This window comes from Pungitius pungitius, chromosome 6, assembly GCF_949316345.1.
Source record: "Pungitius pungitius chromosome 6, fPunPun2.1, whole genome shotgun sequence".
NCBI lineage: Eukaryota > Metazoa > Chordata > Actinopteri > Perciformes > Gasterosteidae > Pungitius > Pungitius pungitius.
The window spans coordinates 18101286-18160257 of record NC_084905.1 but is presented as its reverse complement, the minus strand read 5'-3'; the positions used below and the strand labels follow the sequence as shown (position 1 = coordinate 18160257).

Below are 58972 nucleotides of genomic sequence, written 5' to 3'. Positions count from 1 at the left end.
TTTTAGTGTGTGTGTTTGTGTGTGTGTGTTTGTGTGTGTAGATTAGGGGGCCAGCCAGCGTGGTCAATAAGTGCCTGTGAAGCCAAAGCTTGCCCCCCCCGTATCCGCACATCCGCCATCAGAAGATCGCTGCGCCGCCTCTCGCCACCTCGCCGCTCGGTGGGTGGCGCGGCTTGAATGAAGTGTTTTGTTACCAGAGTCCTTATTGTGCTCACGTGTGTCCGTTTTATTGTCCGCTCGAATGTGGCCTCGACCGAAAAGCTCCCTCCCTCGCTGACTGTTCAGAGGAAGTTTGTTGCAAAGTGACAAAACAACATACTCAAGTGTTTTAGATTTAATTCAATTTCGTTATGTGTGTAAAAGCCCAAAAGCTTTCAGATTCTCTTAGCAGAGGGGATTAATGGAGTGGTTAGTGTAAGTGAACAAATGGGAAGTTGCTTTTGGTTTCCAGAGAATTCCTTCTGGACAGAATGACGACCCGCTCTGGTTTCAGCCAATTAGAGAGCGAGATAGTGAGGACCTCGCAAAGTGAAGCCAGGGCGGCGAGTGTTTGGCCTCAACTCCCTCTGGCAGCCAGTGTGTGTTTTCTGTGCTGCAGTTTGGGACTGTGAGAGGCTGGAATGGCTGTTGCTCTCTGCTGATCTCACTTTTAAACTTCGATTCATTCGATCACGGACGAAATCAAAATATGGTATGCAAGGTGGTTTATTCATTCATTGCATATTTACTTCATCTAAAACATAAAAATGTGACAAATCTAATTTTCTCTAATGGCTAACAATTGTCTTTCTCAACACGGCCATATTTATTTTATTAAATGTCCGTGGTGTGTTCACAGCTTGTTTTGCTGCCCTCCAAGTGGACCAAAATATAATATAGATTTAAAAACAAAGAGCTAAAAGAGGCTAAATATCTCTTGCTCTCTCCAGCTCACCTTCCCCCCCCCCCCCCCCGTCTTTTTCCTCCTGTTTTACACTTTTTCAACACAAAGAAACAACAGGAATATGGAACTGTCGGCACGCCTCGGGCTTGAAGAACGTGTCGATGTGAATGCGGTCGACGATCAAGGACGCCGATTGACTCTTTGTGAGCAACACAAAGGATGCTGATCCAGTGACCGGCTCCGTGGCTCTCTGTAGCCGCTGGCCTCCGGGTCGAGGTGTTCGATTAGTTATAGTGCGTCGTGACTTGAAATGGAAATTCAACGGCGGTGGTCCATGTCGCGCCGCAGGTGACCTCCGACGTCTCGGGGTTTTCTGCAGTCTGTCTTAATTAAGCACAGTCCAGTGGACACACACACACACACACACACACACACAACCGCACAAAAAAAAAAGGTGAAGCCTGTTGGAAATGAAAGAGCGGAGGGCTTTTTTCCAAATCGGCCGCCTGCCTTCTCATTCCTTTACGATGATGTACGGCTTGCGTTCAGAAGATGAGGCGATTACAGGGCGCCAACTTCCAAACGGTTTAGGAGCTCAGAGCAGATGCTGCTGCTGCTGCTGCTGCTGTGCTTGGGTAATATCCCCACTGTCCGGGGGGGGACAGAGTCTCTGTGGCTGTACGGCGGACGCGAGGTGAAACTGTGGGTTTGAAGACATGCAGCGGTCGGTGCGATGTTGGTGAGTCTTTGTGAAAGCCCTAATTTGAAACATGTGCCGGTCAGCAGCCCTGACCGGTTTCTCTCAAGAGGCCTTCGAATGTCTCACCACATTCCCAATTGAGGACACATTTGGACAAACGTCCCGGGAGGAGAGTCTGCCTGTGTCCTCGCGCCCTGTTTGAAGCCTTTCACCCCCGGCGTTCTCCGAGGGTCTGTTCATGCACTTTGGAAAGAGAGGCTAATTGGAATTGAGCGTGGCCCCCAGATGCCTCCAGACAGCAATCACTCTCACACTTAATGCACATTCACAGGAACACACACACATACACACACACACACACACACGCGCGCACACAGTCATGTGCTCACACATACATCATCTCACACAGATGTTCTCCCCTCTCTTCCACTCCCCCCTTCTTTTTTTTTTTGCTTCTTTCTTCTTTTCACCTTTTCAAGCCAAACAAAACGGTTGTAAACACAGGGTGCCAGTGGGGGGAGGGGTTGGGGGGGGGTGTTGGAATGCCTCGGCGGCTTACACAGGCTTTTGGTCCACCCTGACAGGCGGTCCGCCTGGTGTTGGACGGCTCTCCTCGCTTTCTGCCGGCTGGATGCACCGTGGTGGTCCCTTCCCCATAAGGGGGATGAGGGGGGATGGGTGGCTGAGGTGTATCAGAGAGACCCTAAAGGGAGTTGGGGTGGGAGGGGGGGGGGGGGTGCGAGAGCTATAAGGGGAGAGGAAACTCTTAATAAAACTTTTAAAAGTTTTTTAGGAGGTTACTACGACACGCACCTGTTTGCCTTTTCGTAACATGGAAGCAATTTCCACTTTTATCACGTTGCTTTTAGTCCCTTTTATTTGAAGACCTTTCTAAAATCCAAATGATCAGCGGCCTTATTTTTGCATTTACAGTGGAACGGGACCGGAAGAATCTCAAACCAGGTCGCCACAGTCCACCCCCCCCCTCACCCCCCCGAAGCTGTTAACACCTGTCTGTCATCGTGCACAGACTTTACACACTAGACCAGGGCAGTAGAGGCAGGCTTTTTACATGTGCTCGTCTGCACTTGACTTTTGACTCTTTTTGCAGGTGTCCACTGAAGCTTATGGCTGCAAGTTGTGAATTCATTTGAAAGAAGACGAACTCTATTCATATCCTCCCCGTTTTCCTAGTGTAGTTATGAAAATCCACTGAAGTCGGAGTCTTTTTTTCACCTGGAGGAGCGGATGGAATATCTTGTAGTGGAGCGGGGCGTGTGGCCAGTTTCAGATGATAGCAGTGCCCTTTCCCGTCCTTGTGCCGGGGGGGGAGGGGGGGGGGGACGACACGGGGAGACGGAGGTGTCCGCGAGAAGCATCCTCCTTTGCCTCCCAGCAGATAGACTCGGCCCCCGAACGGGCACGAAGTTGAGTTCCTGATTCTGAGCCAGTAATGAACTTTGTTCCTCTTGTTATCACAACTCTAGAGTTTCCTTATCGTGGTGCCACGGCTCCCTGTGCCTGTGTGTACTGTGTGTGGCTACGTAGCCCAGACAGACGCCGTCTTGTCCTGCATTCTTTCGGTGAACAGGACCCTTCGGATATCTCAGCCAATGAGAAGGGGATTTGGTTACACACAATGGGAAGTGGGCCTGCCGTTGCTTTGCTTGTGAAAGCAGTGTTAGCGCTCCTTGGCAAAAGGTTGGTTAGAGGGTGCGCTCCTTGTTTTCTATGTTAAAACGTGGGTCCACTCTGCCGCATGAAATAAAAATGATGTAATTCTGTCTTTACCAGACGAGCCTAACAAAACAAATGGCACGGCGAATGGTTTTCATTTTGATGAAACATTTTCGTGTTGACAGAATGTCAATTTGTCAATGACGCCAGGCTTGAAAAACTCTTCACGAGAAACAGAGAGCTCCCGAATAATACCACCGTATGATGTCTAAAAGAAGAATTGACTGACGTGAAGGTGTTCTACCTCATACTGTACGTCTCCGTTTGACACTTCCCGTCCTTTTCTGCCGTCCACCTCCTCTTATTCTTGTCCGCGTCCTTCCTTCTCCGGTTTCTCTTTGGACAGCTGGAGGAGCTGGATGGCTCACTTGAGGGGGTAAACAATAGCAGAATTAGGATTTCTTTCAAGAATATAGCGCGAGATGTAAACAGAGGATTAGGAAGGAACCGATGAGCACCGCTCCCAGCTGTGCCTGCATGTGCTTCTGCGGTCTGTGTTTGTCTTCGAGGCCCGACGCAGCTGCGCTCATTTTTTTGCGTTTCTGTTCACTCTGCAGTACTGCAAGCACGGCATGTGTGTGAACAAGGAGTTCGACCTGCAGCCGGTCCACGGGGAGTGGGGTCCCTGGGGGCCCTACAGTGTTTGCTCCAGGTCCTGTGGCGGAGGAACCCGCAGCACCGCCCGAGACTGCAACAAGCCCGAGTAAGAAAAGCTCAGGCTTTTATTTTTTTTTAATCCAACCCATCATAGATCGTTAATGTGTGTCAGACTCTGAACCAGGAAGAGAAACGGTCTCGCCCCCTGCCTCTAGGCCCAGAAACGGCGGGAAGTTCTGCGTCGGCCGCAGGATGAAGTTCCGCTCCTGCAACACCGAGCCGTGTCCGCGGGGACAGAAGGACTTCCGCGAGGAGCAGTGCTCGCACTTCGACGGCAAGCACTTCAACATCAACGGGCTGCCTCCCACCGTCCGCTGGGTGCCCAAGTATAGCGGCAGTGAGTACAACCCGCGTGGCCCCAAAGCTTCGGCCCCCGAGCCGGAGCTGCAGCACTAAAGGTGTTTGGTGCGTTCAACGAGAAAAAAAACGGAAGTTCGAGTGTGTGTGTGAAGAACGTTTGTAGCTACTGCTTTCACCTTTTAAGTTGAATTACTAAAAGTAATGAGCTTTTGCACAATATTCTAATTTTTCGAGTTTCACCTGTAAGCTTTCATGTCGGAGAAGACGACGGAAAAGGTCGGAAGTTAGAGGGTTCCTTCGGGTTGCGTGCGTTCTTCGTCTTGCCGATAACAGCTGCAAGGGTTACGTCTTTAGGTGACCCCAAAACAAGAGCAACATTAATCAACACGCAGTCCTTCCATATTAACTTCCTGGAAGCTTTACCCTCCTCCAGCAGAGTCTCATTATTTTTATTATTATCTGGCGATACATTCTCCCAAACAACGGCTACGAATTTGGCAAATTATAGCAAATGTCATATGAACATTGCAAAATAAAAGAAATGTGTTTTTTATTCATCAACATGTGTAAGTAATCTTCCGGGTCTTTCATCTCATCATTTGTACCCTACTAATGTCTTCAGCTACAGTGCAACTTTTTCCACAGTTTGTTTCCCCCTCTCTCTCTCCGTGCAGTATTAATGAAGGATCGCTGTAAGCTGTTCTGCCGGGTCACTGGGACCATGGCGTACTATCAGCTGAAGGACCGCGTCACCGACGGCACGCCATGTGGACCAGATACTTACGACATCTGTGTTCAAGGCCTCTGCAGGGTATAATAATATAAACACACACACACACACACACACATTACACTCAAACTAATTTACATCTGCTGTCACGGCATCACATTCACGTTAAAGCGCGGCTTTACGTAACGTTCCCAAAACCCGTCTTCAGCAAGCGGGCTGCGACCACGTTCTCAACTCCAAGGCCAGGAACGACAAGTGCGGAGTGTGCGGCGGGGACAACTCGTCGTGCAAGACCCTCTCGGGGACCTTCAACGATGCTCAGTACGGTGAGTCACAGAGCTCGGGTTACCGGGGGGGGGGGCGCTAAACTAAATAGCTGACCTTTCTCCAACATTAAACTCAGCAGCTTCTGCAGAGCGACCTTCTCTCCGATACGCAGCGAAACGTAGAAGGAGAAAGAAAGAAGGTTGCGATGTCATCTCTGGTTTTGTTTTAACATATTAGGCTTAGTAAAAAAAAAAAAAAAAAATATGCAGAACACAAATGTTCCGCAGAGCTTTTGAAAAACTGATTTTGCCCCCTCCCACAGCTTTTTCGATGCAAAGCCAACACCGCCCCTTTTGATTTGTCCTGCATAATGCGGGGGCCAACTGCTTGATTGCATGCAAACCTTTTTCAGGTCTGGGCAGCGAAACAACTTTTGCATCAGCATGGAGGCCCCCGGGTGCGGCAGCCATCGCGTTTACTCTTACGCGAGCTCCAGCGTCTCTTATCCATCTGCTTTCTTTCTGCGCTCCGCTTGGGGGGGGGGGAAACAGGCTCTGAGGATTGTGTCCTTAGCGAGGCCCGCCCACCGGGCTGGACCTTAGGAAAGAGAACTGGAGCTTGGTTTCTCTCTTCACTTCACACCACAGCGTTTCTTTTTGTTCTGTATTTTGTTTATTTGTGGTTTCTAAATCAAGTCCATGAGTAAAGTTTGTGAACGGTGACCTTTCAATTGACACAGACATTTTGTGTCCATTCATTTTGTTCATAAATGCATTTTGCCATCCTGTCCTGTCCCCGGTGTTATACACACAAGTACTGGTTGCAAATAATGTTTCAGAATAAAAGAATGGTAATAAATGCAAAGCGAGCAGATCTGTGTGAGCCACAGTGTGACCTCAAATGGAAACGTTTGAGTATACGGTGTCTGTATGTGTGTGTGTGTGCGTGTGTGTGTGTGTGTGTGTGTGTGTGTGTGTGAGAGAGAGAGAGAGAGAGAGAAGATTTACACGGCTGATGAGAGGTAGATATGTAAACCAAGTGCTGCCCCCGAGTGGCTCAAGGTGTCAAACTATCATGTGACACCCACCAACGCCTTTTACCTCCTCCATTCAGTTTGGGTTTCTTCCTTAAAAGCTGCAGGTGAGCAGTTACAGGGCCAAATTCTAAGGCTTTCATATTGGAAGAACCAAGCGATTATTCACTGTTACGTAACTAACAAATTAACCTCCACGTTATGTCATCTCCTATTTTGTCACGATTTTATTGATTGATATGATTTATTATTTACCATGGATGGAAGTAACAGCTGCTCATAATGAGCACAGTGCATTATGGATGGAACTTCCTCCCCCCGTAATCCATTCAATAATATTTTTTCTAATCATTAAAGTAGTAGAAAAGTAACCGTTTCTTTAACTTGTGCATCATCTTCATCATCTGAAGTTACTATAATGAGCAGAATGTATGCTGGGACACTTGACATGGCAAAATACTTGGACTTACTTTGCACGCTCATGCCGAAAATTTTATTTTTTTTACTTAAAAAGGCTGAATTTTCCCAATGTTGAATAATTTATATTTAAATACTAATACAATTCGGACAATTCTGTTCTAAAAAAGTGTTTAGCTTACATACCTTATTTCACACTCAGCCCCCCCGGTCACGCTCAACATTTGCATTTTTATTGTCGTGTCTCGGCTTTCAAACACTCCCTCTCCCTCCTGCGCGTAGTGTGTGTGTTAGTTTATCACGGGACAACAGGCCGGTGTAGTAATTACAGGCCAAAGGTAGGTCCAGGGAATGATTACATGTTATTTCACGGTCGGGCCCCTGAGACTAAAACAAGGCCTCCTGCGGGTTATTTGAGAGGAGTAGAACCTTTTTCTTTGTTTTTACAAGTGTGACATTTAAATCCCCAGTTTTTGGAAGTTTTTGTGTGGCATAGTGAAACTATTATGGATATTTTAAACCGGGGGGGCGACCAATCAGTGCTGTTGTTGTGTCTGCTCGGTCCCCTTTTTGAAGCCTAATACAATTTGTGTAACTTTTTCCGACTTCTACTTTTCGTCGTCAGGCTACAACACAGTGGTGCGGATCCCAGCCGGAGCCACCAACATCGACATCAAACAGGTCAGCTACTCTGGAAAGCCGGAGGACGACAACTACCTCGGTGAGTGTGCCGCTGCTCGCGTGTGTGTGTCTGTGTGTGTGTGTGTGTGTGTGTGCGTCTGGGTCAGCGTAACAGCGTAAGGTTTTCTTGGGAGAATCGATCCAAAGTGGAGGAAGTCAAACCCAATGATTTGGTTCTCATCTCATAGGTCAATGCCATTATCCGCTGGCATGACCCCCCCACGCCACCCAAGCTTAGTGACCCAGAGCCGCAGAGGTAGGCTTTTTAGCGAAGGAGGGCAAGGAAAACGTGGGCAAAAACCTGCTCTCAAACTGTTTTTATAAGGGAAAGAAAACTGTCATTTGTGCTGAGTGTGTATGGAGGAAAACGAGGAGGGGCGCTGCTCCATCTGGCTGCTTGGGAAAGCAAATGGAGTGTCAGCCCCTGAGAAAGATAAATGAGGCAGCAATAGGTGCTAATTAGAGGCATGTGGAGGCCAGGCCGCATGAAAGTGGATACAGGGGCGCAGGGTTAGATGGACCCAACGCGCGCCCAAGCGTGCGCGTTTCTGTGTGCGTGTGTGCTTGCACGTAAAAGAGGGAGGGAGACCAGAGAGAGGGGGGGTCGGGGGGGGGTGGAAAGAAAAAGAGAGAAGGAGTTTTGCCAATGTTGTAGGGGTGGGCGCCCATTTTCTCATGGTTCAAGATGTTTTAAGTCAAATTGTCGGAGAGCACATCTGGCAGGAACTGGCTGCCACGGCGCCGTGAGAAGCCGAGGGCCACAGCCACACAGCGCACGAGGGGTTCCCGCGCCACGCGTGGTCGGTGTCTTCCTCAGTCGGGCTCGTACGGCGCGAAGACACATTTTTTTAGAAGATCACCGCACTCATGATTAAAAAAAAAAAAAAGGAGAGTGTGAAGCTCTGTCCTGCTGAAACTTTTTTTTTTATCTCTATGACGTGTTTTGTTTTATATGATACATCTTGTCTTTTGTTTCTACTAAAGTCTTTAACTCGCTTACTTGGTGCAAGAAGACTCCTCCGCATTGGGTCTCGTATTACAAGACAAAATGACATTTTATATATTTTCTGCAAAAAGTCAGTGATGACAACCAAAGTCTTTCGATCCTTTTTCCAAACCCCCAGCGACCCCACAGTGATCTCATGGAAAATGAGACCCAGTGACTTGCTGGCATCCAACAATTTGTAGACTTAAATGAATACAAAGCTGCTTCTGGGGATTTAATCACATACATTGTTTCAGCATGCTCTTTCAGGGAGGAATTAACTGCATGTTTCTGTTCAAGAGAGAGAGAGAGAGAGAGAGGTGGTCAGTGTTCTTTAGGATTTATATTGTAGTTGGCCAACTTTGAGTGTGTGTAACATGAGTGTGTGTGTGTTTTTGCATGCACTTGTTGGTATTTGCAGTCGGCGGAGATCTTTTGTTTGCCTCACAATGTCACTCATTAAGAGGAGTCACGCAGTCTAACTCCAAATAACTGCAATTTAGTGCCACCAGGGTTTCAAGATACCTCCCCTGAAACACTGGCTCTGCAGAACAATAGTCTAGTAGCTCAAGGACAGTTTACTTTAAATAATAAGTGCCTCGTCTCATAAACATTCCCAAATCCGCAAAAACCAAACATTCCTTCATTTACATTAGAAGCTGGTTTGTGTCCATTTCTCATTGCAGCGTTATCTGACAACCTGTCCAACTCTGTCCTGAATGGGAACTTTGTGGTGGCCATGTTCAAAAGAGAAATCACCTTCAAGGGAACCGTCATCGACTACAGCGGCTCGGACACGGAAGTGGAGCGCATCAACTGCACGGACCGCATCGAGGACGAGCTCGTTCTGCAGGTGAATCCGTTATCTTTCCTCCTCCTTGATCTCTGCCTCTCTCCCTGCAACGGTTTACTGTCTTCTAACCTCCGCCTAACAGCCTGATATCTCTCGGTGGCCTCAGACAAAATAAGGGCCCGCCTTTTGACCTTGCCGTTCCCACCATTGTTCCCGCAGGTCCTGTGTGTGGGAAACCTCCACAACCCAGACGTCCGTTACTCCTTCAACATACCCATCGAGGAGCACAGGGAGCAGTTTGTGTGGGAGCCCTCGGGCTCCTGGCTCGACTGCAGCCGCATCTGCCAGGGTAGGACCCCCCCCCCCCGCGTGGCCTCCACGTTTGCACAAATGAGCAATATGACTGTTTGTCTTTGGCCCGAGCTGAATGTTAAGGTCCCGGACACTTGATGTATCAGCAGTGTAATGTAACTTTAATACAATATGACACACACACATGACGTGAACAAAAAATGGATTTCAAAAGGCACTCTCCTTCTTCCATAAAGTCTCCCTTTCGTTCGGGCCCTTAACCCGACTAAGACCCTCAAATTTCTCCTTTAAAAGCAAGCTAGTCAGGCTCCCAGTGGGAGCAGTGGGATTCAGTAAGGATATTTGTGGGGGCTGCATGATGAAGGACTGGATGTGTACGCGGTACCAGACGTCATGTGACTCCAACCCCCCCTCGCTCGCTATGTGCAGGAGAGCGACGGCGGAAGGCCGCGTGCGTGCGCAAGAGCGACCACCTCGAGGTGTCTGACCAGCGCTGCGAGCACCTGCCGCGTCCCGTTGCCGCCGCCGAGCCCTGCAACCCGGATTGTGAAGTCAGGTGCGCGTTGATGCACAAATTTCTGCAGCCCACGCGGCCAAACCCCCCCACCCCCCCGGTCTCCTCACACCTTCTCTCTCTCTCTCTCCGCGCAGGTGGCACGTCGCCGGGAAGAGCGAGTGTTCCGCCAAGTGCGGCCCCGGCTACCGCAGCTTGGACGTCCAGTGCGTGAAGTACAGCCTGAGGAAGAGACAGAGCGACCGGATGGAGGCCGGCGCGTGCGGAGACGCCGCCAAGCCTCAGACCAGGGAGCCGTGCCACGGGGACTGTCTGCTGAAGAGCTGGCAGTACGGCGCCTGGTCACAGGTACGTTCAGTGGGGGGGGGGGGGGGGGGGGTTGTTACACAGAGCGATGGAACATCGAGAAGATAAAATAGGCCCCTGGTCAAATGAGATATTGTTAAATATTTCCCCTTTTTTTTCAATCCAAGTGAACGTACTGCAAAGGCTGTTTCTGATCTGCACTTTCATCACTTTTGCCACTTTGACGTTGTAGAGAGCGAATTAAGTGGGGCTGAACTTGTGTGTTTGTCGCACGCGCAGTGCTCCAAGACCTGCGGGCGCGGGAGCCGCACCCGGGAGTCCTACTGCATGAACAACCGGGGCAGGCGGCTGGTGGACAGCGAGTGCGGCGAATACCAGCGGCTGGTCACCGAAGCCTGCGGCGAGCAGCCGTGCCCCAAGTGGACAGGGAGCGAGTGGAGCGAGGTGGGGAACTAAAAAAAAAAAAAAACCCAGCGCTAGCACTATATTTCCAGGCGTGTTGTGCAGTATTAAGGTGTTGAGATTTTTTTGTTTTGCGTACTGTGATATTAATGACTTCTCCTCCACCTTTTCCCACCCAGTGCCCGGTGACCTGTGGGAAGGGGACGAGACACCGCCAAGTGTCCTGCAGCACGGGGGCCGGGCAGGAAAAGCTAAGCGAGCACCTCTGCGACCCGTCCAGCAAGCCCGCCTCCGTGGGCGGCTGCGAGCTGCCCGACTGCGCGTCCTGGCAGGTCGGCGTCTGGGGAACGGTGAGTCTCCCCCCCCCCTCAGATGTGCACACACACACACACGGGGGGGGCGGGAGAGTGGCTGGATGCAGAGGGCCCAAGGAAATGGGCCGCACGGAGCAGGCCGCTCCTGACTCAAATCTGTTACTTGATCTGTATGTGTGTGTGTGTGTGCGTCGCCACGGAGAGTAAAATGTGGTGCGTATCATTGACGGTGTATGTTTCAAGTACGTGTGTGTGTAAGTGTGTGTCTGTGTGTGTGTCTGTGCGCGCGTGAAACCTTATACATCGGCAAGTTACGGTGGAGCGTGCTCCGACTCCAGCTGCCATTTCCTCCACGGTGCTTTCGCTTTGCCCCTGACATCCTGAAGACTAAATCTGACACTCAATGTGCACACACACACACACGCTCTCTGACACACACACACAACCGCTCGCTAAGATTCCAAATATTTCTGTATGGAATCAGCTCTGTTTGGGTAAAGCACAAATTGAGTACAACCTGCATGAATGGCACATGTTTAGTCTAGTTCATACTGTTGGGTCTAATGCCCCCCCCCCCTGTTTGTATGAAGTCAGATCGGGGTATTTACAGAGCTGGAATATATCAGGTTGTTAATGCCTGGGTAATTATAATTGGCTACTCAAATAAACCAGTCCTGTGGCACCTCCTCTGCTGCCATGTTGTTCCTGAATGTGATTGAGGTAGGAATTGGGTAAAGGGTCGATTATGTCGGTGTGTACGGGGACGCATGTGCTCATTAATGCGTGTGTGTGTGTGTGTGCGTGCGTGCGCGCGTGTCTGACCCAGACCATGCCGACCTAAGAAATGAACCTCGACATACTTGGGCAGAGTCTGAGACAGCCGGCGGGCCTCCATCTTCCCGCGTTTGACGCGTCTCCGTATGTTTGTTTGTCCCTCAGTGCGCGGTGACCTGCGGCCATGGCTACCAGATGAGAGCGGTTAGGTGTGTGTCGGGGCAATACGGCGACACGGTGGACGACAGGGAGTGCAACGCCGCAGCGAGGCCTAGAGACAGTCAGGTAAAACAAAGGAAACTGACACTCACCGCAAGCGCCACTTGGATTTGCGATTTTGTCTTCAGTAAAGAGATTAAAGATATTGCACTGATGAGCCTTCAGGCTCCAGATAGGTGATATCTTCCTCGGCTGTTTGTGCGTTATAGACATACGTCAAATACGTGATGTCATCTCTACAAACTTTTCTTTTCGTTTTTATTTGTTTGTTTTCTTTAACTGAATTGAATCGAATCCAAGGGAGGAATGAAATGGGTTTTTTTTATTGTATTTTAGATGCATTTTCTCGCGTTGCTTAGAAAAACGCAGTGACGCACGACCCGAGTCATCACCCCGACTGTGTTTGCGCGTTGTTTGTCGTAGGACTGCGAGACGCCGGCGTGTCCCTGGGCCTCTCCGGTTCAAAGCACGGCTCGTCCTGATAACTTTGCTCGGATCGTGACCCAGTGGAGATACGGCTCCTGGACTGCGGTAGGAAAAACAACAGAGCACATTACAGTCCAAAGAATATCCAAAAGCAATGCATTGTTTCCTGTGTGTAGCTTGTAGAGAAATGGTCCACTGGGCTTTGGGATTCTGACTTTAACACTCAAAGAGGCAAAAATGAGAATGGCAGAAAACGTTTGTATAAATACATGTGTGGCTTTGTTTTTGTTTTTAATTTAAGGAAACCACACTCCAATAATGTTGGCTCTGCCACATGGTACCAGATCGACAAGTTAAACTTTATTGTGCACCGCGGCATTCTTTCAGATAGCACATACTGTACAGGACCATGATCCGCTTTGGCATTGTCTCCTCTACCCCACTGCTGCATCCACACACACACACACACACACACACACACACACACACACAGGCTCCACTGTCTGGGCTGAGAGGCCCCTCTGTCTCTCTCTGATACTTTGCATTGTTACCCGTCGCAGATGAAAACCAGATTTCATCTAAACACGAGTCTACGGTTTCGAGGATTGAGCCCCGTCTGTCAATCCGTACGTCGGCGTGAGCTCACATGTCAAAGAGGCCAGCGCCAGTGTGGTCTCACAGACACACACACACACACACACACACACACAGATCGCACGCACACATCCATGCAACACCCCCCTCGAGCAGCGGAACTGGGATCCTGTTTAAAGTGATATGAGAGGGATACAAAGGTGGCTGCTGGAGCTGGAATTAGATATTCACCCCCTCACAAGTGTTTCCTGTGATGTCCCTGTGACACGGCAGTGGGGCAGCTACAATAGAGTGTGAGCAGCTGGGAGCCGATCAGGATAAAATCTCAAATGACGCGTTATCTGTTTCCCGGAGTAAGACAAGCCAGGTACTTATTGCAATTGCAACTGACAATCAACCTGATCCTGAGGAACAGTTGTTCTCTTTGATAAGAATGACTCATCCTCATTGAATGCATCTGCAAAATGTCTCGAATTGGGCTTTTTTGCATCACGCTGGGAAATACTTTCGCCCACAGGAAGTGATTCAGCGTTTCCTCACCACCCGCAAACAGAGGAATCAAAGCATCGGGAAACCGGATATATTTAGTATTCATTAAAGAAGCAAAAGGCCATTTAGTCATTTCAAATTCAAACACAATTGCAGGCTTTCAATACAACTTCCTTCTGCTTTATCTGGGTATTGATTTGTCTACTACAGGGTCAATGGAACCAAGGATACCTGATATGTATTGTACACTATATATATTTAACTTATCACCAATCTGGGCTGCCAGCTGTTGCACAGCCTGCATGTCGCTCGACACGAGACAAATATTGATCTCATCTCCGCTCCACCTCCAGTGCTCCGTGTCCTGTGGAAAGGGGACGCGGGAGCGCTACGTCAGCTGCCGAGACGCCCGGGGAGGAGTCGCTGACGAGTCGCACTGCACCCACCTGCCCCGGCCCCCCGAGTCCTCGGCCTGCTTCAGCCCCTGCGGCCAATGGCGCGCCGGGGAGTGGTCCCCTGTGAGTAAAACAGCAAAAAACAATCAATCAATACAGATGTTTCCCAATTGCAGAGACTTTCGATATTTCGATAGTTTTGATTTGTGAAGAGAGTCCCACCCACTCTGACGAGGCTGCTGAAAGCAGTGGTGGCATCGGCATCCTTTCAAATGCAAAAGCCCAAACTGTCATATTTAGTAGCTCTCTGCTCCGCTTACGTCCACAGCTACACACTTTAACCTTTAACGGGGCGACACGTGACACAGGGCTTCACACCATGAAGTTTTCAACCGTTTCAACATTTGTGCCACCTCGGTTTCCCTGTTGTCCCCCCCCCCCCCCAGTGCTCGGTGACCTGTGGCGTCGGAAGAGCCACCAGGCAGGTGGTCTGCTCCAACTACCACCAGCCGGTGGAGCGCTCCTTCTGCGACCCGGATGAGCAGATCGCGACGGAGCAAGAGTGCACGGCGGCGCCCTGCCCCTCCGTCTACAGCCGCCGGCGCAGCGATGAGCAGCCCTACGGGTACCCGCAGGACCCCGGGCGCCACCCGGGCCACAGCAGCTGGAACGTGCCTTCGGCGGACAACCAGTGGAGGACGGGACCCTGGGGCGCAGTACGTCACATGGGCCTTAGGGGGAAATAGGGCAGAAAACCTTTGTCTGGCGGTACAGTCATTATAGTTCAGTTAGGTGGTTTAGTGGGGGGTTTTTTATGGATAAAGATTGTTTATCGTCACGCACAAAGGTGTCTGTGTGTAAACACATTCTTGTGAACACGTTCCCTTGAAGGTAGCAGATGTTTCCATTTACATGGGCAGATGGCCATAAAGCACTTTATAAACACCATCCATTTGGCTGAATTGTATCTAGAACTAACAAACCTAAAAGAGGCTTCGGGCTCCTAATTCTCTTAATGTCTTTGGCCTTGAATCAAATTGTCAAAAACTTGGTCAGGCTTCAGGTCTTTATCGTTTAACTATGTCCGGTGTTTTCAGGTCTGGCAGGAATCTGTTCATTCAACTATAGGTGCATGGCGGCAGTTTGGGTTGCGTCTCCCGTGTGTCGTTATTTTGGGTTTCGGTTTTGGAATGAAATTCTAAATCGACATGCTAGGTAGTGCATGAGTTAATCTCATCCACAATCACTTGTTAATCCCTTTAAGTTGATTAAATCATTGCACTTACATGGAATTCCCTTTTTCAGCCTGATTTTTTATCTATGGTAATGCCAGAGGATATTGGTGAAATGTTGCACTTACGATTGGCATTTTATGTTTCAGTTATTACATCAATCAATCTCGTGACTCGGGAGCTAGATTTGACATTTTGAATGAGATGTGTTCTGTGGGGCTTAATGTGGTTTTTCAAAAACACAGAGCAGCGTTCGTCCCAGTCGAGTCCTGCTCAGTCTCACCCTGTGCCGTCCTCCCTCAACACACGGCACAGGGCATCGCATGTGCTCACTCCCATCGGCAGAGGGGATGTGTCATCCTAATTGGATGCAGAGTGCACCCCGCGGCCCCCCGCCCCCCCGCCCCCTTCAAGGCTGTGTTGTTGAGATCGGCTTTTTATGGACCGAGGTTTTGAACAGTGTGGCTCTTTTTGGTCTTTGTTACTTTAATCAGATGGAAGACGAGTTCTTACTATGGCCGCGATAGACTGATAGAACCTGCTCTATCATTCTGTTACACAGTAGAAAACTTCTATTCACCACTATTTTACGCCGAAAACTTGAAAAGTAAATTCATTCAGAAGCTCTAGACAAGTATCCAAGTATCCTTTTTAACACAGATAAGAAATAATAATTGACACACGGCAAAACTTAAACGTTGACGTCCCCCCCCCCCCTCACCGATGGAGCGTGTGCTCTGCAGTGTTCCAGCACCTGTGCGGGCGGGTTCCAGAGGCGAGTGGTGGTGTGCCAGGACGCCGACGGACGCAGCAACAGCTACTGCGACGAGAGGGTCAAACCTGACGAGTCCAAGCGCTGCGACTCGGGACCTTGCCCCGTGTGGAACTTCGGTGTCTGGGGAGAAGTGAGTTTTGGGATTCGACGGTCCGAGACCTACTATAAGCATCACCTTACGGTTGTTGTATTATACAATAAAGACATACTTTCCGCCTTTGCCTCCCCCTCAGTGCACACAGACCTGCGGCGGCGGAAGGAGGACCCGCCTGGTGGTTTGTCAGAGGCCCAGCGGCCAGATGCTGAACGTCTACAACTGCGACATCCTGGACAAGCCGCCCGACGTGGAGCAGTGCAACCTGCAGCCCTGCCCAGGCTCCGCCTCCTGGCAGCGCCGACCATGGAAGCCGGTACGATAGTCCTAACCTCGTTTTTTTTTCCCCCTCGTCACTGTGAGTGGATGTGTGGTGTGTGCTGAACATGACCTCAAGTCACGCGTGATCCCGAGCGTGTTTTTTTTTTTTTTTTTTGCCCGAAGCCGTAGGGGATCCCCAAGTGAGCGCTGAGTATCAAGCGCCACGGGTGGTGGACCAGCTGCCAGGCCCACCCAAACGGGCCCTTGCAGTGGCATGGTGCTGATTAGAATCATGAAAAGAAAAAGAAAAAAAAGAAATGCATAAAAAAACAACACAATGCTGCTCCACTCAGGGGATCACTGAGAACACACGGATCCCATTTTGAGCCGAGGCTCCAAATTAAGACCCACAGATCAGGAACAGTGTTGTTCAACAACGCCACATACCTATAACATATAACATATTTATTTCATCCATGAGGCGTGAAGTAAATGTTCTTTGTTGTTGTTGTTGCTGTCTTGTCCCTGTATTCGAAGTACACAAGTGTATATTTGTGTATAAGATTTAATATTATGAACTTTATGGAACAGCAACAGATGACTGTCGGTGTATTTTGTATGTGTATCTTTGTACAGTATGGTTTTATTACTGAATATTTTATTTAATATTTTGCTGGTGCTCTTGGTCAGACCTCTCGTATCTCTTTATGAGTAAATACAGTTTGTACAGAGGAAAATATTTTCATTTGTATTATTGATCTTTTTTACTCAGTTGAAATGCAATTTAGAATGGCTTCTTCTCTCCTTCATCTTTGTCAGTTTAAATCATTTAAAAGAAAAGAAAAAGAAAATTAAAACAATAACCCAAAAATGTCATTTAAGATTCCTTAAAAAATAACCACTATAGGAAATTATTTTTCTAATAGATATTCAATATTTTAAGTACTAATAAAGTATATTTTATAATATATGATGTAGTCTTTATTACTTAAGAAAACAAATTCTTATAAACTGTTTTCTTATGTCACAAAAACAACGGTTTGTCAAAATAAGCTGATCAAAACGGTGGGATTTTTAGATTTCGTCCTGATGTCTCATCAATGAAAGGAAGTCAGTCGGAGGCTCAGTCGAGTGATTCTGCAGACCGCCACAAAAACAACTTTCATTTATAGTCACTTTGTTATTACTTATGATGCTATTAAACGTTATAGTGGAACATATAGAGATATATGTCCAGACTATGAATGATGGATTTTATTTTGTTAATGCTACGCAGTGTCACTGCAGCTCATTGAGTACAGTGCAGTGAGCTGCTCTTTTTCAGCTTTCATCGTTGTCCATCAAACAAACTAAAGAGCATGGATACCTCCTCTCTATCATTTTGAATCATTTCCTGCCGTTTCTCTTCACTTTGGCCAGTTTTTGCATTTCAGAAGGATTTTTTTTTTTTTTTAATGAAACTAATTTATTTGTTTACAATAAATGATTCATTTTTGCAGCTTTAATGTTTTGTTACAGTTTAGATTGATGCGACACTTTACTTGAATTATTTGTCATTACCTGGCTGGTTGGGGCTTTTTCTCAGTCAATACCTGCAGGGCCACTTCCTCCAGTGTCTGCAGTCACGTGACCTCATGAGCAACATGCATATTGAGCTACACACAATTTCAACATATAGGGCCGCATTTGTTTCCATACTCGGCTCTTACTAAGAACTCTTACTGTTCAGTCAGGTTTTAACCAAATCTCTGCAAACGTGCAGCTCTCCCGTCAATGCAGGAGCCGCGGTTTTTTTTTTTTTCTTCGAAGCTCTCTCCAAATGTAACAAGTGGGCAGCCCTGGATTTGATTTCAGTTGAAGCCACGTGACACATATTTCAGGTGAAGTGTTGCAGCTGGGTCTGTATTCATGTCTGCATCCTCTCAGTTAGGATGTGTGCAGTCTCCTTCTTTGTTTTCCTTTGCTTCTCTCGCTGTGTATCCTTCTCAGCCAAGACTTCCACTGCAACCAAGAGTCCTCAGCCATGGCGGTTTCACTCCCGCCCCTTCAGATCTTGAAACCTGTGGTGCCGAATTGCCAAACTTAAATAGGCAATTCTACTTTATTTTTCATATTTTGGTTGTTGTTCTTCACATTATTTATTTCATTCACATGCAAAACGACATATAAACATGTTGAATTAGCTTTTTCTCAATGTAAAGATTATTAAAGAAACATAACTGTGAAATTTGTGTTGTTTCTAAATGCGATAATTTTCTGGCAAAAACAAAACACACGTCTGTGCCTCTAAAGCAGGGGCACCCAACCACTGGGCTGCGGGCCGGTACCGGTCCTCGGACGACTTGGTACCGGGCTTTTAAACTTGTCTTTTCTGAAAAATATTTTATTTTGAAATACGACCGGATTCTCTCCCTTGACACAATTCCCAAGCGTCACCGAAGCGTTCTTCTTGCCATTCCCCCCCCCCCCCCCATCACTTCTACCACCCCCCGTCGGCCTGTTTTTTCGTCTGTAATATATTGTCTTAACGTGGAACCGGTCCGTGGGGCAAAAAAGGTTGGGGACCCCTGCTCCAAAGGAAGCGCTCAATGTACGCGGGGTTCTGAACACACGTAAATCCTACAGACGGAGAAGATGGGTCAACAAAATAAGACAATTCAATACAAAAGTGTCACACTTAAAATATATATTTATTGCCTTCACAGTGGAACAGTTGTAGACAGAAGGTACACAAACCGGGGATATGCAATATATATATATATATATATATATATATATATATATACATATATATATACAGCAGGTCTTTTCAGTTCATAGTGTGTATGTGAGTTACTGCAAGCAGCTCATTGAAAAGACGTTATGTGGTGTTCTGCTATTTGACCCTCAATTGACCTCATTTAGTTTACCCCCCCCCCCCTTTTGTTTAACCCTCCTTTAATAATGCAGTCTTTAGGGATTGAGTTAAACTCATGTTTTATTGTATCTGTAGTACTTCTTATGCCTCTTTTTTATGCACATTTTATTTTGTAATGTCCCTGGAGAAAACACAACACGGTCCAAATCAAACTTTGGCGCCGGGTGGCACATCTGTTCATCATTGCAGTAATCGAGCGCTCTGTAATATATTTGGCAGGGGACCTGCATGGTATTACTTTTACTTCTACAATAATTGGTATTAATGCATGCATGGCAAGGTTTATTTAGTCGAGGAGATCCAAAAGCAAGCTTTGGAAAGCCAGTATTTAGAGAAAACTGCTGATTTCAGTCATGTCATTTGCATTTCCCCCGAGGCCGTTCTTTGAAGTAAAGCACATGTGTGAGTGGTAATACCGAGCAGTTTATTCAAAGAAGGTTGCAATTCAGTTAAATACTTTTAATATAGACTCTGAGCGACTCAGAGGAGACTACATCAGATTATTGCTTCATTTACCTCTGCAGGGAAGTAGAAAGTAGAATATCAATCCTTCTAAAAGGAACTATTCTCTGTCCTAAAGTACAAGAAGCCTCTGCTCTGTTGATACTTGGTAACCTTTAGGTGTCGGTGGTCTTTCAGACGCCAGACAGCAGAACCATTCTTGATTAATTTTGTTCCAAATCTCTTTCATGGCTTATGATTGCTTTCCTTATGTAACGGGCTCTTCTGATAGTACCCTTAAACTAGCTCTCTAAACTAAACTCAGTAATATTGCATGAGTTTGCAGGAGTATCTCATCAGTAAAAACATTAGAGTTTATGTAAAATTGTCACATACATTCCACAAAAGCTTTATATCCTCTTATATTATTGTATACTGTTTAATTATCTCTTGGGAAAGTAGTTGACTATCACAAAAAATGCTATTACTGCATTTATTTCATTAGTGGAAATAAACCCAAATACTTGTTAATAAGAGATTGACTTGGATATTTATCTTATATTATGAACTTATGTCTTACTCAAATATGTGTATTGCTTCCTGATAACCTTTAATTTTAAGGTACATAAATGTCCAAAAACAAATGTATTTGTTTTTGGACATTTAAATCACCGTTTTAGATGATCTCTTCTGCCTTTTATCGTCCTGGACCTTCAGTTGTTTCTAATTAACTTTAAGTGACATCTTTAAAATAACTGAATGATTGTAAAGTCTGTATTCATTTTCAAAACACATTTGTCACGTTTAAAGAAGAAAAGACACAAAACAATTATCACGTTTATTGCAGAAATGTATGATTTCAGACAGACAGTTAAGCCTAAGCAATCAGAAATGTAAATACCATGAACTACTGGCGTGCCTTTTAAAGCCATGTGTGCAATCAGCTACAATAGGATCCTGTGTCATGAATTGGCAACCGAGGCACAATTTCTGTAATTTATGCCTAATTCATATTCAATTCTGGTTTCCTGTCCAGAGTTGCTCCTCCATGCTGGGGAGGTGGGGTGGGGGGGGGGCAGCTGAGCGTCTGTGACCTAATAATGCTGCTTTAAATTAAATCCACATGCACAGCGTTGACATGACTTGACTTGACGGGCAAGAACAACCTGTCATCCGCGGGGTCAGTTGGCCGTGACATCATAGGGCTTGTGTTTCCTGATCGTGTGCATATGCCAGCCGAGGAGGGGGGGGGGGGGGGTCATTCGAAGCGGTGGCCCGAAGGCTCCCCTGTGGTCCTCTCCAGCGTAGCTCTGGTCATGGCTTTGATTTAAATCCGAGTCGAGGGAGATATTGTTTCAATTTAGAAAGCAAAATAGTTCAGTTGATGATTTTCTGGTTAAAAGTCAAACCCTGTGGCCTCCAGACCGCGGAGGCTGGAAGCCAAATGCTTTTAAGGAGTCATCTGAATGATCTAAATATTTGGACTGCAGCGTGGCTTTTACGGGTCAAGCAGTTGAATTAAATATAAGTTGAATATATTACCTGCTGTAATTTGGTGTGCCAGCTGGAAAATAAGGATATTGGGGGCTGTCAAAGTAAAGTCCCATCTGGAAGTTAACTTAACGCGGTTGTGCGGGGCCTTGGAACAGATTAATGGAGGAGCCCAACTAGTAAGGGCGCATGCTGTTTGGTAGGTAATCCAAGGTGTGTGAGCAGATGCAGTGAGACGCAATGAGAGGAAACATTTAGTGCGGTTTAGCTGAGGCTCGTTGAATGGTAGGAAAACGCGGCGTCGCTTTGACACAGGTGGAGAGCGCCTGCTGTCCTTCAACTCCTCGCTCAAGCATTAGAAAGGGGTTCAGGGCCTCTTGGAGGCACTTCTTAGATCCCACTTAAATGCAAATTCTTCACCCGTGAGGACAACGCGTCAGACTTGATGGGGCCTGGTTTTGAGTTTTTTCCCCTTTCATTGGAGGGACAGTGTTAGATTGGATGTTGGAGCCCACCTAAAGTACCACAGGGCTGATAGTCCTTCGTTTGTGCTGTTCTAACTACACTGTAGGAGTGAGACATTTAGCTGTACCTTTTATACCTTTTATTTATTTTTCATTTATTAAAGCATCTGCCAGTCATTTTCCCGTGTGCTTTAATTTTTGGGGTCTGTAAAGCATTGAAAATAGTAATAAAAGTCCCATCTAGTTTCTTTTTCAGATCAGAGCGTCTTGTTTATTCTGAATTTTATTAAATTATTTGATTGCCACAATGATGTCTGATAACTTTGACATGCATCAAATAATTGATCAATCAGTCCAGCAGTTTTTTTTTGTTATTATTAAGTACACTTTCATATTGACGTTTTAGTGCTCAATTCCACTGCTTTTTCTTCTTTCCTTTGTTAAAATGACACAAGCTGTCAAGGACTGGCTCGGCTTTGCTTCACGCATCGCTGCGTTGTGGCTTTTACTGAGACCAATCTTCCTTAATAAGTCACAGGGGCTGAAACCAAAAACCTCATGTTTATTTCTGCTGTTGTAGACGAATCAAAATCTCTTTTGCCATTATTCTGGAAATGTGTTGACCAGCCAGGGTACACCAGAAGTGATGACGTTGTTTTGGGTTGTTTTTTCCCTATGGCGGCATTTGTCCAATGGTAATAATACCCACGGACAAAAGAGTTAGGCAAACAGTTAGCGTTTTGCTAGTGGATATGTGGTAACAAGATACACGCATACCAGGTGTGGATTTCTCTCTCTTTATGATATTCGCCTCCTCTTGCATCATTCTTTATGTTTTTTTATTCTTATTCTTTAGCGTGAAGAGAGGCTTACAGTTGTTACGTTCAATGTCAATTGTAACTACTATAGAACTTTCTAATGGGTCTGCTATATTTTAAGTTCTGTCATCAAGAATTAGCATTATTGCTGTCTGTTCATCATTCCAGTGGAGTACACATATGAGCTATACTGCTCTGCTCATATATAGTGATGGAAAAAGTACTCTGTGGAATGTTTGAACTGGCGGGGAGTCTCTGTTTTGTCGTTTGCTTTTGACTCGTGGGTTTCTCTCGGCGTGTCTTTCTTGAGTGGTGTTGACTTAAAAAGGAAACCGTGTTGGAGAAACTGTACGTGCTTACTCAACCAATCGTTTATTTAACTCTTGAGACGTGGCAAAATACAAGGAACCGCATCGATCGAGTCTGGGAATTATTTCCACACCGGCGGCTGACGTCAACTGAGATGAATTTGCACGTTGGTGCCTGTGGAACGCCTCCCTTTCGCTTTCTTGTTACCGTCGGATGATTCTCTACGGTTGGTCGCACGCCGCGAGGGGTCGGTCACGCCGAACAATACGTAAAGCCAAAGCGTGAGATGTGTTGGGTTCGAGAATTTCACACCGCTCCCGCGCGTGGTTCCACACGAGCCGGGATGGCCGCGGCCCGGATGGATAAAAAGATCTATGGCCCCCTCGGCATTCCTGTGCCCCATGACGCCGCTCTTACCGGCTGTTCCCATGTTGACAACATGTGTTGTTTTGACTCTTTGAAAAAAAAAAAAAAAAAGCTCCCTGCAAAACAAGAGCACAGACAGAAAAGCAGCCTGGAGTTTCTGTGAGCCTACGTCTCTTTCCTTTCTCTGCCTTTTTCCTCGGATTTGAGGTTTAATCTGTGCACCGTGAGGACATATACTGATTAAGCTATAACAATTACGTGGACTTGTGATTAAGTAACAATTATTGTTGAAAAAGCGCAGCGTGGAGCACGCTGTCGACGTGTAGCTCGGGGTATAATTCTACGCTCCCTTCAGTCTCCTCCTGCAAGTTTGTTCTTGCTCCGGATCAACACAGACCTCCTTTGAAGAGTGCATGTAACTACGGTTGCCATATGCTTGGTATTACCATCCTGTTGCATTGCGAGCGTGCTGCGATGTGATTGGCTCTCCCGCTTTTGAGACATGATATCACTCTGAACCACACAATGTGGGGAATGAAACAAACAGACAAACAAACCAAACTCTTGGTCCGAATGTCATACTTGATGATGCATAATGCAACTGATGTTGAGAACTGGTATGGAGTCCTATTAGCAGATTGTGTCAAAAACCTAATCTTTGTCCTCCCCGTTCCAAGGTTTTTTGATCATTCATCAAAAAAATGCACATTTACACACAAGACAGCGTTGATCTACGTTGGCTTCAGGGGAATTCACCTTCTCTGTGGGAGGTATTGCGCAGTCTGAGCTGCTTTGAAAGCCACGTTGTCTGAGTGACAGATACGTAAACCCTGGTCGGGTTCCTCTTGGGTGCGTAACAGTTTCCATGTGTCCTACTGGCTTACCTGCTCAAAGATACGCATTGGGTGGGGTCGCCTCGAGGTTGACGCCATTTCTGCTCAAAAGAAAAGTATCTCATGTCACTCAGTTAGAAAGTAATCTGGAAGAGATATATGTGTGTGTGTGTGTGTGTGTGTGTAATCACATTTTGTTCATTTAGTCAACGTGATAAAAACTCCCCATGCATGAATTAGCAGGCTGGGCTTTACCCCGCAATCATGTGATCCTCTTTCAGCAACTAAGTATGCAATCATTTAGAGCTGCCTGTTCATTAGCTTAAAATATCACTGAGAACTTTAACTGCTCTGCTGGGAAGAAAGTTGTTCCACAAAAGTGGATGAGTCCTCCCGTTTTAGAGTAATCCCCACTCCTTCGGGATGAACCTCACGGGATTATAAGAGATCCAACTTGCCCGATCACGTGAAACCAAACGACTGGGACAACGTGGGCGGTCAGATCGCAGAGGGAGAGACTTTCATTTCCCGTGGGACCCATTGCCTTTTCGCAAAAAACAGTTGTTCCCCTCCCTCATGTTAAAGTGAGAATCGCCACCAATGAGAACACTCTCATGCCTTCAGCACAACATTTCACCTCAATATGACTGTTCAAACAATCCGTTTTGAAAACTCTCCCAAACACAGGCGCACACTACTTTGTTTGTTAAGACAACAAAGCAGCCGGATGGTAAACCGGGTCCCACTCGGAGCGGAGCTGATTGAGTGGATCGGTCTTACCTGGGTGGGCGAGTCACAGCGGCCCAGCTGTGGGTTCCGAGCCGCAGGGGTCCCTCCGGTCCTTCGGCCTCTGCTTTCCTGCCGGAGGTGAAGCTTGTCCTCTCTCCGTGGCAGCTCTCTCCGTGGCAGCTCTCTCCGTGGCAGCTCTCTCCGTGGCAGCTCTCTCCGTGGCAGCGCGTTGCCGGCGCTGATTGACTAATGGCTGACAGATGAGGTTTGCAGGGCCGGAGGGAGGAGCGCCGTCGCCACATCGCCGCTTTTCTCCCACCGTCAGAATTGCGGACAGAGTTCAGCTGGGGGAGCACAAGCCCGTATGGCTGCGATTTCCTTTCTTCCTCCCTTTTTTTCTTCTCCCCCCTCCTGCATTTACAGCAGCAAAGGAGGGGCCAGCCCTGTGAATCGCCACCCTGCGGCATGTTTGTCGGTCTGAGGTGGTGGTGGGGGGGGGGGAGTCCTGTTATCATTTTTCAGTGAGTGTGCAGCGGTGTTTGTGAATCCGCAACGCTCAGGGCCAGTGACTCCGCTCCAACCTCGGCTTTGATGTTCCCCGTCAGCTGAGCGGACCCTGTGTTTAAAATGCCCCTGTAATTGCAATGTGCACGATGCGTGTGTGTGTGTGTGCAGCAACACTACACTTAAAGCAAGAAAAAAAGGCTGGTTGCTTTGTTCGGGGGATTCAAAGGGATACTTATTAAAAACGGAGGAACGCAAGGACAAAATCCTAAAGACGTTTCCATGGTCCATCGTCTGTAGAATGGTCAGAATGACTGTGTGTGTGTTTGTGTGTTTGGCGTTATGAAACATTGTGAGATCATAATTAGAGGACAATGCAATATTATGTTTATTATCTGGACTGGAAAATATGCAAAAGACAAAATGCAACCCTCCTTGTCTTGTGTATGCGATCCCAGCACCCCACTTGAATGGGGGCCGCTCACTCGTCGAGCAGAAACAGCGGGGCATCCTAATTGCCGTCTGGCCTCGCGAGGACCGAATACTCCAGGATGTTTCCGTCTACCAATCTCCGAGCTGTCGGCGGGTCTGGTTTTCATTCGACGTCTCTCTAGCTTTCCCTGAAGCATCTCTGGGTTATGCGCACCAGATGATGGCCTCGGCCTCCGCTTCACAGCAGCTCTGAGGGTAACTCCTCTCTCTGTCTACAGGTGAAATAGTCGGGCTGCATTCCGCCCGTGTGAGTGATTGACACGTGTGTGCACTTGGACATGAAATGCAATCATGAAGCTGCCGGGTGCACTGGGGGCTCTTGTGTCCGGGTCTAAGTGGTCTTTATGGACTGAGAGAAACCTTTTCGTTGTAAACCACACACCACGACTTGTGTCAAACTGATCCTTTTAATACCTTTTTGCCACTATTCCCGAGAACCAGAGCCATGTTCTGGGACCGGACTTTGCTAACTTATGCCGTCTTCTTTCCACTCAACACCCCCCCCTCTGTCCTTCCCTCCCTCTCCAGTGTTCAGTGAGTTGCGGTCGAGGGACCAAGCAGCGGGAGATCGCCTGCGTGTATCCGAACCAAACCAAAGCGGAGGAGGGGCACTGCGGTCATCTTCCCCGGCCGCGGACGCAGAAGTCCTGTCGGGCTCGGCGATGCCCGAGCTGGAGGGCCAACAGGTGGACGCAGGTATGTTCGGCCCGGAGCCCCGCCTCCGCCGACCAAAGCAACAGTAACTGAGCAGCTGACGCACAGGCACCAGCGCAGCAGAAGGGGGGTCCGAGGGCTGCGCATGCAGGACATCGTGCGCACACAGCGATCACCGCTCCGTTTATTCTTGGTCAAGAGTAATGGGTCTTTGCAAGTGGGACCTAAACACAGCCGGCTAGCGCTGCAAAACCGTTGCACTTAATGTGAAGAGTTGGTTTGACATACACAGATAAAGTGTTGAAATTGGAGTTTAATCTGCATCAGACAACTGGCCGGGCATGTTGCAAAAGCGTTGCATGGCACTTGCAAAAAGTAGTTTGTAGCAAGTCACATTCCATACTCAAAATGTAAAATAATATGTTATCGACGCACGGAAACATGGAGGTCCAAAGTGGCAGCTGAGGCAGCCTCGCCGGGCCTCTTACGCGGATGATGTTAAGAATGACGCACGCCGTGAAGCACAGCAGGTTTCTGTAGCATTTTAACACTGACGAGGTCAAGGCCGCGCGGTGGGGTAGTCGCTCACAGGGGGAGTGAGCTCACGGTCAACTTGAAGCGAAACACACGTTCGACAAAAAAAAAAAGAAAAGAAAGAAACCCAGTTTGGGCTTAAAGTCCCATGGAGATCCCTCAGGGAGGAAACTAATCAGAGACAAATTCATCTCACAATACATACAATTAGGCTATTGTAACTATGAGGGACCCCTAACCCACACAAGTCATGTGATGTATTGAAATAATGCACATGCCACGGTGTCCGGGTGGGAGCAGTCATGTGGCCGCTATCTGACTAATAATCTCGGACAAATCGAATATACTAGTTAGCCCTCAGAAAAAGAATTCTTTATAGCTACTTAAGATGTGTAATCTTTGATATTGTACCACAGATTTTCTGTTGCCCGTTGACTGAACTACGTTTTTCTTTCCAAGAAATCAAAAAAAAAATGTCCATCTCTTGATTACAAATGTGCCATATCCCTCCTCATTCCCTAGGAAATACTGAATCCCCAAAGGGCTCATCTTCCACATAACTCCTAGCACTCTTTGAGTGGTTTTTCCTCCCCTCTCTCCCTCCCTCTCTCTCTCTCTCTCTCTCTCTCATTGGTGTCTGGAAGCAATCATCTTCCTCCGCATACCACCAGCCACCATGAAATCTTCAACTAAGGCATAAAGACATGTTTTATATCTTAATATCCATTTATGTGACAACTTTAAAACCCCAGCGCCCACTGTTTTAGTTCTTCCAGTTACACGGTCACCTCTATCTGGGGGTGTAATGGGCAACATGTTAGAGAGGCTGGAACTCCCATTCCTGAAACTTCTGCCTCCACCTTTTACAATAGAGGTGGATGGAATTTAGTTCAAATTCATCCGCAAATATATGATACATATATAAAGAAAGTCAAATACAATCAAATTCAAATGAATTGTTTTGAAAAGTAAGTGTCTTACTACCTTGTAAGCACCACTATGAAATCATGAGTTTCCAAACAATGTCTTTAGTTTTATGAAGTACACCCACCTGATAGAAGGACTGTAGGCTTTTTGCAGGAATAAAGAATCAGGTTTCACATTAAACTGCTATTTTCATGCTTTGTAAGATAAAAGAAAGCATTTTTAGTTTAGCAAGGTCAGATTTCCTCTTGTGCTTTTTGCTCTCATTCCCATCACAAATCCTTGAGTCTTCCTTTTCAACCACAAACACACACACACACACACACACACACACACACTCTGCAATGATAACACACACCTGCAGCTGGAAATGAACAAGATAAAAACATCTGGAAGTTTTGGAGAGATCTGATAATTGCTGAATAATGCGCAGATTTCTTCTGGCTTTGTGTAATGGCTGAGGCCTGGCTGCCACTGCTCTTTGAGGTCTGTAGGAGACTCCTAGAGAAATCAGGCTGATCAGCTCGAGCCGCCCAAAGAGCGTCCTTAGTATGCAGGCGTGCTTCTCAAAGCACATCAAAGAGATGTTTGAGATAGACCTTTGTGTGACCCCCAGATATATACATCAAACAAAGAAGCAGCAAAATAGTGTCCTGAGCTTTTGCATAATAATGCACCTCAGTTGCATCTTTCCCATGAGTACCGAGCCAGAATGAATCCTGGTACATATCCACGACTCCATACTGTTCAGTACGAGAAGCACAACCACTGATGGGTTTTTCTCACACAGATGTGTGTGTGTGTGTGTGTGTGTGTGTGTGTGTGTGTGTTTGTGTTCGATTAGTGTTCCGTTACCTGTGGAGTGGGAGTTCAGAACCGACGTGTTTACTGCAGACTAAAAGGCACTGGGCAGGTCAGGGAGGATCTCTGCGGCGCTCACCTGCGTCTCGCCGCCGTGCGGCCTTGCCAAGCCGCCGAATGCACGCGCTACTCTTGGCTCGCGGGTGAATGGGAAGACGTGAGTACAGACTTTGTTTTCTCTCTCTCTCTGCCCCTTTAAGTGCCCTCCCCCCCCCACGGGGCAGATGTTTAACCATCTCATTAAGCTTTTTATTGCCTGTGGTCTCCCTGTCTCTGCACCATTAAATGGAAGACCTGCAGGTAAACCCCCCCCACCCCTCCTGCCTTGGTGTGATAACCATCAGTCGTCAAATTATATCGAACCTCAAAGCTGAATATCGCTGTTCTCTGTCACGCTAGCGGCGCGCTTTTTTTTTCTTTGCTCATCTTTCTTCAATGTCCCGGCGCTTTTGTCCTTGACCGTGAGGCATGAAAGAGGGACACCATGTAGGGACATGGAGCTGTGTCCTTCTGCCGCAGAATGTTTGCAGTCTTCAGATTCCTGTCTGTGTTACCTCGAGCACTCTCAGCCTTATTTCTGTCCCAGTTTTTGGCCCCTCCTTTTTACATAAATAAACGTTCTGGGCCATATCATTACTTTAAAAATGGTCCTATAAACCCTTACTGTGCCCGAGGGACCCCCCCCTCGTTTAACTTTTTTGCGTTTTATGGAAACATTTTCAACCAGCGCTAAAGTGGGCATTGACAAGCAACGCTTTCCTGGTCTTGTGTAAACCCCCCCCCCCCGATTCGGGACGTGTCTATTTGGAGAGCTTAAGAGGCACACGCAGGGGTCCGAGGAGTCCAAGGCGGCGCGGGAAAGCACAACACTGCCCCCCTTCTGTCGACTCTTCTTCACCCCCCCCCCCGTGCTACGCTGTCCTCGTAGTGCAATGCAACATGTGGAGAAGGCACGAGGAGCAGGAAGGTGGGCTGCATGGGCCCGGGGGCGACGCCCGTCCAGGCGGATTACTGCGAGCCGGCGTCCCAGCCGCCATCACAGCAGCCCTGCAGTGGAGCTCCCTGCCGCCACGCGTGGATGACAGGGGAGTGGTCTCAGGTAGAGAAGTAATCAAGACTGGGCAGCTTGGTGCTGTTAATCTCACTATGACTTCCCAGAGCCAAATGCAACCTTCTAGTCAGTGCGTTACTTTACAGGTATTCATAATTAATAAAAAAACGGAGTAGATTAGCTGAAACTAGTGTAATTGTTCTTTGATTCATGAAAAAGTCAAAATTTTGGAGATGCTGAATTTACACATTACACGGAGACCGTATTTACTGCTCATTAAAGGCAATGAAACTGATGCATGTGTCATGCAATGCTTTTGAATTTGAATTCGTGCAGACATTTACCAATGCCCGTCTTTGTTGTCCGTCATTGTCCTGGTGTCTGCGTGTGGCATCAGTGCTCGGCCAGCTGTGGGGTGGGATACCAACAACGCGTGGCCTCCTGCTCCGTGATGCCCTCCTCTCCGGCCCGGCGCCCGTACGCCGCCACGCCTTCCTCCTCCAGCAGCCGCTGCCCCGAGCCCCGGCCTCCTGGCTCCAGGCCCTGCCTCCTCAGGGACTGCCCGCACTCAGCCCACTGGAAAGTCGGGCCTTGGAGCAAGGTGAAAACAAAAAAAAAAAAGTGCAGCGAGCAATTCTCCGAAGCCAATCGACCATTTCCACACAACGTTTGGACGACTCGTGCATTCTGATGTTCTCCGGATTGACATCGGGCTGCGGCTCATTTGAAAGTTGTCTTTGTGGCCGTGGGATTGAAGGCTTTTTTTCTTCTTTTTCCCCCGTGCACGCTAGTGTTCGCAGACCTGTGGGGCCGGAGTGATGCAGCGCGGCGTGGAGTGCGTGACCTCCAAAGGCCAACCGTCCAAACATTGCCGTCCTGCAGGAAGGCCTGCGCCTCACGCTGCGTGTCAAGACGCCGAATGTGAGGGAAAGTCATTCTCCCATCTCCCTCCCCCATCTCCCTGCCTCTTTTCCTTTTGGCTGCTGAGTGCATAACTCCAAAATGTCTACCATCTGATCCGCGTTGCGCTTGCCGGGCAAACCTGGGGCGTTTTGCGGGCCGACGCTCCCTAAATGGGCCGTGCGCTGCAGCGGCAGCCAGCAGCGTGTCTAATGGCGCCTTGCCTTGCTTTAACACGTCTCGCAGAGCAGAAAACTCCACTTGAAGCCTCTCGGAGGGATTGCTTAGTGGAACAATAAACAGACAGTCAGCAGGTTTACAACTTATTGTGAAACGGCGAGTCTATCGAAACGCATCGGGAGGAGGGGGGGGGGGGGGGGCGGTTACATGTTGTGGCTGGAGCAGCCTTCATTGCGAACTTGCAAGCTCTGCGAGAAAAAAAAAACCCCGGCAGCAGGCCAAAGGTTGTACGTTTGCCCCCACACACACACACACACACACTTCAGATTTTTTCAGTACACTGGGCTGTTCATTCCCGACTTGGCTTCTGCCAAGTCAGGCATCGGCGAAATTAAAATGATATGCTCGGGTGACAGCCAGCTCTGCGGTCAAGTATTAATACTAATCAGCTGGGCGGGAGCCCCACAGCACTCTGGGAAAACAAGACGAGGCGATACAGACAACGAGACTCTCGTTTTAATAAGGCCGAGGGGACGATCGCATCTGATATAGGGGTGTTTGTTTGTGTTACCTCGTGCGGCCTTGCATTCCTTGACAATAGATTTCGGTTACAAGTAAGGGTTTCCGCTTTTCCCTCGAGTCCATACTGAGAGCTCCTTCTCCCTCCCTTCGTACTCCCTCGAACAGGCCAGTCGTTCGCCTCATGTCGAGATGTCCAGACGAGGCTCGGCGCGAAGATCGACGGGGAGTACTATCTCAAAGTGAAGTCCCGGATACTGCAGGTGTGGTGCCCGATCTGTCAGAAACGGTCCTTCACACCCCATGCGGGGACCTTTTTTTTCCCGCTCCCCCACAGCCTCTCGTTCATTGTCTCGATGTGTTTTAGATTTACTGTGCTGAGATGCAGACTGATTTCCCCAAGGAGTACGTGACCTTACGCAGCGGTCAGACGGACAACTACTCAGAGGTGTATGGGAACAGGTGTGTGTGATGCAGCAATGATGAATGTATATACATGTGTATATAGGGTCTGTGGGAGTGTTTCTCTTCAATAAATCCTGGTGCATCTTGTTGTTGAAACAAAGGTTGCTGAACCCCTTTGAATGTCCGTTTAACGGCAGCCGAAGGCAGGACTGCGACTGCAGGAACGACTACTCGGCAGCTGGATACACCGTCTTCCACAAGGTCCGCCTGGACCTAAGCTCCCTGAGGATAATGAGTGAGTAATCACTGGGAGATTGCCTCACCTGCGTCTACTGCAATCGCAATCACACCGGTGCGGTTTTTTTAACCCTCGGGCGGCTTGTCCTCTGGCGCTTCAATACCACCGCGTGCAGAGCGCCGTTTTTTTCTGCTGAAGTCGAATCGATGACCTTGCAGCGCTTGGCCTTCGCATGGCCCGGTCGGGTGGGGAGGGGGGAGTGAGTGCGTGTCGACGGAGACGGACAATATGGGGGGACGCTGCCTCGCACGTTTCTCCTTTGGTCGAGCACACGCGAGAAGAAGTGGAGGCACGAGCCATGAAGTTTAGCCTCACATTCAGGCCGTACTTCTGTGCTCATTAGTCACCGCCCCCCTCCCAGAATGCCTTTGATTAGAGTATGCAGATTAATGAACAGTGTGTGTGTGTGTGTGTGCGTGTGTGTGTGTGTGCGAGGGGAAGTTGGATCAGAACCTAAACCGTCATCTCCCCATCCTCTTCGTCTGGTCTGGTTTTTGACAGCACATGTTCCCACCCCCGCCTGCATGGTCCTCATTTGGATTTCAGACAGCTTGAGGAGAGCTGGGGGGGGGGGTAATGAGTTCAAGGTGAAGGGAAGCCTCTGGTGAACTTTTTTATCATACAGGCCAACGTGAAGGAGCGGGAGGAGGGTGGGGGGGGGCAGGAACTGGCACTGGTCATGGTTCTCATGTGTGACTATGGCGGGTAAATGGTAACGAACACGAGAGCCGGGGACACAAGGTTCAGATTGAGTCGCTGATTTCAAAGGTAAAAGCAGACGTTTGACATTAAATTATATTCAATTAAAGGAGATCGTTACAAATCTGCTGTAACTGGGGGACGGGCTGATTACGATTGCTTCTCTGAGGATCCGTTTCCACGTAAAAAAGTGTCATACCTCTTTAATCAATTTTTTTTATAATTTATTTTCTCTGTTTTTCACTAAACATTCAGGTGGTCACATGTAATAGCTACAGATGATAGCCATGTTTAGATGTTTGGAGGCCATTCTGGGATTTTTCCGTGTTGAATTTGATGATAATCTGAACTTTTCAACGTAAAACAGTTCAAATTTACATAGATCTTCTTGCGGATTTTAAGGTTTTAGAGTTTTTAGGCCGATTGATTGCAACATTTAAATATCGAACATCTCCTAAGAAGAACTTGTGTTCATTTCTTACAAAGAGAGAAACATCTGGCGGTGTGACAGTTAACGTTAACTATGCAATGAGAGCGACTTGCGTAAACTGCAGCTGCTGGTGCTCTTTGTGCGTGTTTACCTCAGCGCAGCTGTCTGTCCTCTCTGTTTACTTACTGTTGCACATTGTGACTCCGGATTTGTCTCTTTGCTGTTCGCCAGTCACAGACCTGCAGTTCTCCCAGACCCTTCTCGGTCGACCTGTGCCCTTTGGTACGGCGGGAGATTGTTATAGTGCGGCCAAGTGTCCCCAGGTTGGTGAAATTCTGCAGTTCTTGCCACAGGCCTTTTTTTCCTGCAAACATCAATAAGCTTCCCTGTTGCTGAATGAACTCGGCTCTGATGTGTGTTTTCAGGGCCAGTTCAGCATCAATCTGATTGGCACTGGTCTGAAATTGGCCGAGGAAACCAAGTGGACATCACAAGGCAACTATGTTTCCATCAAAGTTCACAGATCTGAGGTAAGAGTTGACCTGGTAAAGGGATTACGTAACACATACTTTGTTGTAATCGTGCTTCGTGTTGTGAGGTCGCTGCCTTTCAGATGCCATCTGAATGTGCACGTTACGGTCTTGATGATTCCCAATGACCTTTTGCCTTTGCCCACTCTTTCCTCCCTCATTTGCATTTGTCTGTAGGACGGAAAAAGAATCTACGGCCGCTGTGGGGGTTTCTGTGGGAAGTGCATTCCCCAGACTAACAACGGCCTACTCCTCCGAGTCCACTGAGGGCCACGCGGGGAACAGAAAAACCCCGAAGCAACGCTGAAGAACTGTCGCAGAAATATGCAGAAACAGCGATTGGTCGGACCCCCGTCGCCCGCCATGTGGAGGTGTGGTGGAGGAGCATTTCGCAGTAACCGTCCGGCTGTAACGTTACCCACTTCCCCAACGGCAGCTAAAGCATTCAAGGACCTTCCATCCTAACTGCTAGATCTGAAGAAGAGCCGGCTGTATCTGCATGCCAACTGTGTTGCAATCACTATCAAACACGTCCGTGCTTTGGAACCTGCGATGTTTTAGCTTAACACTGTTGTGTGTTGTCTTTAGCGTTACACAAAGGGATAGTTCGAGACACTGGCAAGGAAAACGTTGTACGTGAAGGAAGGGACGCGTATCTTTTAAAAAACACGTTTTCATATGGTTTTCCTGGTGGAGCTCATGCTATGAAAGAATATGACCGATAAAATATTTGTTTTAAGAATGATCCAGCAATCACTAAGAAAGTATACAGATTAATATACTGTATTTTTGTATTAATCATTGTAATCCTCTGCTAAAAAGAAGTGCTAAAACTCATAGAGTAGAAATAGTATGCAAGGGATGTATTATTTTAGGCTAATACGAAAACCTCTAAATGAGCTACACTGCAGACCATCTTGACCTTACAGACGTTTAAAAGGAACAGTTTGACATGTTGTTTTTCTGGTTGGGAGTTAGATGGGAAGATATCACGCAGTGTTTACGATAAATCTTTCCTTTGAGGTGCCAGACTCGGAGAAAGCGTAAGCGAGCAACTAACTACTGATACGACCTGCCGAGGTCAAATTTTCGGAGGGCGCGAGAAGCCTGCAAAATGGTTTTACTTTTCATTGTTACGTATTTCTAAAGTCTGTCGTCGGGTATTACGCAACGCCACTACGGTTACTATTACGGACACAGAATAAACACTGGCGATGTGAGGAGTAAATAGCTGAAATGTTTCCTGGTGTAGTAGTGAGCATAAAAGTCTTCTTTTGCTTTGTCAAACAAAGAGGGTTCTGTTCTCTTTGGATTGTTTTTCTTCTTCGAATGAAGCCACACAAAACCAATTCTAATCTGTTACGGCGTGACACAGTGTCCTCCATTGGGCCTACTGTAGGTGCCTGCAACCCCTACCTCTTACAAACACTCATACTCTACCGAGATATGCGTTGTGATATATTTATGTTGACCATATTTATTCTGTAATGACTGTAGATATGTTCAATGTTTTAAGGTACAATGACTACTACCAACGAAGAAGCCATTGTCTGTTTTTTTCTTGTCTGCTTTGCTAAAAAAGAAAAAAGTATTAGCCTACTACTATATGTCGTGTTGAACCACTAATCTTCTGAATGGTGCTGTTGGAACTACTGGAATTGCTTCTGATCTTGTGAAGAAAAACACTGGCTTTTAACATTTCGGCCAACGTGGGATGGGCCCGTAACGCATGTAACTGCCCTCTTATTATTGTAGCTGAATAAACTGGCCTCGAGGTTGCCAGAAAGTTCAGGAGAACCAAGGCATGAGGAGGTCCGTCCTCCGGTAGTACTCGACTCATTAAAAATGACTTTCACAATGACCACCACAGCTATCGACCTAACATGCTTGTAAGCTTTACCCAAAGTTAGAACATAGACGCGCATTTTTCTCTCCTCAGACAATGCCGCCCCTTTTTGATTTTAAGACCAGCTGATAAAGAAATACAAGTAATGAGCAGCTAGAAAACCTTTGGCCATCATTTGTTTTTGTGATGGGCAATTGTTCTATGAGGTCTGTATCAGAAATTGAAAGAATACTTGATGCACTATGTGCCATACGTGTTGTAGAGATGTAATCCTTTTTTGTAATAACCCTTAAGATTTGTAACTTATGATATGTAGTGTATTTTTTAATATTCATACTTGAATGAATTGTAAACAGTGTGCTATATTGAAGGGTCATTGGTAGTGAATAGAGAAACAGTGTGCAGTCAGTTTGCCATGCTTTATCCAAAGATATTTTTAAGAATCATATGTACCCACAGTATGTATGTAGCCTGTGGTAAAGACATGAATGATTGATGCTGGTGCTATGCCCTCTAATCGTACCTATTCTGTGTAATGTGTATGTCTTGCTACTATACTAACACTGTTAAACATAAGTAATAATAAAACAGGCTTTTCAGCTGACTCAAGAGTTGATTTATGTGTGTTTTGCCCAAGCTAGCAGCACTGCGATGTCGCTCCTTCCGTTATTCCACCATTTTGGCAGAGAGAGAGAGACATTATTTAACATTGTCGCGGTCCCCAGAGGATGAATCATGTTGATTTTTTTTGTGGCTTCTTCACTAGCGCCGCCATCAGGGAGACATTTTAGGTCATTTGGATGAATTACTTTATCTTTAATGACCCTCAGAGCTTCCATCCAGCAAACACTGTTGCTACACACCAGAATGATAGCATTGCCATTGTGAGCGTGTTAGCATGCTTCAGTTAGCATTTAGCTAACGAACTCTTAGCCTTAACAATAGATGCCCCACATGATTTAAAGAACATGTTTTTACACAGAAATGTGCACTTGTATCATGAAAACTGTTTAACATTAACCCCTCCTCCTCCCTCATTGACAAAGTAGAATATTTTAACATACAAATAGACTATTCCAAAAGTTTCCTCACTGAAACATGTGTAAATTACACTTTGGCACATCAAGTATAGTTGTGATGTCACAAAAAACACCCACATCCCCCCTGTTACGTGCCGTGTTTTGTTTTGCTGTGTGGTGTGTGTGTGTGTGTGTGAGAGAGAGTGTGAGATTCTCCTCAGGTGTGATGGTGACGTCACTCCTGCAGCTGCAGCTGATCAGCTGATCAGCAAAGGATTAATGGCGGTGCCAAGCCAGAGTTTAGGGTGGTTGTGGCAGTGGAGGCCAGAGTGAGCACAGAGGTGGTGGATTCAGTTGCAGACCAGTTGCAGACCAGTTGCAGACCAAAGAAGCTCGTCTTCCGTTTGAAGATTGTTTTCATTTGCTTTTTGTTGAGTCTTTTTCATAAAATACTTGTCTGTTAAGACCTCCCGGGTTTATAATTTTACATTGTTTGCGTCCCCCACACCTAGACCTTTTAGGGACGTAACACCCCCTTTGCCACATATGAAAGAGCCTCTTGGTCCAAACACTTCACGCACATCATTCTGCAAAGCGAAAGTCAAACATCCAAGTAATGTCACAAAAAGAAAAATGTTTTGAACGGAGGGGGGCCATTACATTACATGGAGAAAATGCAAGGAGTAAAGCCTCTGGTCTTTGTTATCACCACAGCAAACTTTTCTTTTAATCACAGAGAGGCCAGTTGGTTAATAAAGGAGGGCATCAGGTCAGTGCTTGTGCTCGCCAGATTGTGGATCCATGTGGATTCACTTAGTGGTGCAGGTCTCCACTTAAGAGACATAAACAGAGCAAATGCCTTTAAATCCATTTCTCACTCAAGTACATTTTGTGGAGTTCTGGAAACAGCTGAAGCTGTCAACAGCCCACTAACAATATCACGTTGTATATGTCCAACAATCTGATGAGGTAAGGTTCAGAAGACGTCATCAAGGGGTTGAAAGTAGTAATTACGTCACCACAATGAGTTGAAGACAAAGGTGCAGGTACTTCTGAGAAAGGAAAGCCGTTTAAACCACTTTTCTAGCACTCATTGCACTGAGATAGCTTTGTACATTAAAATGAAAACAGATACTTTGGATCCCTCAAGAGGTGCTTTGATTTCATGCCAGGAACCTGTCTCGCTATCCAAAATCCAATCTTAAGGATATGGAAGGACCCTGAAAAAAATGACATAACTCCCCTCCAAAGCGGTTTGCAGTGAAACGAAGTCGTGCTTGGCCACTTCCGGACTCTCCAGGCTACAGACAAGTCAGGAGAAAAAAGCCGGCCTGTTTGCAGTGAGCATGAACCAGACACCTTTAATGACTGAGTTGAAAAACACAAACCTGCACAGTGATTCCCCATAAAAGGCACTAATGATTGATGTTTACCATGAAGCACTTTGAGGTACCAGGGCAGACATTCCAGTGCAACATGCAGCTGCAACCTGCACTAAAGAGTCCATCCACAAACCTCCGTACTGAAGCTAACACTTAATCACGTTGTGCATGTTTCTGCTTTCAACTTGTGAAATGTGTTTTTTAACTTAACTGACCTGCATCACAGACGTTTTCTATGTGCTACTACTGCAACTGCTACATCGAAATTACATCTATCTGAAATACAGGTGTATAGGTCCAGTTCATATTTAGCACATCTCATTTCACATCATTGAGATATTAGAAGATAAGAGAAGTAGTTACCCAATAAATCATTTTTTTAAAACTGAGCAAAGAGTGACCCCTATTGTGCCTAACCAGATCTTACACGTGCAATAGGTTGTCCTCAGTTTTATATAAATGACAATTGTTTGTTTTAATGTTGTTTCATAGGATCATTTTGATCTGTTGACATTGTTGTTTTTAATTCATGCTCCGTGTCAGATGATTTATGCTTGGTGTAGATCGGCTGTTCATTAAAGGATACTGCAACCATGTTGGCATCAATACGACTTCTTTTAGGATGCAGGCGGATAGGTAAGATTCTGTAGAAAATTACATGGCATCCCTCTTGTAAAATTACGGGGGAGAGTAGAGAGGAAGTGGCAGTTTGTGCAGATTTTAATGTGCTTGTAAGATTATAAAAACAGACATATTTATTCATGAATGAATAAAAGAGTGACATGCAAGCTTGGATATAAGAAGGTAGTTTAACTTACTGAAGACTGAATTGTATAATCTGTCCAGCAGGTATTATAAAGTGCAGTTGCATTAAATCCCTCATTTCTAACTGGCGCAGCCTTTGGACAACCCCAACGTTGTATAATGGCATTGCGTTTGTATACAGTATTATTATATTATTTGCCACTTTTTGATTATAAGTAAGGCTTTTTCCTTATTACAATATTGTTTTGTTTGAGTATGTAGGCTAATGCAATTAAAAGCAAATGTGCTTGTGATTTACATTTACTTTTCAATTCAACACAGCAGTGTTTTCTTTCCATTGAACTGCACTAATGCAGTAATAAGCCGAATGTGTCTTTGTTGTCCACCAGTAGATGGAGGCAAAGCACCACACATGCAGCATCTCATGTGTCATGTCACTGACTTTGTGGTACTTTTGAGGTCATAATGTCTGTCAGAGAGTACGGCGAGCTTTTCCCTCGTCTACATAAACAAACATAAACAACATTCGTTTTCTGTGGATGGAAAAAAAGAGGGGTTTGAAAAATTCTGTCCTTGTTTATATTTAGTTTATATCACCTTCTGAGTTTTTCTTGTTTCTACACTGCAGGCTTTTCTGGTAATTTAACAAACCAAGCTGTGCTGTGTGTATCCCTGTATAAACACCAGTGGGCAGAAGCATCCAGCTTCCTTGTTTAACTGTTCTAAAAAAAAAAAAACATTTTCACTGTGGGAAGTCAGAGAGGGTTGTTTAGGCAAGCTTAAATCCTTGTGTACCTCACAAACACACACACACACACCTCCCACTCTAACTCACACCCATCCATCCTATAGTGGAACAGTTGGCCTCAGACTGTATCAATTTCATCCATTGATGCACCACGTTAGCACCATTGCACAGTTAACTGGGCTATCAGTAGATTTGGGGCATTGTGAACTGTCCCACCAGCCGGGCTGCAAGTTCTTTTTGCAGGAAAATTGTGTCCGCTTTAACTGCCTGAGACTGAATGAGGTCATTTTTAGGTATCGCCTTACAAGCGCGGAGTATCCATTTTGCAACAGCTGCATGTGATGTGTGGCCGCCCTGCAGCCTCGGGTCCAACGCTGACCACCTCTCTACGTACGGCACATGGCCCAGCGGCGTGCTTCCAGAGAGACGGACACGGTCCAACTGGAGGAGGAATGAAGGGAGGGGGGGTTGGTTTGGTGTTGGACCCCTGGGGTGCGCACGTTTGTGCCAACAGCTCATATGCACATGTGCTGTGTGGAAAAAAAATGGACTTGTTATTGTTTGATCCATGAATGTGACACTCTGACGCGGGTAGTTTGTAGGGCGGAAGAGAAGAGACTCAGGATTTTGAAAACCTGCTCAGGAGTCCTTGGTAAAACTGCAGCGTTGCTCACGTTTTGTAGGTATTATTTTGCTTAAGTACCCTCGGGTTCTGTCAGTCCTTTTTGGAAATGCTTTCCCTTTGTAAAACGTGAGCGGTTGGGATGAAGGAGGCCGGACGCAGCTGTAGTGACCAAGTCACTGGGTCACGAAGGGAGTCGAAGGGGGGAGCTAATTAGTTCTAACAGCTCAACACTCCAAACAAATGCACTTTCTGGAGATTTTTTTTACACACTGTGTGGAGGCTCACGTCACCTGGGTGTATTAAACCTCTTAACAGAATGTCGCCTTTGTTTGCCCACATTTCGCACTAACGAGAGGCTTTACAGCGCAATTCAGTCATTCACACACACACTGACACACACACACACACCCAGTTGATGACAGACAATGGAGCAACAGAAAATCCTCCCCGATAGCGACAATACAATTTCTTTCATGTTCAGCTTTCAGGGGGTTTATATCGTATGTGAAAAAGTGACAGGCAGTATTTATTCAATGGAACGGTTTGCGGACCTAAAACAAATATGTTTGCTGTCATAAAAGGATTCGTGTCAAGATAGATGAGAATAGATTATGTTTTCTGTACCCATTTGTCTTCCTCCTTGCAGAAGACCATGAAATGAGATGCATAACGCTTAAAAAAACATAAAGCTCTTCTAAAAGATGGAGAAATCGCCTCCTGAAAAACTCATGTTTCAGCATCGACAATTCAGCTGAACTGAAATGTGCATTAAACCTATTGGGGTTACAGACACCTCTACAACAGCTACAGTGCATAACACAGTTTGATCACTTGATTTCTGGTATATTTCTTTGTCTGATTATTACTTTCTGACAGACAAAGCTAATGCAAATCTAAGAAATATTTCCCTCTTTGGTTTGATAACAATTATTTATATATGTATGTGTTGTTCAAGTCTAGAGAAGGGTTTCATTACAATTTCACAATATTGTGTTTTTAATTGAATTGAAAATAATTTTGCCAATTTAACTTTAACTATCACATGGTGTATTCCCCTTAAATTAACGGATGAGGAACCAGCAACAGTCAAGTAAACACAATTAGCGAGTTGAGGCACTTTTAATGTCGCCCTTTATTATTTAAACCAGAAAAACAGAAATAGTGTCCTTTTTGAGAAGAGCACTAAGTACATAATCTACTCATCTCTGCTACTTTACAGCTTGTATGAAAATATTTAAAATGGAAGATTGACGAAGACATTTTCCAGACCGAGTGGCAGCAGAAAGAGCAAAGAGTGATGAGTCTGATCTGATCTGGTCTGGTAGGTCAGACCATTATGAAGAGATTTATCACACATTTTCTCCTCGTAACCAAGAGGCATGCAGACTAGTCCTCCTCTTTCAAGGGAAGATACAATCTCTGGACCAAAGGAACTTCTTAGACTCAATGAAAAAACGTGTTGTGTTGTGGTTATCAGTCCTTTTTTTACACATGACGGTGGAATCCTATTTAAGCCACATGAAAGGCCCACAATTGTCCAGCTATTCGTCAAAAGGCCTTCAAACCAACCAACAATGTCCTTCCCCTCAAAACATCTCCACCTCTCTGTCTACCTGCTCTAATTAATAAGAGCCCGTCTAAGTGCCACTCTCTTGTGTTGAGCATTGCTTCCTGTCTGGGCTGCAGACTGTGTGTGTGTGTGTGTGTGTGTGTGTATAGTTATGTCTTTGTATAGGTCTATATGTGTCATTGTGTGTGTTCTTCAAACACCCTCAAACATTCTCGCCTGGTGGTGTGGCAGGAGGGGTGGGGGGGGGGGCACTCCGTCCCTTCTGTCTGGTGGTAGTGCTTCTCCAACACAGAGCCCCCCCTTTACAACGAGACGATTTCTTCACACTCACAAAGCCCTCCACGCTCCATTTAGCATCTCAACATGTTCCAATTCAATTCCACATCAAAGAGTAAAATTAAATTCAAGTACATCTTTAGCCGTCCGGGTTTTTCGGAGCAGTAGATGTATCAGATTAACGCGTGTGAAGAGGCTCTTCACGCGACTCCGTTCAACACACCTCTGCGTTTGAAGCAGATTTTTTTATTTATTTGTAAAATTCTAAAATCAAGCTGCTTTAGACGTAACTTAACTTGACGAAGCAGACGGTGTCAGGACTGCATCCAACTCTCCTGGATGCTAGTCTTCTCAAAGTCAATGGGTTTTTCATTAGACGCCAAAAAAATATTTAAACCTTTTTGTTCTGATACACTTTCTGTTTGAATTGCAAAGGTTTAAAAAAATCTCGTTAAACAAATGTCTGTGTGGCACTGAACTTTTCTACAATAATTAAACAGCATGTGCACTTGATGCTAGATTGTTGTTGTCTGCCTCTTTTAAGGGGATTAACCCGGTTCCTTTTTAATAGGGCTAGTATTCCCTTAGCGGCATAGTTCAACAGAAGCAAAGATTAGGCGAAACCCAAATGGCGGCAGCTCGGAGACAATCAAAGTAACAAACATGTGTTGTCCGTTTTCAAAGCAACCTGAAATTCGAGCCTAATGCCTTTAACTAATTGCCTTTGTTCCCGTTTTGTGGACATCCCAAAAGAAATGTGTCCTGTGAGAAGGACGATTTGCTTATCACATGCTATGATGGCAGCAGGATCTTTGAATTAAGTGTTAGCAGACCACATGGTACCACAGCTCAACAACGTCGGCTACGCCACCCAGCTGCTTGTGACGCATTTATTGGCACGCGGTGTAGTGTGAGCCGACACTTGGACCAGACTGTCTGTCAGCCGCCATAAGGGCAAGATTTGACTCAGATTAACTGGCACAGAAGACTTGTTAGACACGTGGTTAGATGTATTCCAATGAAATACCTTGGAAGCAACCATTGCAGGCTTTCTTTGTAAGTCACCGTAATCATTTTGTAATATATAATATGTGCTGATGTGAAACACACATTTTTTACTGTTATTATATTTTCTCTTTATTTCTACCTCCGACAACCTTCAAATACACTTGCATTAGGTTTTTACTATGTACCTAGTAATGCTGCAATTAGGACCCAATGCATATCAGGTCGGTTTCTCATACCAACCTGATATCATTAGAAGCTGTATAATTGGCAGGTCATTTTAAGGACATTCTATATCCTTATTTTACATTTTTAGGCTTTTTTTTTTTTTCAACTGGAGGTTTTGCCAAAACGTCCAGTTGGGTACAATGGTATAAAAAAAATGTTGGGCTTAATATAAGTATTTTAGATAATCAAATCAAAAACAACGTAACATAATACGTAAAACACTTCAAACGTGCCTTGACTTGCGAGTACCGTATTCCTCCCCTTCCACCTCACACGAGTCTTCTTTCTCACGTCTTACTGTTTCTCAGCGTGACGCATCCACACCTACGCCGTTACGTGGAGAAAAAAAAAAAAAAACCCGCAAAAAGCAGAAGCGACGTTCCCCTCACCCCTCACTTGCGCAACCGGGCTGCTCATACAATGGCGTCATCACTCTTTGCTAATCATTTAGAGATATTTTAATGCCTTTTTCTTTCCACCCTCAACTTGAATTGCTGCAATTACTTTTTTATCTTAGTAATTCTCTCTAGTTCGTCGCCATGGCAACAATAAACAACCCGCAAAACGCGCGTTTGTTTTTCGGAGCTCTTTATCTTTTCAAGGCGACTTCCTGTCCGAGGCCACCTCGACACACACACACAGACTACCTTTCAACGACGTTTGAAGGACCCAAGGCCAGACAGAGAGGCCGTGGGAGAGTTGTGTTGATGCTCTGCCACATGGCATAGCCACAGCAAACTCCCCCCCCCCCTCGCACCTCTAAACTCCCTCATCTTCAGCTATTGTTGCAGGTGCCGTCGCGGAAGGGATCCTTTTCTCCGAGAGGAGATCGACCCGTAGACCGGGACAAAGGCTTCAAACTATCCAATTTATCTTTTCTGGGTGTTCCTCAGACGGCATCATAGCTATCAAGGAGAACCATCTTAAATACTTCAGCCCCACATGTCAAAGCTAAAAGTCGTACTTTGCAATATGCACATTATAGCGGGGTGTAAAAAGTTTTTTTTTTTTGCCCGGGTTGCAATTTTGTGTTGGCACACGGGCCTTGTATCCGCAAGAATGTTAAAGAAATGTTTGATCTTTGCGTGAATGTTGAGTCTGTGCACACAAGATGCTTATTAAAGCAGTAGGTGGAATCTTTCCTCCGTCTGATTTATTTCAGGTGCAAGCCCATGGATGCGTACTTTGGCTGATGGAAGCATTTTTATTACAGAGCTCAGGTTGTACTTTGAAATGATAGGTCTGCTTTACGGCATTTGTGAACTGGAGTTCAGCCTTTTCCTTTTTTCGTCTACAACTCATTCTACTGGAATGTTTGTTTGGACCCGGCCCCCTGAACGGGAGCTTCACCTGGAATCGGGACCAGCTGCCAAGATGGAGGCCAGCAGTCAGCTATAGCATGAGCCAGGTGTAGGCGTTTCTACATCCATTTGGACTAACTGTTGGACTTAAATTGGGGTGCCTGTGGTTCCGCATTTATCAAGATTTGTAAAACATTCCCAGGTACACACATGACTTTATCAATCAAACGCAAATAATGCATATGTATCCAGTTTTAGTCATTACTGTAAAGCGGCTTTGTGCTGAAATTGCAATTAGCTTGGATTGATAATACTTAGATTTTCTGCTCAGACGTCCTATCTTTCAAAATGAGTGCTACAGAAATGTTTGAAATTTGTCACCTTTCTGATTTGAATGTGCGTTTATCAGTTTTGAAAGCAGTGTGTTAGCATCTGAGAAACATCCTGCAAATGTGCAGTTTTTTGCAATTTGTGGAGTATGAATGAAAGTGTTTCACAGTTAGGTCCGTATACACTTGTGTGTTGCTTGTGTGAAGAGTTTTGAAAATGTGATTTGAGTATTGAACAAGAGGATCTTATGCGCCCGACAAACGGAAAAGACAAAACATACCACATGTTTTGCTTAAAACAATGAAATCCATTAACTTACAGTGAACCAGGCCCATTGTGCCTTCATGACATTCCTTACTTGCAGCTGAACAGTGGACCACACTGGTATTTCTACAGCTCCAAAGGTGTTACTCGGCACTCGGAGAGGGAATGCGTGGAGTATCTTGACGTATATTGGAAGAGTCCTCAAGTATCTGCTGGCAGCAGTGATGTTCTGCATCATGTCTCTGGACCTCGGCGCTGTCACATTCCATCACAATGGCAGCAGTGCTCCTGCCTGTGTCTTTTCTCAGCCTTCTCGCTTCACACGCCAGCCTCTTTGGCTCGGAGCAGCTGCTGATAGGCATTAAGGAAGGAAGTGGTGGGAAGATTTGTCGTACCGACTAACGCCGTCAATGTGGCTCAAACATTCATTATGTCCATCTTTTCTTCTTATATGTAGTAATTTGCTGGGCTTACGACATTTGAGTGTTGAGATTTGTCCCATTGAACACGCTCACTTCCCCCGCTGGCCTCGTCCACGTGTTCCCTCAAGGCTTATGGACTTTAATTATTTCTTTTTAATTTTACAGATAAATGTTTTCCTGAATTACAAGTTAATAATCCAAATAGTTGACTTTTCGAGGTCTCCTGCTGAGAGTTCTTTTTTTTCATGCAAGCCAGTTCTTAAATGGAGATCAGCTGTTGCTCAATGTTCATAGTCAGTAATCAAATATCGCTGCGGACTCCCCCATCAAAAATCAGTTTAAAGTGAAGTTGATCTGGTGTGTAGCAGACAGATAGTCCACAAATTGTGCAGAGATAAAAAAAAATGTGTAAGAAAATGTGAGATGAACAGATGGAGAAGAAAAAAACTGAATAGGACTGTCAATGGGACATTTGAAACATGATTTAGCACTGTTTAATGACAACGTGCTGAGCAAGAGCACAACACTATCTATCCGCACATTTTCCATTTCCAAGACTTTCAAACGCTGTTTCTTGAAACAACGTGCTTTTCAAAGTCGACTTTCAAGACTAATTGGCACCGTTGCTTTGTCAATAAACTTTGGGCTGATTGGGAGATTGTGTCTTGACTCACCCACTGCTTTGTGTGCTTCATGATCCAGAAAGACGACTGAGGTCAAGTGGGTTCGAGAATGTTAATCGGTCATAATTATCTGTGCATTTTCTGTCATATCTGATATAAAGGCCGATATAAAGAACATTTGGTTGTTGGGCGGCCTTCCACAGACTTGGCAGCCAGTTGCAATGAGATAACTGCAATAGGAATGATCTAACATGAGTGTAAATACTTTTCCATGGGTAATTGACCCTTTTCCTGGACACACACACACACTCCTAGATCAAAAGGCTACATCCTCTGGACTCCAAGAGCACCGATTGAAACACATTTCAGACGTATGTCCCTTCCATTTCCAGGGCAGATCTGGCAAAGGCATACGAGATGTGTTTCATTAAGTTGCATTTCGCAATGTAGTCCCTCGTGTTTGCGTGTGTGCACAGTGAGTGAGAATACAGTATCCCCATGTAGGTGAACGCGTGTCGGTCTGTCTATGTGTATGGGGCACATTTTTGACTGAGGGGGGGGCTCATGTGGCCTGTTGCCAGCCAAGTCTCTGTGTTTCTCAAGAAAGACAAGAGGCATTATTCCAGGAGCAGATACCAGCTTTGCTGCCAAATCCCTGCCGGCTGGACGGAATTTGCAGCCATGTACAGAGAGCCGGAGTGGAGCAGGGCACCGACAAAAGATGACATTGGCTTTTGTAGGTTTTAGGCTACGACGCTCATGGGGATTCCATTATGTGGCTGTCACACGGCATTAGGGAAGGCAGCGGACACTTTCATGTGTGGATTACCATTTCCCCATTGGAGATAATAGATATTTGCCTTAGCCGAGCCGTTCCTCTATTGATTTTTTTTTTTTTTCTTCTATTAATAACTTCTTGCAAGCAAGCAAATTCTAATACGTGCAAGAATGCTGACTTGTAAGAAGCTGGAACAAAAGGCTGTTTTTGACACAGTTCTACTGTTCCACACAAATATGAGGTTCAAGTTCATTTCGACGACCACGGTTCTCTCCATAAAACGTCACACACTTAAACCACAAAAAAAATATATTACAGAAACTCAATTGTTAGATAAAAGTGAAATAGTTCATCTTTGAATACGATGCTTAAGTGGGGTCAGATGGGGAATAGTTGTCTCAGTTATATTTTTTCCATTTTGTCGTTTAAGACATTATTGCTATTAAGGTATAATAGTTATTATACCATAACAAATAAATTGACAAAAACCTTTTGCTTTTAAAAAGTCCAAAATAGCTTCTGTCCTTGTACCATAGAGCGTTCTTTGGTTTTAAAACTTTTGTTTTAAACTAACTCTCCTTTTTGTTTTTATCCCTTTCATTTACAAAAATAAGATCTGGAATACAACCAGCTACGTCATTTAATCCACTTCTAATTCTAACTCATTGACACAAAACTCTGTTTTAATGGGAAATTGGTTTATTCATGACACCAAAGTGCATACAGGGAAGTCATAAAGAGGATGAGACCAGTAACATAAGAACGATACATGATTATTTAAACGTTTCTAGCATTGTCCCCTTACATTCCCCTCCAACCTTTTACCCACACCATTATACCAGATCAATTAAACAGATTAAGACACATGCTGGATTAATAAAGCAATACAAATAAGTGAAGGTTAAAAATGGGGACACCGGTAGGAAAGTTTGTGAAGCCATTTCCTTTTTTGTCAAAAATGGAAATAATAATAACTGCCTGGTTGGTTTCTAGGATGGTAAAAAAAGGGAGGCCGATTCAGATGTTTGGTGTCTGGGGGGCCTTCGTCCTCGGCTTTGGCACAGGCAAAGGTTCTCCTCCAACACCTGTGGACAGCTGTGCGGGGCGGTTATCGCTCTCCGCTTCCGGCTGAGAGACCCTCTCGTAACAGGCCCCAGGCGGGGAATCGGGTCCCTTGGGCGCAGAGTCCTGCGTCGGGGTCAGAGTCATATACCCCCCGCCGGCGGGGTCGGGCTCTCCTTTGTTTAGACGGAGCCCCCTCGTTCGGGCGCGACTGCGACACAACGCCGCGACAGCGCCGAGCAGCAGCAGAATCACGCCTGCTCCTCCCGTCGCCGCCGCCGCCGCGGCTCTGGCCGGCAAGCAGAGGGTCGCCGGCGACGGCGGGCTCCCGCACGCCGGGCGGACAGCGTCGCTCTCCTCCCGGCTGACTCCGTCTGCCGCGCCGCACGCGAAGCTCCTCTCGCCCTCCAGCCGCGCCAGCGATATGCTCAGCGTGGGTTTGGTCTCGCCGGCCAAGGCCTTCCCGTCGAGCGTCCACGAGAACTCCGGAGGCTTAGACTTTGCCGTTGTGCGGCAGCTCAGATGAACGGCGCCAGACTTGAGGTCGCACGTGTAGGTGACTTGAGGTTTCGGGACCCTGTCCGTCACGCAGAGACGCCCGGTCCACGCTTTAGCCAGTGTACCGTTGACATTCAGCACATTTACTTGGTAAGTCCCGGCACTCGAGAATTGTAGGTTCCTCAGCAAAAGAGATCCGTTTGCAGACATGTCCTCCGACCTTCCGACGGACACTCTGCCGTGTTGCCTGTAGAAAATGATGCTGCTGTTGTGAGTCCATCGCAACACATCGGACTTTGCCGTTCCCTCGTGGACAAACGGCAGAGTGAGACTCTGTCCGACTGCAGCGTGAAGATCACATGTGTCCTTGTTTGCTGCTGTGAGGTTGATGAATCCCGACAGAATGATGGCACCAACAGTGGTAGCAAGACACGCCATGAGCCAAGGTGTCTGTGGATGGAACGATTCTCTTCTCCAGTTGAATCTTTGATCCACAAGACCCGTTGGAGAAGCAGTACTGTCCAGTTGAGTAGCCTAAAAAGTCAAACTGACACACAAACCACAGACTCTTAAAGACTGGGAAGGAAACTTTATTGGTCAAGAGTCTGCTTTCAGTTCTCTGAGGATGACAAAAAAGATTGTCATAGTCATGAGGCAACTGCCACATGAAGAAATCACAGTAATATATTCATAGAAATATGTGTCTTACGATGCAATTGCGTACGACATGATGGCAACCCGATGATGGACCTGATTAGCCACTGAAATATTTCTAACTTCTGGTTTGAAAACTTGATTAGGTTTTGCGGTATTGTCAATGTAGCATATCCATATCCTGTCTCTGGTTTGTTAATTTTAAAGATGTTGGGGTTTGTTTAAACCACACACTTGAAAATAACAAGACAAAGAAAAGGGACAAGTGTGGGGAAAAGGGCCTTGTTTGGGTCAGAGAAGAATACTGTGTATAATTATTTTAGAATATATGATCCAATATGTCCTTGCAATAACTCAAGATGAAAGACTCTACTTGCAAACACAACCGAGGCTCAATACACAGTTTAATATATCAGCAAGTTAAGATACGCAGTATATCAAGCAAAAAGCCTTCCAGATGTAACATCAATCAGATATTTCCCTGCTGGCTTCAGGTTATTCATCCTGGATATTGTTGTTTTTTTCCCTGTCAAAGAATACCAACGACTTTTACTTGTCACCTCTATATTGGTTTAGTCAAGGCTGCCTTTGCTGATGACGTAATTGAACAATGAAGGGCCACAAGCTCTTCTAAATATCTGTTGCAAATGCTTTTATCTTGGTGCCTTTAGTGGAGCAACTCGACTAGAGAGTTTTGTAATTAGACATGGGACTGTGCTGTCAATTAAAAATGTAATTAAATCCTTTCAATAAATCTCCTCTTGAGAGAAGAACTGGTGAACAGAAAGCCGTGCTTTATTTTTAACAAACAATAAACAAGGCTACAGCCAAACCCAGTTGACCTAATTTGGCTCGGTACTCTGTACTACTGGCACGAGGTATTTTGGATTTTAATTTGATGGATCTGAAACTTGAGTGGGCATTTTTTATAGCAATAAATCAAACAATTTGCTCTTGCAGTCTAATCATAATAATGAAGTACGTACTCTGTGAATCCCCTTCAGTCAACAAAGTCATTGTTCAGTTACCATCCAGAAATACCCTTCATTCTATAAGTCATTGCAACACTAGAATAAGTTCATTTTACACCTCACAGCTTTAATTTCATGCAATTAGCAGTGATTCACAATCTCTCCGTAACCCTCAGCACCTTCAAAGATACCCATAGCGAGAAGAACACCTGTTCCTTTGAGTTTCACCGTCATTACACCATTATTTTCTTACCCCGAGGGAAAAGGACTGATGGGTGTGGGTGTGCGGAGAGCTGAGTGCAATGAATTCTGAGTTACAAATGTTGTAAAGATTATATCTCATAGAATTTTCACTGCTAGTTCACAAATGATAACATGTGTTTAATGTGTGTGTGTGTGTTTGCAGAGCTGAGAGAAGCAGGTTTATGCAGGAAAAAAAGCAGAGCAGACATATGGGGTGCTCGTGTTTTATATCATAGTTGACGTGAGCCAAAGAAGGCGTGTATTCCCAACTCCTCGCTTTTTAAGCAAATTTTGCAGTACAGTGTAACAAAAACCAACGTTGAAAGTAATTTATGGTTGTGTGCTGAAATAGTTTAAAATACCGAGTTTCATATTCCTTGTCTCAGCAGCCCAGCTTTGTTCAGCAAAAGATCAATTCATTCAGGAAAGTTCCAGGCAATTAATGGTCCATTTTTTCCCTTAACTGTTTGCTTTGTGATAAATATGAACCACAGGGTTCACAACCAGCAAAGTGTGTTATTATTGCGGCATTTTTTAACCTCTGTAATCCTATGGATTGTGTTTCGTAATAAAATGCTATATGCAAGCCAACACTTCCACATCCACTTTTTACATCCATATCTGATGAACCATCTAGAAAGCCATATTTTACCAAAAGGTAAAGCACCCTGCAATGTTCATCCAATGCCCAGTGGACGCACAACCTCATAGCTCAAAGTGTTTCATTTCAAGTGCAATGTGCTGGGCTCGAGCCAAAAACATCACAAATAAATCACTGTTCTTACACTTCACTGTACAGGAATAAATTCTAGACATATTATTATGGGACCCTCCTCTAGCACCACTCCACAAAATCTAAATGAACCACAGTTTGCATCATGTTGAGCTACATGTTTTTTCCTTTTCACGATTCTGTGGAAACTGTTGATTCCATCCTTGTTCCTCAATAAAAAATAATAATGAGGCTTCTTTAGAGACATGATTTGCATAATATTTAATTTGAGAAATGTAGCAACACGCCAGTATGTTGGAGTGGAATCTTGTGATCATTTCCATCTTTGACTTACTTACTAAAGAAAACTCCTCTCCTGATGTTGTTCCCTTCTGCTCCGGTCATGCGTTTCCTCTGCCCTTTTCAAAAACAGAAGTATTTCCTCCGAGAAAGAGGAACTAAGCTGCCGTGATGACAAACTTGTGTCCGATGCCATAGTGACACTATGTGACATACGGACGGAGTTCATGGCGAGAGTCAGTATGCAATGGGTCAACGGAAAGAACTCAACTATTCACAGATCACTAATAGCAAATGGTGTTGGTGCTTTTGGAAGCTTACGGAAAACAAACGGATCACGCAGACCCTATTAGTGCTGTTAATTGTCCCGGGCATTCTGAATGTGTTGCTTATGGGGACTGCAATGATTGCCGAGGGCTTCCCTTAAGCTCTGTGCCTAAAGTCATATCAAACCCAACCCTTTTATCGTCCCTTCTGATCCCCTTCTGTAATATGCCCTCTTAATTGGCTACAGAGTCAGGTCTGAAGAGACCTGCCATGGGTTAATTGGCCCCTGTTCCTGGTCCCTGAAGCTTTCCAGCGGGGAGCCTGTCTGCCTAGCTGATGTTTAATTCAGGGGCCCAGATGGAGGTGCAGCAGCCTTGCTGTGAGAACCCTGACTCACACTTTCACCAGACGTTGCTCTGGCTCTGGCTGGCCCCAGGGGGGCGAAGGGGGGTCTGGTTGGCCCCTGCTGCTCTCCAAAGTCAATATAATCGGGGACGGTAACTTCGCTTTGAGTCATAAAAGTACTTTGAAGTGGATGAACAGATGCTTTCTGGGGCCATGGTCACACTAACATGTATAATGGATCAAAATCAATTTGTTACAATGGAGGCAAATGGCGAGGCTCATGACTTTCAATGTTGTCCGAAGGCTGTTTCTGTTTACGCAACATGCTCTGTGTCATTTGGGGGGTTTATAACGGTGGGTTTTTACAGCACATGCCTGACCAGCAACCGGAGTCCCTAAAGATCACCACAGCGTTGACGTAATAACAAAAATTCACCATCCAACACTAAATGTAATCTCATCAGCATGCGCACACTAATCCTATTAAACCCTCTCATTTGCATGATCCTATATAATTCCTCACAGCTCAGTCCCAGCAATCCTGTCTTTTGCTTGATACCCTAGTGATAAATTAGTGATAAAAGTGATAGTAGGAGACCAAAGTAACTTATAGATTATACCTATTTAGATATAGTACATTTCTCATGTCAACAACCAAGACTTTTGTTCTTGGCAACTGCTGAAGTTTGATCCTCGGGTCACATCTGGAGCAATGTCAGCAAAATCCGACGGGAAATTGTACATCCCACCAAAATGTTTACCTCCGCCTTGGGTACTGTCTGCATCCACCAAAGCCTGCACTTTGCTCAGCGTGAGCTATTTGTAAAACATACATTTTTTTTGTCTGTCAAATCCGTCAACATGAAATGTTAACAGTTTCCCTCTTGTTCAAGGAAGTATAATGTGAGTACTTAACGCCTCACAGCGCATAAGTCATTCTGTAGTTTGTCAAGCCGCCTGATGTAAAATCAGCACTCCATATCTTCAACACAGACTATAGACGAAAAAAAAGATCAATCTTTTCGCATGTTTACATGTCCAATTTGCGTTTCCCATGTTCCCCCCAGCTGACATGGAGGCACGTTTGAATGCTTTCACGGGTCGCAGTCCCGGCAACTTAAAGTCACTCCCACTACCTCCCCAAAATGGCTACAGAGACAAATGCCAGACTTTTTTCTTCTGACAGGGTTCAAGAGATCACCATTTTTATTTCCTCTCGCATTACGCAAAGTCTCTAAATTGTCTGGTTTTGGGTGGTGCTGGGGGTAGTGGCGGGGGGTGGGGGGAGGGTACTGCGCTTCAAACACAATATAGGCTGGGGCTTATCATTGTTGACGCCACAGAATAGGAAGCCGCTTATATCATCTTTGTTTTGCTCTGGCCCAGCTGTCTTTGCTCACTGGATGGAGCAGTTATCTGCTGATGCTGAGAATCTTTGATGTATGCTCTGCGTAGAGGGGAATCACTCTGTCACCGGTGACCCCAAAACCCACCCTCCCGTCAAGCCTGCCGGAGTTCAAGTTTAAACAACTGAGAAAGATTGTTTTTGTTCCCATTTTTTTTTCTTTTTTTTTTTTTCTTTTTTTTTATGGCGGCAGGGCATCTGTTCTCTGGTGTCTTAATCGAAAATAAAAATTGGGGAGGATATTTAAGTGAGACGCTTTGTGGCTGAACATAAGCTCCGGACATGAATAACTCCCCAATAAGGTAATGTAATTGTGTAAAATTAAGTCTAATCAGAAGAACTACATTCTTTACAATTTTAGGTTTATACCAAAACAAGCCCTTAAAAACGATTGACCCGAACATATTTAGGTCATTTAAAGCCAAGATTAAAAACAAGATTCGTTCAACAGCTGGGGCAAATGACGATTTCTTCACGGTTTACATCATTTGTATCTGGCTGAAGGTCATCCTGCTTTCTACACTGACCAATGAACCGTTAATCCACCACAGATGAACCATTTCACTTTTTCCACGGCCTTTTCTTTGGTTTCCTGCGTGCTAACAATGCTGCCAAACCTGAACATTATAATGAAGGACATTCTTCTGCCCAGTGACTTTGACTTATGTTCCATTCATCTATCTTTTTTTTCTTCCTCTGGCTCCACACTCTTTCCTTTGAGTGTAAAAGCTGGAGCCTTTAATTGAATTGCTCTGCATATATATACATATATAGATATCATTCGACATTACACAACACAACTAACCTTTGTTTACACACCTGTAAATAACATAATATATTCAATTATATTAATTACATGTAGATGAGGGCTGTCACGCTTTGGAACCTTCTAAAAAAACACACACAAGCATTTTCAGTGATAAAGTGAAGTAAAGTTGTGATGGAATAAATGACATGTTCATGTATCGGTTTAAATGTCTCTGTTGAACAAACTAAAACGCAACGTGTCAGACTAAACGAAATAGACACCGTGCGGGGCCGTAAATCACTGCACAGCTGGAGGTGAGAAACAGCAGCCCGACTGAGGGCAATGACAGACAATTTCACTTTGACAACCTATCATTTTGGGATCTATACAACTCAAATCTCTGCGACTACTATTCTACTGTTCGACTACTGAGTTTGTCTTTATGTCCGTGAGCATCACAGCTCTCTTGACTTTTCCTTTTTTCTAATTTCCAATTAAATCTTACATTGAGCAGCTTGAACACGAGTCACCGAGTTGAACCCAGGCATTGAGTTGGGTTAATCTGGAAAAGCTCTGATCCATAACATCTGTGCATACCATTTACCCTCAAACAAAGGAGTTAAATGTGACTAAAGGCTAAGAGATTGAATGTTTATTGTAGGTCATGTTACAGTCATTTGATTCATATGAAACAAATCACAACTCGATTTGTCTGGTGCTTTTAGGTTTCTGCTGCTTTCATAATAATTAGTGGAAATGGGATGTCTATGTCTGAATTTAAGTTTGAGATGCTCAGAAAATCAACTAAAGAGCCTTCAAAGCCTTAGACAAACAGAAGTGGAGGTGAAATGCCACATTGACAGGTTTTGTAATTGTCTACAAGGCATGAATGGACTGGCAATGCCACCATCTGCATCTGTATGTGAGCTCATTTCTTTTCTGGCTTTATTCCTCTTGTCGGCCTCCGCCTGGCTTGGATTAGGTCACATGAAGACAAGATGCCATATTCTTAACCTTCTTTGAATAGCTTTGAAAGCCTTTGATGGGGGTTCAGATGTGAGAAAGGATCAAGAGATCAAAAACCCACTCGCATCCAAGAGAGATGAAGCTGTCGGACGTGTCTTTCAGTCGAATCTGTCAGATTAATAGAGACCAGTTTGTGGTTTGTTGATAAGGTTGCAAGGATTTCAGTGAGACCAGACAGTTCAGCTTGTGCAATGAAAGGGTGTGGTCCAAACTGATCAAATCTGTTTTTAATGCTGAAGAAAGTCTCAGCGAATAGGATAAGCCAAAAGGAAACCGCCAATTCTGAAAGTGATTTTTTGCTTTGAAGTGTCTGTCCAATGTTGGGACAACAGGGATGAGGCCTTTCCAGAGATTAGTTTGTATCAGGTTCAACATCATCTAACCATCTCAATCTTAATGCTGCAGTATAGAAAGAAATATTTCCCTGTTTTCTTTCCTAATTTTATGGCTTTAAATGTTAATATGTTATCTTATTTGTACTCACAAACTTGTATTTTGTTTTAGGTGATTTATACTCTAAGAAAAGCAAACTTGCGTTTTAACGTATCCCATAAAATTTTCATAAACGTATCCCATAAAATTTTCATAACCAAACCCGCAGAGCCGCCGAAACGTAGAGTACATCTTATCTTAGCACACCAGAGATTCATTTAGCGCAGGGGCTTAACTTCAAATGAATTTTGAGAAGGATATGGTGACCAGAAAGAAGGGTTCATCCTTTCTATTCAGCCATGACACTTTCATGTAGGTTAAACAGCTTACCGCGCCATGGTGTGTTGCCCTGCCTCTGGCAGCACAGACTTGGCTGTCCCTGGATACAAAGAGAGACAGAAAAAGGGGGATTTAATTAAATGCAGGAGGGCCATTCTGTCAGTTCCTTGTAATCCTCGTGCTCCTTAACTCATGGATTGTAATCGCGCCGAAGCATCGACCTCGCCAAACATTCCTCGAATACTGCAGCTTCTGTGTTCCGTTGGTGGCTAAAGTCAAAAGAAGGAAGGAGAGCCAGTTGGCTGCGTAAACTGCCTGAAAGAGGATAGTTTGTTGGTCCTTGGCCAAGCAGAAACAAGGAACAGTAGAACATCCCATTTGCTTCATGAACTACATGAGCGTTGGTATGGTGTTTTAGCAAAGTCCACTGCGAATATGTCGCATTCTAAAACAGAGATTGCATAATGGGTGCAAACGTTAAGCTCAACACCTGCCTTTCAGCCCTGTTTGAGAAGACTGGTGTTTTTTTTGCAGATCGCGTCATCAAAACACCCAAAGAAAACAGACCAAATGTGACTAAAAGAGCGTGTTTGACAAGAGCTCAGCTCCAACAATCGCCTTCAATTAAAGGCACCTATGTCAGAAGTCACTATGCTAGTCTGCTTCTCGCTCTATTTTTTTCTTCTAGTGTAAATAAAGTCAAATTCAGTGTTGGAGGCAAGACTCCACGTTCACTCCTGGAAGTTGCTGAGAATAGCTTTGATGGAAAAAAAAATAGCCCAAATCCTCTGAACTGATTCTGCTGTCATGGGACGGATAGAGCATGGACTGAGGAAGAAAAAAAAAACACACTTGAAGGTTATGTAAGTTGATTTGTCATTAACTGTTGGTTTCAAGAATGGCAATGAACACTACTAGCAAGCTACAAACGCTTTACCCCTCTCCCACAAAGGTCAGCACCATCAAGACGGATTCCAAATTACTATTTGTCAACGGCATTAATTCCCCTGTAACCAAAGTTGAACTCAAACAAACATGAAAACTGTGTGCAGCTTGATTCTTCTTTGTGCTTAAATCATTGGGCATAGAACAAACTACAATTAGGAAATGTAGCAGCTCTAGCAAAATACTTTTGAATAAGGTATCTGGTGGTAATTCTTGATTGACATCGAGACATCCTGTTAACCTGTTAATTGAGGAAAAAAGATCAAAACTGATGGGGCCGATCATTGCAGAATGAGTTCCGATTGATTTCTCAACATGTTTCAGCCTCGTGCTTTGCCAGAAGGAGCAGAAGTACAGTATATGGGAGTATTTCAAAGTGCATTGTATCTACAAACCACTGGGATAGTAAGTCCCGTCAATGGAGAGAGTTTAAGAACGGGACTACATCCGCCCTGCACAGGAACGCAGCGCTGGCTCCGATGAGAGAGGGGGGGGGTCCTGAACATGCCGTGGGGAGAAGAGGCGTAGGAACCATCGCTGATCTAATGACACGCTACATTTTTACTTTGCTCGTTTGCTAAAAGAGAGCGAGATGGAAAGGGAGGGAACGTTTGAAAAAGAAAAATTCCCATCGGAAAGCGTTTTTGCAATTTCGAAAGCTCAGATTTATTTTATTTTCCCTGCAGAAACCTAACAAAAGGTCCTCCAGTTGGTTTTGGAGTAAATTTTGGAATTACTAAAACGTCACTGGGCGTCACTCGGCATTTGTAGTCAAAATTAAATAAATTACGGTAAAAGGAAGGGAAATCCCCGTTTAATTTGGAATCATAATGTAATAAATGCCTACAATGTGTGTCATACAGCATCTCACTGACAGACGAGTCCGCCAAGTATAGCTCAGCAGCCGCAGGTAACTCAGAGTTCAAGGATTATCTGGGGATAGCCGGGCTTTTATAAAACTCTCAGCGTGCTTTGTTTATGATAATATTCACAAAAGCCTTGACAAAATATTGCTCATAATTACAAAATCAGCCTGGATCTCTTTTCATTGGACATTGTGGAAGACGAGCAGGATACCCAAAATGTAATCAAATTTGGTATGTTTGTAAAGGCTTGCAAACGACTTTCCGACACTAAACTAGCAAGTAGATGCATCAGCACTTGCTATGTGTCCAGGTCTTTCCATGTAGGCCGGGGTTGTGTCCATGACACTGACATGATGTGGCTACAGGACGTGGATGAAATCAAATCAGTCAATGACCGACTGCAGGAAGATTGTACTGGAGGGAAGTGGATGGCGTTCTGTGAGAAATCAGCTGTTCTGCCAAATAACCGGCCCAGTCTTGTTCTCGGAGCGTCAAATGTGTTTACAGAGACCGCAGCGGAGTTATAGTTTGATGAGGTGCCAACTGGTGCGTTTAAAACGAGATAACAAGGAAAACCAGACCAACGAGTTGTAAATGAGAACTTATTGAAATAAACAAGTTGCTTGTTTTGGTCTTGAGCCCGCTATTTTATCTTTGTACCCACATCGAATCGTACTCCCAGTTGACTATACTGATTATATAATAGCAAAAAAAGTGACTGCATGCACATGTAGGTCTACCTGAGTGCATGAAAAACGCTTTACATTTGATCTGTATATATCCTCTGTTTTCTGGTTATGACGGTCTCATTTAAAGGCTTCTTGAAATTGCTATTTGTGTAATGTGTTTTGCACGAAAAAAAAGGAATTGTCCTCATTGGAAAAGTGCAGGAAGATGGAATTTCACAGATCCATTCAAAGATCTAATCAGTACTTTGTCTGAATCATGGCTCAACCAATTGGGAAAGAAATCCTTTTTTTCCCCCCAATATAAATACAATTGTAAAAGATGTTTACTCACGCAGTCGCTGATGGATCACTGTCAGCGAACACCGTTTATTTACATTCCAATTTTGCCAAACTGTCAACCTTTTGAGGCTCATGTGTAAATATAAAGCTATTTGTTACATATCTGCCAATCATCTCACAGTCTTTGGGAGTTGAACCAAAACACTGTGGTTCTGTTTGCTGCTGATTTTGTTTCCTGTTGATATGAACAATATATGCGTTTTTTTTTTTTTTCTGGGATCAATGGAGCTCGGTCAGCTGAAAGCACTCACTCCAGAGTGAGTGGAAAACATTCTACGAGTGAAAAACGTCGTGGCATAATCGACTTATAAGAGAATCTTGCACAGGCATATTTAATAGGAGAAACATGCTCCATAAGCTGGTTGATTAG

General features: G+C 45.3%; 2 protein-coding genes and 1 long non-coding RNA gene across 3 annotated transcripts; 1 reads left to right on the top strand and 2 right to left on the bottom strand.

Annotated features, from left to right (window-relative positions):
- Nucleotides 1–1616: 1616 nt before the first annotated feature.
- LOC119195747 (A disintegrin and metalloproteinase with thrombospondin motifs 20-like) lies at nucleotides 1617–36089 on the top strand. The gene is made up of 29 exons (XM_062562996.1): nucleotides 1617–1622; nucleotides 3788–4023; nucleotides 4133–4314; nucleotides 4952–5088; nucleotides 5216–5333; nucleotides 7350–7445; nucleotides 9077–9243; nucleotides 9403–9532; nucleotides 9925–10051; nucleotides 10147–10357; nucleotides 10595–10759; nucleotides 10897–11067; nucleotides 11971–12090; nucleotides 12448–12555; nucleotides 13887–14051; nucleotides 14375–14644; nucleotides 15904–16065; nucleotides 16169–16345; nucleotides 26183–26350; nucleotides 28611–28784; nucleotides 29556–29726; nucleotides 30076–30279; nucleotides 30470–30599; nucleotides 31446–31540; nucleotides 31645–31739; nucleotides 31844–31977; nucleotides 33341–33432; nucleotides 33535–33639; nucleotides 33817–36089. The coding sequence occupies exons 1-29, from the start codon at nucleotides 1617–1619 to the stop codon at nucleotides 33904–33906; spliced, it is 4206 nt and encodes a 1401-aa protein (XP_062418980.1). The 3' UTR covers nucleotides 33907–36089.
- On the bottom strand, nucleotides 22536–25127 carry LOC134131224 (uncharacterized). The gene is made up of 2 exons (XR_009956624.1): nucleotides 24710–25127; nucleotides 22536–24030 (listed from the first exon to the last, which is right to left on the bottom strand). It is a non-coding gene; the product is annotated as an uncharacterized LOC134131224 (long non-coding RNA).
- An 11413-nt stretch (nucleotides 36090–47502) lies between the features above and the next one.
- Nucleotides 47503–48990, bottom strand: LOC119196087 (hepatic and glial cell adhesion molecule-like). Its single transcript, XM_037451504.2, has one exon. It carries the CDS (start codon nucleotides 48817–48819, stop codon nucleotides 47839–47841), a length of 981 nt encoding a protein of 326 aa, XP_037307401.2. The 5' UTR covers nucleotides 48820–48990; the 3' UTR covers nucleotides 47503–47838.
- Nucleotides 48991–58972: the final 9982 nt, after the last annotated feature.

Coding starts and splice junctions, on each gene's coding strand:
- LOC119196087 (XM_037451504.2), bottom strand. CDS start 48,819: ATGGCGTGTCTTGCTACCACTGTTGGTGCCATCATTCTGTCGGGATTC.
- LOC119195747 (XM_062562996.1), top strand. Junction 9,533..9,924: donor CTGCAGCCGCATCTGCCAGG/GTAGGACCCCCC, acceptor CGCTATGTGCAG/GAGAGCGACGGCGGAAGGCC. Junction 31,740..31,843: donor TCAGAGGTGTATGGGAACAG/GTGTGTGTGATG, acceptor GTTGAAACAAAG/GTTGCTGAACCCCTTTGAAT.